Source organism: Hibiscus syriacus, unplaced genomic scaffold (genome assembly GCF_006381635.1).
Source record: "Hibiscus syriacus cultivar Baekdansim isolate YM2019G1 unplaced genomic scaffold, ASM638163v2 tig00003041_pilon, whole genome shotgun sequence".
Taxonomy (NCBI): Eukaryota; Viridiplantae; Streptophyta; class Magnoliopsida; order Malvales; family Malvaceae; genus Hibiscus; species Hibiscus syriacus.
Genome location: NW_024061960.1, coordinates 9,021,213 through 9,073,373, shown reverse-complemented (window position 1 = coordinate 9,073,373; position 52,161 = coordinate 9,021,213). Strand labels below are relative to the sequence as shown.

The 52,161-nt window shown below is 34.7% G+C and overlaps 2 protein-coding genes, 1 non-coding gene and 1 pseudogene across 4 annotated transcripts; 2 read left to right on the top strand and 2 right to left on the bottom strand.

Annotated features, from left to right (window-relative positions):
* Positions 1-13,687: 13,687 nt before the first annotated feature.
* Positions 13,688-15,464, bottom strand: LOC120167445 (zinc finger CCCH domain-containing protein 15-like). Its single transcript, XM_039176462.1, has 3 exons — positions 15,387-15,464; positions 14,682-15,283; positions 13,688-14,345 (listed from the first exon to the last, which is right to left on the bottom strand). Exons 2-3 carry the CDS (start codon positions 15,258-15,260, stop codon positions 14,019-14,021), a joined length of 906 nt encoding a protein of 301 aa, XP_039032393.1. The 5' UTR covers positions 15,261-15,283; positions 15,387-15,464; the 3' UTR covers positions 13,688-14,018.
* A 7,901-nt stretch (positions 15,465-23,365) lies between these two features.
* Positions 23,366-25,782, top strand: LOC120171865 (dendritic arbor reduction protein 1-like). Of its 2 annotated transcripts, XM_039179497.1 has the most exons (4): positions 23,369-24,608; positions 24,708-24,926; positions 24,981-25,465; positions 25,502-25,782. In XM_039179497.1, exons 1-4 carry the CDS (start codon positions 23,389-23,391, stop codon positions 25,552-25,554), a joined length of 1,977 nt encoding a protein of 658 aa, XP_039035428.1. In that variant the 5' UTR covers positions 23,369-23,388; the 3' UTR covers positions 25,555-25,782. The 2 variants fall into 2 exon arrangements, with proteins under 2 accessions (XP_039035426.1, XP_039035428.1); XM_039179495.1 differs by having other exon boundaries at positions 23,366-24,608; positions 24,708-25,782.
* A 10,580-nt stretch (positions 25,783-36,362) lies between these two features.
* Positions 36,363-44,285, bottom strand: LOC120171843 (annotated as a pseudogene).
* Positions 44,286-47,121: 2,836 nt separating this feature from the next.
* TRNAI-UAU lies at positions 47,122-47,195 on the top strand. The gene has a single exon. It is a non-coding gene; the product is annotated as a tRNA-Ile (tRNA).
* Positions 47,196-52,161: the final 4,966 nt, after the last annotated feature.

Below are 52,161 nucleotides of genomic sequence, written 5' to 3'. Positions count from 1 at the left end.
TCACTGATAACAAAAACCGGACCAAATGCAACTGCTTGTTGCATTGTAAAGAATTCTGCTTCATGTTTCCAAATGGGTTTTTAGTGGATTCTTTTGTTGTGGTCAAAATAATTTGAAAAAAATACGAGATAGGCACCTTCACTGAAGGGTGAATTGGAAGCCATTCTGAACTTCATCAGTTTTGCCATTGTTTCCCAAAAAAACGCATCAGTTGCACCTTTAGACGTTGCAGTCATATACTTATATTTCAGAATCTAAAACTGCAGAAAATGACTCGTTGTTGCTGGAAGAATCACTTTGAAAATAAAAACTGCAACCCACTTCATTGCCAAAAGCAATAGCTCGTACCATATGGAAATCCCTTGCTGGAAATGCAGTTTTTATAGGTATTGCCATATGCATATACTACATATAATTCTTATGTTTAATTCATTTTGGTAAGACTTGATACAATTGTCTCACACATTGGATCCTTTCTTATCTGCAGCTTTGTGAATTTCTTAATAAAAAGCCATAATAGTTCAAGCTATCAATATGAGTTGGTTCTTGCATTCATCTTATTTTTGAAGATCGCAGAACAAATAGCTCAATGACAATGGTATTTCGGTGCTCAGATGATCAGAATAAAGGTTTGTGTTGTACTAACCAGGGGCGGATGCATATGGCCACATAGGGGGCCAAATGCACACCCATTATTTTAGATTAGATATTCAATATAGTTCAATATATTAAAAGAAGAAGAAAAAAATAAGAAATTTTGTATACCCATTATATTGAAAAGAAGACTATTAAAATTTTTGTACTCCCATTTCTAAATTTTTGGATCCGCCACTGGTACTAACCAATTTTGTTGGTCCCGACATCAAGTAAAATCATAAATTTCATTAATGGAAAGTTTCTTAATGTTGAATAACAAATGTCATATTTGTGTCCTATTAAGTTCGGCAGCAGGAGCCGGAAATTAAAGGCTTGAGCTTACACATACTGTAGACATGGGTGGTATAAAACTTATGCAACATCAAAAAACAAAATGATATCAGTCTTCAAGTGGGAGATTGTTGAAAAGTCAAGCAAGTAGGCCAAAACTTTCCACAATTTTAGTGGGTGATTTCGGTGGAAATCTTTCGGTGCATGTGCAACTGAAAATTGGTTGTTTTTGTTGAAAAAAATGGCAAGGGAAAAATTGCAATTAGTCCATGGACTTTAGGGTATTTATAATATTAGTCCTTAAGCTTCAACTATAAATACCCTAACACATTTAGCTTCAAAATCACCCCAAATCATTTCTTTCTTCCAATACTAAAGAGTTTAGAGAGTTTTCTTATGAGTTGTGAGTGTTTTATAAACACCTGTAAATTTTCTCTCTTTAGTAAAAGATATGTAGTAGTCCGAAGACGTATGCATAATTGGTTGAACTCCGTTATCAATTTCGGGTATTATTTTTCCGCTTTTATTTCGCATTCTCACTAATCTGGTTATAGGGAAATTATTCATTTTCGTTTTATTTCCCAACAACTGGTATCAAGAGCTTTTGGTGGTGACTTTTTTCGGTTTTTCTGCGAGGTTACTATTCATGTGAATAGTGAATTTCATAAATAGTAAAATTTGGTCGGCGATACAAATTTGTCGACGGAGGTGTTTTAATACACGGTGGTTCGCAGGAATTGTCAGAAACGATCCAAAAGAAGTCATATTCGAGTGGGAGCGATGGCTTTGAGAAACGAAGTGAATGAGCTCAAGAGGGAGCTACTCATATGCAAGGGAGCAATGAGTGAATGGGATGCGCTCAAGACCTTATTGGAAGGACTTAGACAAGGGACGATGCTCGGGGGAGAGCAAGGAGATGCCCAGAGACTTTCGAAGGTCATAGCTGTAGCCGGAAAGCTGACTGAGCTTACGGGAGTCAAGCCAAGTAGCGATGTGTCATTCAGGCCCATGCCCAGAGATAAATGCAACGATGGGGGAGACTTGGAAAAGATGCAGCAGGAAAATGGTAGAGAAAGCTCTTCGAATGGCCATAGTGAGCCAACGACTGTTCGTATCCAAGGAAAGCCATCGGGAAAGAATGGCAAGGCTAAGTCCGATTTAAAGAAGAAGGGGAGCAAGGAAAAATTGAAGTGTTGCTTCTGTGATGGTCCTCATTTGATTAGATGATGTCCCGAGAAGCGTCGCCTTACAGCCATCATGAAGAGGATGGAAGAAGGAGAAGTAACAGGAATTGGCGCAGTCACAAGTGTTAAAGCTACCAAGCCAAGAAAAAGACTTGGCCTGATTGATGGGATCAATGCGGCCAAGCAAGGATCGAGACGAGGTAAGGCTGTTGATGTTGAAGCAGCCAAACCTGGAAGAAATCCCAAGATTGCGAGTATCCAAGCAATTAAGACAGGGGAAAGACTTGGTGAGGCTACATGTTCCAAAGTAGCCGAATCAAAGAGAAAGAGTGGTGCGACTACAAGTTCTCAAGTAGTCAACCCAGAATTGAAACGTGACGAGACTACGGGTGTTAAAGCAGTCGAACACAAGAAGGGACCCGGTGTGATAGCAAGAGATAAAGTCGTCAAGCCGAGGGTGCAAAGTGAGCAAGTCTGCTCACAGTATGCCAGGATGGAGGTGTGGTCTAAGTTGAGGCGTCTCAGGTATAAAGGGACACTTAAGGAGTATGTGAGTCGATTCAGAAAACTCATGCTCAAAGTCCTAAGTTTGACTGAAGAAGTTGGATTCTTCACCTCATGTTCGGATTGAAGCCATGGACGAAGAGAATGTTGGAGCGAAGGGAAGTCAAGGAGTTGTCTAAAGCCTTGACAACCGCTGAGTCCATCAAAGAATTTGGAGTCAAGAAGAACAAGACTTCCAAAGCAAAGCCGAAAGCCGAGGGTAGTAGGAAGAGATTCCGTGATGAAGCCAAGTCAGAGGATGAGGAATGTTGTTCCTCGAGTGGCAGAGAAAATCACTCAATAATGAACCAGATGGTGAGTCTGGGGAAGATGTGTGTTGTTCCTCGAGTGTCAAAGATGCTAAGTTGAGGGTAAGAGTCGAGCAAACGAGGGGGTACAAACTTAAGATGCCAGAAGTGTTGCAAAATTACCCGATGAGAGCCGAGTCATCCAAGGTGATGGATGAGCCCAAGATCGAGTTATCTAGAGAAGAAGACGAACCCAGGATCGAAGAGGCGTTGAGAGTTGGCTCAATAAGGTTCATTTCTGCCAAGGCGAGTAGAAGCCAAGTGCAAGAAAAGTTATCCGTGTAACACCCCCAACCCGTATTCGACCCGGATACGAGTCCGAAGTGTCACATTGTCTTTTCAAACATTTATTCATATAAAATAGTGAGTAATTTAAAAACTTTTATAACATTGAACTTATTCAAAATGTTTACAAAACTATTCAGAGCTTATACAATATATTCTTTTGATTACATGCCAACTAAAACTTTATTTATTAAAATACGTATTATTCACCTCTTTTCTGATCTGACATTTGGTAAGGAGAACTGACCTGTCTTGCTCCTTATTGCTCTTTACTCTTCTCGAAACCTATGTGTGAAACAATCACACGCTAAGTCGTTGAATTAGTGAGGCATATAAACATATAATAAAAACCATAGAACATTTCATATAACAAAACACATACCTGTACAAATACTATCATTATCATTAACATATCTATCATATAATAACATACATTTTTCCAATCAATACCCATTTCATCCGATGAATATGTATTCTAAACATTTGATCATGACATTTCAATATGCATGTATCTATTACACGATAACATATATAATCATATCATGCACATACGAAACTTACCTTCTTGTACCACTTTCACTTTAAAGTTTGTATTTCAATTACCCATGTATATTATTGAGAATAGAGGTATGTGAGTACATTGAGGTTGTGCACTAATGCTGTCACCACAGCTCGTATCAATTCCCTCATGGGGCACCGAACCTTAGTTCAGTATTTGTCCCGTAGGACCACTGTATATGTCTCGTAGGACCACTATGTCCCGAAGGACTACTCCTTAAGAACCACATACATAATACAATGGCTCCAATAAGTGTACCGAAGTACTACATATAGGTTCCACATAATTACATACATGTCCCGAAGGACCACGTAGAACCCTCGACTCTTGGCATGCCAACTATACCTATAGCTCTCATATCATATACTATGGGCATTATTCTTATGTTTCATATCACTTGTTCCTTTTCTTCTGTCACATACCATATGTATGTGTGAACATACATCTCATATCATATAACCTTTATCTCAAGTGCATGTAATCACGTATTACATGTAATCACGTAGATCATTTCATATGGATTATATCATTTCTCATTTTTCATGTAAACACACATGTCATATCTTATTCACATATGTTCATATATACATCATATATCACATAGAATAACATATAAACTTATACATATATTCATGTACATACTTTCATATAGTTCGTCTATCAATGCCCTATAACTTATCTCACATTATTTATATCCTGGTTTCATATATTTACTTAATTCAATTTCACATAACTTGTTACCTATATATATTCTTATAACTTATCATCACATAACTCCCATAACATCTTCCTATAGCTTCATAGATCTTTACTATATAACTCATATATTACATGTTCATTTAAGCCCATAACTCTTCCCATATAGCTTATCTTACATGTTCATATAATCACTTCTGTCAATGTCTCCTAATTTATATATTATTTTCATATTGTCCTATAGGTCAATGTTATTTAACTTGTCTCACTTTTCATTTCATCTCATAAGTTGGTTATACTAATTCTCATATATTTAACTCGTGTAATTTATATCTTGTTATTATATCTTCAACTAGACCTATATCCACATGTTCATAATCACATATGTCTATGTCGTTTAACTTATCATTTATATCTATATCATCTATTTTATATCATTTTCTCTTGCTATCACATAAGTCCTTGCTATTTTTACATAGTTCGTGATCATATAGTCAATTATAATAGCATATGTTTATCTTATTTAATATCATATAGTTCTTTAACTCATGTCTTATATCACATATTTATATTATAAACTTATATAATCACATATACTATTTAAACCAGTTCACATAGCTTATCACACTAACATATATTCATTCAATTCATGTAACATATGCAATACATATAGCATATGTACCCAATTTCATGCACTCATGCAAACATAAGAATCACAATTCAAATAACATTTTTAGGAGTCCCTTCTTACCATAGTGACTCCATCACTGGTTCATCGCAAGCCAATGTTTATTTGATACATAAGTACAATTTAAATTGCACTCACCTTAGCTTTGCTTTGATTTGAATCAATCCTAATCCTTCGATTGTTCCGGAAGAAGCTTACTTTTAGTATCTACATAATCCCACATGGATCTATATCAGTATTATAACTAATATACTCTAATGGTTCACTCTTTAGACTAAGAGAAAAGTCAATTTCATCTTTTAATGAATGTATGCATCGATGCACTACTGATGCATCGGTGCATAAAATGTATTCGATGTTGTATTATTACTGGGATGCATCGATGCATGCCTTATGCATCGATGCACTAATTGCATTCGATGTTTCCTTATTAATAGGATGCATCGATGCACTATTGATGCATCGATGCACAAATTGCATTCGATGTATTTAGTTTAAAAGAGTGCATCGATGCACTACCAATGCATCGATACACCTTCAAACAATTTCTGGGTTTTAACATTGATGCATCGGTGCACTATGAATATGCATCGATGCACTCTGTCCAGAACCTCCTTTTGAACCCGAAAAACCCTTCTTTTTGGATTAAATCCTTCATATTTCAACCCCTTTCATATTCCTAACTTTCATATACCTAATTAAACTCATTAATATTCATTTATCTCATCTTTAACCTTAATATCCTCTCCTCTTTAGGAATTTCAAGAATCATACCCTATTTTCCACATGTTTCAAATCCAATTCTAACACTTAATATTTCTTAATTAAGCTGATGGCAAGTCAAATCCAACTTTAGAACTTCAAAAACCTTTCTATAACAAAAGTTCATTTATAAACCCTTAATAGAAATTCCTTTCTAATTCTATCTCTTTGGTGTTTTAAACTTATATAAGCTTTCCTTAAGCTTATATAACCCTCAAAGACTCAAATCCAACTTAAAACTTTCAAGAAATCAAAAGCTAAATCAAACTTACCTTTGCTCTTGGCTTCCACGTGAAGAAGAAGAAGAAAGGAGAAGAAAATTCTGGAGAATTCTCTCCCTTTCCACGTGTATATAATTCCATTTTTTTCCTTAAATGATCAAATGACCATTTTACCCTTTATTTCCTTTAATAATTACTAAATAACCTTCATCATATATATCCAATAATCATTGAACTACTTCATTCTTCTACTTTAGTCATCAAATTCTGAAACTTTACAATTTTGGTCACTAACCCATAATTTGGGATGTTACAAATCTCCCCTCCTTTAAAAAAAATTCGTCCTCGAATTTTCACTACACATCCTTAAAAGGACATATCTTCTAACGTTCTCATGCTGCTTTCTGAACTTAATCTTTTGTATCATCTTTAATAACTTGGTTCTTATCTTTTCAATTATTCGACTAACTTTTTACTTTATATCTCCTATCATGTCACTTATCAGATAGACAATAACATTAATTCTTATTACTCAAACTCATAAATCAATCAAATTCCTTGTCAATCTTCAATTGTCTTTCAAGAATCACCAAACTTTTATTTCATCCTTACTTGACTGACTCCAAAACTTCCTTAATACATATAAATCTTTATTCATTTCTCTGACTACATCCACTTGACTAAGAAACATAACCTTAAATCTTCATCATAACTGATTAAACATAGACTTTACAAATTCAAACAATCTTTTCACATCATCCTACACATTTTTATTTACCTCCATATCGACTTATCATCTACACTTCCATAAAATCTTTCTCATATCTGATCCTTTAAACTCAACCATTTTCATTTCTTTATTTATATATCCTTTTATAATCAAGATCTTCTTATACATAACTAAACCATATCATGTCCTTCATACTCCCATATTCTTTTATATCTCGTACACTCATTTCTGATTACTGATCTTCATTGCATCGTCATAACTTTGATAATCCTCTTTACTTATACAAACCTCATTCTTTACCATCTCATATACATTCTTTGCAGCCGGAACTATTTCAACAATTATCAAATCTCAATACTCATTTCACCCATTTAATATACTTTTCCCCGCTTCAATCTTCATAAGTTCTAACAAAACTTTTAACCTAATTCTCGAAGGTTGTCTTTAACCCTGGCTTATTATCAATTAAATCCTTGTTTAATCTTTCAGTACTAGACTATACTAACTGAGTCTGTCTGACTCTCATCGGATTTGATTCTCTGGCAGAGAATGCAACTAATTCACACCTTGTCTGAAATTGAAAACCAGAATCTCTACATCTCTTTGATGGTACTGAACTCTATGAAGCACTAATTCGCTTAATCATATGAGATTTTTATTCTCCAAACTTTTCATTCTGATCTCTTTCTCTTTAAAGCTTTAACACAATTAACCATTTCTTGAAACGAGAACAAATTCAAAACATTCAACATTTCTTTTAGTTAAAAGCGCAAGTCCTAAACAACCAATCACATGTATCATTTTCAATCGAATTTAACTCGGCAGCAAAACTGATTAGCTTATTAAACTTACAATCATACTCATACAAGGTGTAATTCACTTGTTTCAATTTCGGGCATTCCAGTTTCATCTGTCTTATAAGCTGGTGATCAATGTACTTATTCTTTAATTCTCTTACAAATTCTCACTGCATCATTTGATATTTTCAACGTACTTATGATGGCACTTGTCCATCATATTCTAACTTACCAAAGTAGTAACAAAACTACTCAATTCAACATCTCCACTTTGAAGAAATGAAAAAGATCTATAACAATATAACCTTCCTCAAATCCACCCTTGAACTTGGGTGCTCGCAACTTTATCAACTAATTTGATACATTCATTCTATGAGTTAAAGAAGTATAAATTGAAAATACATCAGAACATTCTTCAATCATGAAGAATAATTTTCCAAATTTTATACAGGCATTTCCTGAGGTGTTCGCTCTTCTCCCTGCCTGGCCAGGGCAGGTGAATGCTATTACCTTCAGGTTTATTACCTTTCACTTCTTTCAAAGCTCTTATTATAATACTTCTATTATTACATAATAATCTATTTTTTATTAGCAAGACAGCATACTCCTTACACTATCAGATCAGAATTTTTTCACTTTGAGTTGGCATGTACACTTTTTAAAACACTTCTGACTTCGATTTAAGCCTAGAATCGGCTAAACCGTAGCTCTGATACCATTAAATGTAACACCCCCAACCCGTATCCGACCCGGATACGAGTCTGAAGTGTCACATTGTCTTTTCAAACATTTATTCATATAAAATAGTGAGCAATTTAAAAACTTTTATAACATTGAACTTATTCAAAACGTTTACAAAACTATTCAGAGCTTATACAATATATTCTTTTGATTACATGCCAACTAAAATTTTATTTATTAAAATACGTATTATTCACCTCTTTTCTGATCTGACATTTGGTAAGGAGAACTGACCTGTCTTGCTCCTTATTGCTCTTTACTCTTCTCGAAACCTACGTGTGAAACAATCACACGCTAAGTCGTTGACTTAGTGAGGCATATAAACATATAATAAAAACCATAGAACATTTCATATAACAAAACACATACCTGTACAAATACTATCATTATCATTAACATATCTATCATATAATATCATACATTTTTCCAATCAATACCCATTTCATCCGATGAATATGTATTCTAAACATTTGATCATGACATTTCAATATGCATGTATCTATTACACGATAACATATATAATCATATCATGCACATACGAAACTTACCTTCTTGTACCACTTTCACTTTAAAGTTTGTATTTCAATTACCCATGTATATTATTGAGAATAGAGGTATGTGAGTACATTGAGGTTGTGCACTAATGTTGTCACCACAGCTCGTATCAATTCCCTCATGGGGCACCGAACCTTAGTTCAGTATTCGTCCCGTAGGACCACTGTATATGTCTCGTAGGACCACTATGTCCCGAAGGACTACTCCTTAAGAACCACATACATAATACAATGGCTCCAATAAGTGTACCGAAGTACTACATATAGGTTCCACATAATTACATACATGTCCCGAAGGACCACGTAGAACCCTCGACTCTTGGCATGCCAACTATACTTATAGCTCTCATATCATATACTATGGGCATTATTCTTATGTTTCATATCACTTGTTCCTTTTCTTCTGTCACATACCATATGTATGTGTGAACATACATCTCATATCATATAACCTTTATCTCAAGTGCATGTAATCACGTATTACATGTAATCACGTAGATCATTTCATATGGATTATATCATTTCTCATTTTTCATGTAAACACACATGTCATATCTTATTCACATATATTCATATATACATCATATATCACATAGAATAACATATAAACTTATACATATATTCATGTACATACTTTCATATAGTTCGTCTATCAATGCCCTATAACTTATCTCACATTATTTATATCATGGTTTCATATATTTACTTAATTCAATTTCACATAACTTGTTACCTATATATATTCTTATAACTTATCATCACATAACTCCCATAACATCTTCCTATAGCTTCATAGATCTTTACTATATGACTCATATATTACATGTTCATTTAAGCCCATAACTCTTCCCATATAGCTTATCTTACATGTTCATATAATCACTTCTGTCAATGTCTCCTAATTTATATATCATTTTCATATTGTCCTATAGGTCAATGTTATTTAACTTGTCTCACTTTTCATTTCATCTCATAAGTTGGTTATACTAATTCTCATATATTTAACTCGTGTAATTTATATCTTGTTATTATATCTTCAACTAGACCTATATCCACATGTTCATAATCACATATGTCTATGTCGTTTAACTTATCATTTATATCTATATCATCTATTTTATATCATTTTCTCTTGCTATCACATAAGTCCTTGCTATTTTTACATAGTTCGTGATCATATAGTCAATTATAATAGCATATGTTTATCTTATTTAATATCATATAGTTCTTTAACTCATGTCTTATATCACATATTTATATTATAAACTTATATAATCACATATACTATTTAAACCAGTTCACATAGCTTATCACACTAACATATATTCATTCAATTCATGTAACATATGCAATACATATAACATATGTACCCAATTTCATGCACTCATGCAAACATAAGAATCACAATTCAAATAACATTTTTAGGAGTCCCTTCTTACCATAGTGACTCCATCACTGGCTCATCGCAAGCCAATGTTTATTTGATACATAAGTACAATTTAAATTGCACTCACCTTAGCTTTGCTTTGATTTGAATCAATCCTAATCCTTCGATTGTTCCGGAAGAAGCTTACTTTTAGTATCTACATAATCCCACATGGATCTATATCAGTATTATAACTAATATACTCTAATGGTTCACTCTTTAGACTAAGAGAAAAGTCAATTTCATCTTTTAATGAATGTATGCATCGATGCACTACTGATGCATCGGTGCATAAAATGTATTCGATGTTGTATTATTACTGGGATGCATCGATGCATGCCTTATGCATCGATGCACTAATTGCATTCGATGTTTCCTTATTAATAGGATGCATCGATGCACTACTGATGCATCGATGCACAAATTGCATTCGATGTATTTAGTTTAAAAGAGTGCATCGATGCACTACCAATGCATCGATACACCTTCAAACAATTTCTGGGTTTTAACATTGATGCATCGGTGCACTATGAATATGCATCGATGCACTCTACCCAGAACCTCTTTTTGAACCCGAAAAACCCTTCTTTTTGGATTAAATCCTTCATATTTCAACCCCTTTCATATTCCTAACTTTCATATACCTAATTAAACTCATTAATATTCATTTATCTCATCTTTAACCTTAATATCCTCTCCTCTTTAGGAATTTCAAGAATCATACCCTATTTTCCACATGTTTCAAATCCAATTCTAACACTTAATATTTCTTAATTAAGCTGATGGCAAGTCAAATCCAACTTTAGAACTTCAAAAACCTTTCTATAACAAAATTTCATTTATAAACCCTTAATAGAAATTCCTTTCTAATTCTATCTCTTTGGTGTTTTAAACTTATATAAGCTTTCCTTAAGCTTATATAACCCTCAAAGACTCAAATCCAACTTAAAACTTTCAAGAAATTAAAAGCTAAATCAAACTTACCTTTGCTCTTGGCTTCCACGTGAAGAAGAAGAAGAAAGGAGAAGAGAATTCTGGAGAATTCTCTCCCTTTCCACGTATATATAATTCCATTTTTTTCCTTAAATGATCAAATGACCATTTTACCCTTTATTTCCTTTAATAATTACTAAATAACATTCATCATATATATCCAATAATCATTGAACTACTTCATTCTTCTACTTTAGTCATCAAATTCTGAAACTTTACAATTTGGTCACTAACCCATAATTTGGGATGTTACAATCCGTGTCCAATGAGTTTGCCGAGCATTTTCGTGTAGAGAACATGGCTTCAAAGACCATCTTAAGAGAAGGGTTGAAGCAGGGGCTTGCCGAGAATGTTCAAGTGAGGAACAATCCTTCAAAGACTAGTGGACAAGAGTCGAAGGGAGCCAAGACGTTGAGGGACAAGGCAACCACAAAGAAACTGCCCAATAACAAGTGGGTTTATAGGACGGTGGCTACGAACAAACTGAAGTTGTATTCAGCTTCAGTTGGCATGCTACAATAACAAGAGCAAAAATGTTGTTGCATTGATCGAGGTGTGAAGACATATTAAAATCAGTCTTCAAGTGAGAGATTGTTGAAAAGTCAAGCATGAAAAGTCGTAGGCCAAAACTTTCCACAATTTTGGTGGGTGATTTTCGGTGCATGTGCAATTAAAAATTGGTTGTTTTTGTTGAAAAAATGGCAATGGGAATATTACAATTAGTCATGGACTTTAGGGTATTTACAATATTAGTCCTTAAGCTTCAACTATAAGTACTCTAACCCATTTAGCTTCAAAATCAGCCCAAATAATTTCTTTCCCCCAATACTAAACAGTTTAGAGAGTTTTCTTGTGAGTGTTTTTGTAAACACCTGTAAAATTTCTCTCTTTAGTAAAAGATTTGCAGTAGTCCGGAGACGTATGCATAATTGGTTGAACTCCGTTATCAATTTCGGGTATTATTTTTCCGCTTTTATTTCGCATTCTCACTAATCTGGTTATAGGGAAATTACTCGTTTATTTCCCAACACTATTAAGTTTAGCAGGAGCCGGAAATTAAAGGCTTGAGCTTACACATACTGCAGACATGGGTGGTATAAAACTTTTGCAACGTCAAAAACAAAATGATATCAGTTAAGAGAGTCCAAGTCACAAATAAAATTGCTTATATCTTCTATTTTCTGTCTGTATTCTTCCCTATTCTATATTTTTCCTTCAAGTTTAAATTATTTTTTTAGAAAATAGAGATTTAAAGTTAATAAGTAAAATTTATTTTTTTCTTAACTGGGAGTCAAATGGCTGGACGTTAAACCAAATATAAAAATGTGAAATATGTTATTCAACATTAAGAAACTTTACATTAATGATATTTATGATTTTAATGTACTACAAGTTCGGATTTAATAAAATAATGTATTTTCTTTTACGTTTATATGTTGTTTTGTTTTTATTCGTTCTTTTGATCATGGGTTTGGTGTGCTTCAGTCGCATCCCAAAAGCTTGTTTGTTTCTTAGGGTGGTAGGAATCCTACTCTCCTAAATTTTTTATTCGACCCTAATTCAAACTTGTGTTTGGAATCTCATCCTTGATAGTTTTATTATGGCAAAAATATATATATAGGAACCTCCTTTTATCTCCATATAGTTAGATGTGTCAAAATAAGAAAGTGGTAATATTTAAAAAAAAATTGAGGTTTTGAATCCAATGTGATTTTTTATTAGACCCTAATCCAAACTTAGTATCTCATTATATCACGAGCCTCAATTGAAGTTGTTGGTGTGTTTTCCCTATCATTGTAATCTCATCCTTGGATAGTTTTATTATGGTAAAAAGATATAGGAAACTCTTTCTAATTCCATATAGCATGTGTCAAAATAAGAATAATGAGGTAATAATTCTTTAAAAGAAATTGAGATTTTAAATCCAATGTGATTTTTGATTCGACCCTAATACAAACTTAGTGTCTCATTATATCACGAGTCCCAATTAAAGTTGTTAATTTGACTTCCCTATATTTTGTAATCTCATCCTTGGATAGTTTTATTATGGTAAAAAAATATAGGAACCTTTTTCTACCTCCATATAGCTAGATGTGTCAAAATAAGAATGAGGTACGTAATAATTCTTTAAAAAAAATTGAGGTTTTAAATCCAATGTGTAATAGTAATTTACTCTTGAAAACGAGAAACTGTATGCCACATGTTTTAGTAAGAGGGGAAAAGCTTATCCAATAAAAGTTTCAAGAGGCTAATGACATGAATATCGACTCCAAAGAAGATGTTTATTTTGCCAGACTCCAAGAACGTCATTACCATTAATGGCCTCTTTTGGTTGAACTGTTGTTTGGTTTAAGCGCACCGAACTTCCCAGCTAGTCCTCATGCTACTTGAAGTAACAAACATATTTCAGAGACGTTAAAAAAAAGGATGAATATCCCTAATCACCTCCACAAACCTCCCTCTATCCGGGGAAACAAAGCCTCTACTAATTCCCGTCTTTCATAACTTTTTCTTCTTTTATGATTCTGATTTCGAAATTTAATGTGTTCATCGTACCTTTATTATTTTTCTAATATATGAACATCTGCAGCTGATGGAATAGGCTTATCTGATTCTGGCCTTTAGGTGGCCAACGGCCTTCTCCTGTTCAGTAAGTGCGTGACGGAAATGGCATCGATGGCCGTAAGGACAGACATTACCAGCAAGGACCATCCTGCAGACCTCAGTCTTGTATCGAGGGTGGCGTATTACAGGGCGGAGCTCTTCAATACTGTGAGCGAACTGGCAGTAGTCACCATATGGACACGCACCAGTCTCTTGCCATTTGTTGCAGAGCTCTGTCTTTAACATGCCTTGGTTGTATACTTCCAGTTCGAGTGGCTCTTCTTCCTCCTTCCCTCCTTGCACGTAAACCTTCTGCTTCACATTCGCCTAAAAAAATTAATCAGCAGATCTATTATAAGGATTTAACTAATTAGAACAAAAAACAAATGTAATTCTATTACTGATATTAATGACAGACAATATAAGCTTAGTTGCTTCTAAAATAATTCATTGCCAAGTCAGAGAAAGGCATTCATTAAATAAAATAAAATAAAAGTCAATATAATTAATGGTGCCCATTCCTTTGTTTTGCTGCGAGAAAAATATTACTGGAACTTAAATGGCAGAATAAACAAAATACACAACAGTAAACTGGAAATTATGAATTTGAAATCCAAACATAAATAAGAAGAAAAATTAAAAGAATGTTAAAATTAAACTCACAGCTCCACTGATCTGTTGAGAAGCATTTGCAGTTGCGGTCCGAGTTAATCCCCGAGTTTTACCACGATGGCTCGCTGCTCCAACTTTACTCATCATCTTCAGATATCCATTAGACCTAACGGATATGCTCTTAGGCAACATAACCCTCTCAAAATCCACTTCATCTTCCACATCAGAAACTTCTTCCTCTTCTACACCGTCACCACCGAGACAGAGTCCTCCCAAAGCGTTCACCAACTCAAACGGCGTGGTGTTGTAATCATAGGATGCAAAGTGGTCCTGGACTGAGGCTTGGATCAGTACGCCGAGTTGCTTGTTGAGGTCGCAATTGACTGATCTCAGACAAGTATTCTCTTGGCGGAGTGATTCGGCTTCTTTTGCAGCTTCGCGGAAGCGCGCGAGGCAGAGGCTGTGGCGGTTAATCATATCTTGATGCTGTTGCATGAGGAGACGGGGATTATATAGAGCGAAGAGAGAGGCGGCAGCGGCGGAGGAAGAGTAAACTCCGCTGCCGGGGTGATCGTTCGATTGTCTGGCTGTGAGGTCAACGTATGCGGTTGAAACATTGTCGTTTTGCATTTGCGATTGAATGTACTGAAAGCCTGAAAAATAATTTAAAAAATGCAGTCATATCAAACAAAAACAAAGAGCAGAAAGAGATTAAGCGAGAAAAAGGCATTGAATCGGGGCAAATTTGACGCTCACCTGAACCTTTAAAGAACACTTCTGGAATTCTAATTAGAGCAGAGGGAGAGGTATTTGTGGTTTATTTTTTCCTTTTCGTTTTGTTTGGATGGAGAGAAATTATAATGAAAGCCAAAGGAAGAAATCTGATAAATGGGTTTGTTGAAGAAAGATTTGGAGGGAAAAGGTGGGCCCTCCGTGAATCGAAGAGAAAGGAATTCCGGAATCAAAACCGTTAAAATAAGCACATTACAGAATTACCCTTTTGTCCACATCTAGTCTTTGCAACATTTTACCAGTGTCACCCCTGTATTTCAAACATCTTAAATCACTCGTTATGGGTATTTAAGTCATTTAATATAAAACAAAATTGAAGATCAAAATTCCACATCATAAATGAATAAACAAATTATGTATAAATAAAGGACACTATTGTGTTACGTTAAATGAAAGGATTACAAGTTAACCTAAGCAAATCTAATTAATCAATTTAATTTATTTATAATTTATTTTTTAAAGAAAAACGGTGTCGTCTAAAAGGCCAGGGAAGCTGAATTAATAAAGGGGTAATGGCCCAGTAGCAGTTAGAGAGGCATTTGATTTGCTTGTAATAGAAGTTAATTTAATGGTGGGTTATTGTGTATGTGAAGTTTTAAAGAAATTTCAAGTCATCAAGTGAGATTAAGACATATAAGCCATTTGGGAAGAACCAAGGAAGCCATCATTTGATTGCTTCTTTATCACAACTATAACTACCTCCTATATCATATCTAATTAAATCTCTTAATTGGTTTCATAATATTAAAGAAAAAGAAAGAAAAATATAGAGTATATATATATATATTAATTAGGGTGTTTATTATAGCATCTATATAAGATGTTAGAATTACCCGATGATTTTTATAAAATACTTGGATCATTCAACAATTTTAAAAAATATGTGAATAAGGGTGTCTTCTCGAAGCTCCATGCATGCATGATAGCAGGGATAGCTGACAACGCTCTCGTAGTTGTCAGGTGATCCATATGTGCAAACACCCTAGTTGAAGAAATCACATTGATCACAAAACTACTTCTAAAAGACATCTACATCATCAGACAATTTTTGGAGGATCATCAATTATTCCTTCTATCATGTATGCATGAAATCTGAGAAGACACCTTGTAATCTGTGGGTTTTTAAAATCGTAGAGTGATTTTGATGTCTTCCACAAATATTGTAGCAAACATCTTAGTTAAAAAATAAATTTTGTTCACTGATATATTTTTCTAATACATTAGTAGAACAAGGGTAAACTATACTAATGATCATTAATGTTTGGGTAAGTTTTCATTTTTTCCACTGAAGTTTCAAAAGTAACAAATTGGTCATTAACATTTTCGATTTATAGCAAATTATTCACTCCACCATCATCCGTGTTAAATTGATATCGTGACAACGTTAACAAAAAAATTTATTATTTAGTTTTACCCCTAAACTACTGCAAAAACATCAAATAAGTTCTTGAATAATTATTTTATATCTAATTTACCTCAAAACTTTCTAATTTCTATTTTTCCCCCAAACACTCCACCACTTCCTGCTGCGACACTACAAGCATTGGAAGAACAATTGGAATATCTTCTTAAGTAGCTCTTTAGTTTCAGCACCGAAAACTGCCTTTGCGAACTCTTTCACCATTTTTGGAAGGCTTACAAGCCGTAGATAGAATCAAATCCTCCATTAAAATGGAAACAACAAGCTTTGTGTATAAGTCGTGATGCATTCATTCTGGCAGTCAAGTATGGATTGCCCATTTGATCAACCAATAAGATAAGAAAAAATAGGAAGAGTTAACTATAGGTCTATAAACATCAACTGCCATCATAATTTCTGCAGCAGATTCCAGAAGAGTCTCTGTTATTTGGGAATCTTCAGTAGCTGCCAGAGCATTTTTAATCGTACCCAAAAAGTTTTCCTCACTGCTTTTACATGAAGCATTCCCATCTGAAAATAGAAAACTCAGTATTGGATCTTGAAGGAATGAATTAATCTGAATGCAGAATGCTTCTCTTGTGGACTTCTTTCTGTTGAGCAACGGAAAATCAATGCATTTCACCCACTCTGTTCTCAATTTAAGCAGAACATCCTGAGGGCCACGTAAAAGGATCCTTCGAATAGCTGTAACACATGCAAGTTGAACATTTTAGGAAGACTCATCGTGAAGTAGATTAATATATAAAGAATGAAGATAAACAAAATTAAAATTGTCACCACTCCCCAAGCTATTTAATCCCTGCGGGAGGATGATTTTATAATTTGGCTCATCATTGTGCAAAAACACTTCTATCACACTTTGAACACCAAAATCCTTGTAGCAAACAATCTAATGTCTCGATCTGTTTCACATATTTGATATGTAAAAATAGTCTGCATGAACATTTTTCTATTCCATCGACACCATGGGAAGATCCATATAGGCATGATTAAAACCCAAGACAGTATGGAATCACTTTCCTCACCTTTTCATGCTTATCTTTCTCCAAGGACCCGTTTTGTAAGGAAGGTGAATCAAATATAGTGGAAGTGATGGGGTGCTTGAAAGAAAATGGAAACTAGAAAGTTTTTTTTTTTTTTTTATAAATTAGATATAAAACCATTGTTTACGGACCTATTTGATGTTTTAGCAGAAGTTTAGGGTAAAAGTAAATATTAGCATTTTTGTTAACGCTGCCACATCATAAATTTAATGGATGATAGTAAAGTGACCGTTTTGTTATAAATCGAAAACGTTAGTGATTAATTTGTTACTTTTACAATGTTAATATAAAATTAATAATTTACTCAAATATTAATGACCATTGGTGTAGTTTACCCTTAAAACAATTTTACCCGAACAAACCCTCAATCTTCAAATCAAAAGCTCTCTCGTTATATTTACAAGCAACAAAAATCTTATTCTCTCTTACATTATCTAATAACTAGGTTTACGGGACGGTTTGTGCCAACTAAAGGAGAATGGCGGACTCGGGTTTAAGGACATAGCCAAATTCAATATATCTCTCTTGGCAAAGCAAGGTTGGCAATTGTTTATTAACCCGTCCTCTTTGGTGGGACGTTTTTTTGCGTGCAAAGTCCCTTTTTATGGCATAAAAGCGATCAGAATTCGAACACGTCGCGTTTTACTGTAACTTTAACATTTGAAATCTAAGTTTAATTAAATCAGAATAAGATATGTGCCTATCCAATCCAAAGACTATAACACCTTTGGGCAAGAGAAATAATTAATTGAATTGAAGAGGTCGATTTCCCCCCTCCCCTCTCATTTATAACTAAGAAATGCTCTTCTTTAGTCTTAACAAAACAAAACTGAATTGGATAAGAGTTGTCATAGTTGAATGTAGAAGTACAAACATAATTAAATTATAATATTTTGAAATATTTATACATGAAATCTAACCGTTTCAATTATCATCGTACAAAAAGATCGAGACTATTTTTTTCCTTTATATCTACATTATGAATTGCACTATCCTTGCACAAGTTAAGGTATCAAATTCTCAAGTTTCCAGTAGGTTATCCCTCAAAGATCTTAAGGCGAAATTCTTCGTTGGATGAAGTGTTTTTGTAGCCCAATTCATGATTTGTTCAACAGCCCATTTCAAGTTTACTTAAACACTACATTCAATGCTCCAAGGGAGGATGATTGCATAAGAACTCTTCCTTTTAGGACGCCCAGATTGATTTTAAGGAGATTAAATTCGTATTTTATTGTATTATTTACATCATTGCTTAATTCTTATTGGATAAGGCACGTCATTAATAATATACAAAAATAAATATCATAAACACATCAAATGACAGAGGTTCATTATAGGGACAATCTTCCCTACCTAATTTATTCCTTTCATAAACGTCATGATTTAAACATGTGACATTACCTAAAGAATCTAATGTTTCATCTTATTAGACCAACTGGTTATTGGTGCAGGACAAAAGATTTCAAATGTGAACTTGTTTCACGTTAATGAAAATAAAATAAACTATATGTTTAGTATCACAACAATAATTTTTCTCCTTTTGATCATTATTTTTTAAAAAATTATACCTAATTTTTAGTTTTAATTTTTTAGTGATATTGATAGGTTTTTTAATTTATTTAAATTTTTAACTGTGAATGATAAAAAAATCAAAACTATATAATTAAAAAATATTAATTAAATGACCAAACATAACAAAAATAATGGTTAAAATATTAAAAATATAATTATCTATATATATATATATATATAGTTGGGTTCAATTGCATTCCCAGTCGGCCTATCCTCAAATGTGACGTGAAGATTCTGGTTCTAGAAAATGAAACGTTAGACCATCAGAATACAGAACAAGAGCATCTGATTCTTGTAACCATGAATTTAAATTTTGATGGGAAATGATCACGTACAATAATCTTAATATACGGTTAAAGATATATTATCGATTTTATTATTATTTAAAAAATAAAATAAGTAAAAATATCTAAAATATTATTATTTTTACCTATTTTATTATTTTTTATTAATTTTATTATTGTTAGACATTTTATTTGAAATGTTAAAAAATATTGATATTTAAGGTAAAAATAATAATTTTTTAAATATTTTTTTATCAATTTTTTTATTTAAATAATAATAAAATCGATAATACCTTTTTTAAATATATATTAAGGATACCGCACTTTGTAACTCCCCCCATTGCATTTGGCTAAGCCTTTTCCACTACTTTACAGCGCTGCACCTCTTCTTCCACCGCCTGACAGATCATTCCCGCTTCGCCCAATGCCAGCGCGTGCTTGTGTTGTGCCTACTACGTTTCCCGCTTCTCGACTTTTACCGGTTTACGTTATAAAATATATAATAAAATGTATAAAACCTGAATAATGTGATTGCGTCAGCCGTTGCGGCTACGTTTGGCGGTTCGGGTAAGTTAAGCTACTGTTTCGAGGTGCTTTCAATTTTCTATTTCTTTCTTTTCAAATTAACGAAACCGCGTTTCCTAAAGTTGATTTTCCACAATACCAAAAGAAAATTCTGATTTTCAACGTCTACTTTGGTTGCGTATAGTTTTTATTCTCCTCCTTTTTAAATTTAACTCAATCGTTGATGTATTTCTATATTAATTAAAATTATTATATGTTATCCATTACAAATTTATATTAATATTTAAACTATAATATAAAATATGAGGTCGAATAATCTTTCAAAATAATATAAACAATTTTCATTGTTAGGATATCACTAAATTGACATTAAAAATAATTTAATGTTCTAAAATTATAAAATTTACAATAAAATAAAAAAAGAAATAAAGACAAATAATAAGACTAGAATGATAAAAGAGCTTGTTCATTAACATAAATTAATGGGTTGATAAATGAGTTTTGTTCGTAAACATAAATGAATCACACACACATATATTCATGTTCGTTCATTTATTAAATAAACATAAATTTTTTATTCATACTCGTTTATTTAGCTTAATAAACGAACGGTTCACGAACAGTTCACTCAACGTTCTAATCATTTACACCCTATAAATAGATCGAGCTAAATATGGCAATGATAAATTTAATTTGATTTGATTTTTTTTTACATAAAGTTAAATAATTTATAAGGCATCTGTTTATTTTTTTATAACTATTGTGTTTAATTCGACAATAAATTAATCAAAATGAGATACTACAATGATTTATTATAAAAGTATTATTCTAACACAATTATTTTAATTTAAATATTAGAATTCGTAATCTGAATATTACTTAAAAAAAATTAATAGTTTGGTTCATTAAATTAACTTATAACTAACGAAGACAATTGTCTTAATTACAACTTCTTTTGATTATTTTTTTCGTGGGTTGAGGCTGGAGCTTGATACTTGAGATATGCAGCCGTAACTGACTGAGGAAGGGTAGAGATAGAGAGTCGAAGTTGGTGCAATGGAAAAAGGGTGAGGTTGACTCACTGATAAGTTGAAAACTTGGATGAGGGTATGCTGAATTTGCTTCAAATAGAAAAGTCATAAGAGACAGGGAAAGGGCGCTTCTCATTTAAGTTGTCTGAACTAGGGTTATTAACGAGCCGAGTTAAGTTTGAGTATTGCAGAGTTCGACTTGATTAAAAAATGTTAAAATTGAGTTTAATTCTGTTTGAAAATTTGTGAACTTAAAATTCTTAAGCTCGACTTGAATTCAAAACAATAAACTGAAGTTCTAAAAAGTCTAAAATCAAAGAAATATCTTAATTAGTTGAAGTTCAAACTCGAATTCAAACCTTAACCTTAAGTATATAAGTATTAATATTATTAATAATTTAATTTTTTAAAAAAGTAAATTGTAATTTATTATTTTTTTAAATTGGTCACAAGTTTTTCGAGTTGAGTATCAAATAGCTCGTTTTGACTTGTTAAGAACTCGAGTCGAGTTTGAGCTCAATTTGAGTCCATTCAAGTTGAGTATTTATCAAACTTTGCTAGAATCAAACTTGAATAACTCATATTTGTCTCACCTCATTTATAATACTAGTATGCAGTGCAAAGCCATAAAATAAACTCACGATAAATTTTATAATTTTGAATATTTTTAAACAAAATAATAATTTAAATGAATTAATACAACAATTATATCGAATATAAAAATGTGACTAAATAAAGGATAACTATTGCTACCTACTTTTAAAACAAACTCACAAACTAATTTGTTTAATATATATAAATATATATTGATTAATCTGAGATAAATACAATATATTATATGTTTAAAGATAATACATAAAAAAATGATGAGCGTAAGAACTATCAAGTGACATCAATGATAAAATATAATATCTATAAGGTATATATATATTGTTAATAAATTAAAAAAAATCTAAATAAATATTTCTTTATGATTATCCCAAACTATAAAAAAGATGATGGGGTGTAGCTTCAATTATTCAAAAAAAGATGATGGGGTGTAGCTTCAATTATTCAAATATCACTATGAAACTAATTAAATATTAAAAATAATATTTATTATTAATTATTAATTAAATTGATACATTTTTATGTTATATTAAAAAGATATAAAAAACAATGTGTATAAAAAATTATACAAATTCTATTACAAAATATAAATATACGTAATACCTATCATTTCAACAATTACTTAATTGGTGACGATTTTATTATATGTGAAATTTAAAGGATATTTTAATAATTAATTAAAATGGAATATTTTTTTAGTTGAGAGGTGAATAAAAATCAATTTGAATGAAAAAAATTAAAAAAAATCATTCGACTCGAATCATAATTTAGTAAAGCCGATTCAACTTGAGAAAATTTTAAATTCGAGTTGGTTTATAAAATAAAATTCAAATAATATAATTGATTTTTAAGTTTGAATTAAGTCCTCAACTATATATGTTATATGTATGTGTGCGTGTATATATATTGTTTATGGTTATTAAAAACCTTTTAAATTGTAATCAAATAGTACTATAAACATTATAAATATTTATAAAAATAAACTCAAATAATTTAACTCAATTCAAGTCAACACAAATTTCACAAACTTGATTCAACTCAAAAAAAAATTTAAATAAAATTTGAATTATAAAATATGATTCATTAACTAGAATAATTTAATTTTTCAACTAAACTCAATCGATTATTTATTTTTTAACTTTATTTTATTATTTTAGGGCGATGGTTAGTGTCTTAACCGTTTACAGCTCTACAAAGTATCCAGGGTTAATGATAATTAGCAGGGAGTAAAGTAGCTGTCAAACCATTTGACTGAACATAGTTTTATTTTATTTCAACTTGCTATAATATAATTAAGAAAAATTATTAATACTGACATAGTGGTTCAGTTAATTTCTCCTAAATTATTTTTGAAGATACCCAAAAAGAAAAAGAAACAGCTAGTCGAAAGGCAAAACTAGGTGTTGAGTATCTACCTTACCTATATATAAAAGCATCAAATTTCTACCACCTTAATACCCTCCTTTTTCTCTCTCTCCGGAAATGGAAACCGCACCTCCGCCACCCGCGGCTGCTCCACCTCTTTCATCGGCTATCAACAATTCAGCCTTCCCCGCTGCCGCAATCCCCACCACTTATGCTGATTCCATCGATTCTTCACCACGCTCCCGACACACGGACTCATGGGAAGACCCTGCTCCTGCCCCTGCTCTCCACTTGAAGCTCCGCCTTATGTGCAGCTATGGCGGCACCATCTTCCCTCGTCCCCACGATAAAACGTTAAGTTATATCGGCGGAGACACTCATATGGTTGTGGTAGACCGCCACAATTCCCTCGCCTCTCTCCATCACCGTCTCTCCCATTCTCTTCTTCACGGCCGCCCGTTTACTCTCAAGTACCAGCTTCCCTCCGAAGATCTCGACTCTCTCATCTCCGTTACAACCGACGAAGACCTTGAGAACATGATCGAAGAGTACGACCGTACCTGTTCGCAGACCACGTCATCAAGCAAGTCCTCCCGTATTCGCCTCTTTCTTTTCCCTCTTAATCCGGAGGAGATACCGGTCTCTTCCCATTCAGTTGGGCCGATCATTAATAATTCGACCAAGTCCGATGAATGGTTTCTCAACGCATTGAATGGGTCGGGGTTGATAAACAGAGGGTTCTCGGATTCGGCTACGAACGTGAATTGTTTGTTGGGATTGGACGATGATCGTCAGGTTAATGTCGTTGAAGCTGGTTTGAAAGATGACGGGACCGGGAGTCGGAAGAATATGAATTCGAAAAACCAAGATGTTCATTCAATTCCCGATTCTCCTATGCTTGAAACTAATTCTTCATTTGGTTCAACATCTTCGTCTCCTTCGCTTGCTAACTTGCCTCCAATTCGAGTCCGCCCCGAGGACCAGAGAGAGCCTAAATTGATGGGGATTGAAGAACGGTTTGCTCAGTTTACTCTAACTTCTGGCAGCGGTGGTGGACCTGGAGGTGTGAAGCAGCAGGAGGAAGGGTTCGTGGCTTTGCCAACGTCCCCGCCTATGCCGGTGGGCATTGTTGTTCCCGGTGATGGGCTGGGTTTGACTTCAGGTGTGGTTCCCGGAGAGTATACTAATAGGGGCTTCTTCGATGATGAAAGATCCGATCATGGGGCTCCTGTTGGGTATAGAAAACCAGCAGCTCCACAGTCACTGCCTCAGCGTCTCCAAAACCAACAGAAGTCCGGCAGTGGTCATGAATTGGCTTCTCCGGATTCCGTCTCAAGGTACAGTTTTTTTAATCATCCCTGAATTCGTTTCTACTGTTTACTGTTAGAATTTTAGAAAGTGGCTGAGATGTTTTTTATGTTTGTAATTTTTAGCAGTGATAGTAGCTTTACAAATCCGTTGTCACGCCAAAAACCGATGATTTATCAAGACCCAGTTGTTCAAATCTCATCTGGGACTAACAGGGCTCCTGCAAACCCTGTCGATCCTAATTCAAACCCTCAGGTTCCGATGCAACAACCGGTTCAAGACTCTGGTTATATTTTGCAGCAACCCCAATTCGATCAGCAACAACAACAACAACAACAATTCTTACATGCTGGTGCAGCACATTACATTCAGCATCACCCCACTGGGGCAGTGCCAATCTCGGCTTATTACCCTGTATATCCTTCACAACAACAAAGCCATCATCGGCATCACACACAGATTGATCAGCAATATCCCCTGTATTATGTGCCTGCAACTCAAGCCCAAGCTTACAACATGCCTGTCCAGCAATCTAGTATCAGTGAAGCCGCCACAGCGATCCCATCCAGCCGTCCATTGACTACTCTAGCATACAGCCATATGAAAAATCCTCCTATCGCCGAACCCGAAATGACTGCTGCCACTGGAGTGTACAGGATAACAGCCACTGGTACACCACAACTTGTTCAAGTGCCAAACAATCAACATCGGCAACAATATATGGGTTACTCTCACATTCACCATCCATCACAATCGGTGGCACCTACTTCTGCCGCAACTGCTTCATATGCTTATGAATTCACTGATCCCGCTCGTGGTCAGGTATATTATACTCGGCCTCTGACTCCGCCTCCTACAATGTCTTCTCAGTACCAAACCATGACTGCAGCTTCTGCGGTAGTGTTGCCGGATGCAAATTCTCAACTTCCGGTCGATAATGTCAAGCCACAGGTCAGAACATCGCAGCCAATATAAATCATTAAAGAACGCAAACAACAATTTTGTGAAATGGTTTTGGTTTATAACTTTACATATCTTTAAAATTCTGTTTTAGTGTCTGCCTTGTTTGTGGTTATGTATTCCTGAGAGAAAAATAACTGGTGCTCTTTTACTGCTTTGTGTATTGTCATATGAAATGAAAGTCATCTGAAGATTATTATACTGTAAAAGCTTCAACTCAAAAGTATTGTGTGTTGTACTGTTAATATATACCAGTACTGTTTGAATATATCTTCTCAGACTCTCCTTTCTTTCTCTCTCTCCCTTCTTTTTCCATCTATTTTATGTTCATTTACTCATCTGCTACCCTACTTCCTTTACTATTCAACCTTTACGTCACTCACTCCCACTCCCACTCCCACTCCCACTCCCACTCCCACATGGTTGTTAATAGTAAAATGGGATTATTACTGCTGCTTTCTTCTTGCTTCTTTCATGTTCGAGAGAGCCATCCTCCGGGAATTGTCTCAGGAAAGGCGGGTTAATATACGGCTAATATACAGCATTATCGGATACATTAAAATGTATTTAATAAATTCGGTTTAGCGGTACCTATTATGTTGACAACTAATAATGTTTTAGGTAGAAAATATGAAAAACTATTAAAAAATTTGGTAACCGGTAAACTTTGGTTATCGGTAAGTATCTATCCTTTTTATAAAAGTGTCCATACGTTTAACATATCAAGTAAATTTTACCGGTTTTGTCATAATGAATCTGGTTTTGTCATATTTTTACCTGTTATATTGTAAATTATCTATCCTTTTTATAAAAGTGTCCATACTTATTTCACTGTGAAAATATATTTATTATTATCTTTAGTTAATATTGTTAAATTTAAAATCTAAATAATATTTTATAAAATATCAAAACAATCAAATGATTTTTTGTGTAAATGAAATTATTAAATTAATATTGTAGGTGGAAAACATGAAACACTATTAAAAAAATTGAAACATAAATTACATAACTTTCAAAAAAGTATATATCATTTTTATAAAAGTGTCCATACTTATTTCACTGTTGAAAACATATTTATTATTATATTTGGTTAATATTGTTAAATTTAAATTCTAAATAATATTTTATAAAATATCAAAACAATCAAATATAATTTTGTGTAAATTAATTTATTAAATTAATATTGTAGGTGGAAAACATGAAACACTATTAAATAAATTGAAACATAAATTACATAACTTTAAAAGCAGTTTTAAATCCTAAAAAGTGTCGATACTTTTAAAAAATATATCGATCCAAAACGATATACCAGGTAAAAATATGATAAAACCGGTAACAAAATGTTAAAACCGGTAAATTTAAAAGTGTCGATACGTTATATAAGGATCGACACTTTGTGAATTTAAAAGAGAAGCAATTATAGCGCCTATAATGTGTCGATACTTTAAAAAAAAATATCGATCCACAACGATATAACAGGTAAAAATATGATAAAACCGGTAACAAAATGATAAAACCGGTAAAATGATACCGGATATATTGAAAGTGTCGACACTTTCGTAAGTACGTGTAATAAATTATCGACACTTTCAAAGAAATAGGTAATTATCCTTTCGAAAGTATCGACACCTGACATAAAAGTATCGACACTTTTGTATTTGTATCGATTAATATAATAACATATCCGATGAAAATATAAAGGCCATAGCTAAATATCCTCTGAAAAAAGATAGAACGGACGAGTTTTTGAAATCGAAGAGTAATTGTTGCTGCATTTCAGAAGGCGTTTCTAAAGCGAAGTTTGTTTGTTTGTTGCTGCAGTCGAATCGAAAAGTATGTTGTCGAAACCCTAATTTTTATTATTACAGTAATCGCGATAGGGTTTTTTATGTGTTGTTTGGGGTTTTGGAGTAAGGAAGCATTTGGGACCGATTGCAGGTAGAAATAGATATTCAAGGAAAAATATAATGTCGATACTTTATTAAATATTATAGGTAGAAAATGATATTATAGGTTGTATAAATGTGCCGACACATTTTGGTGTGGCCATTCAATTCTTTTGAAGAAAACCGTTTTACCACAAGAGTAGTTATCTATATTTGTATATTGAAAAGGTATGTAACAAAATAATTTGATTTGCGTAAACTGATATATGAAGGAAAAATGGAGTCAATGGGTTGGAAAATTGTTGGTGGAGCAGATGACTTTGAAATTGAGGCCGAGACTCGAAAGCAACCAAAGGGTGGATATGTACTTCTAGTAAGTATCAATGTCTTTTTGTTATTATTGTTGAAATAGTAATTGGATTAAAGTATCGATAAACTTTAAATTGATTACAAATTTTAAATGTTAACAGTATGGCCGAATGTAAAAGGATGAAGGGAGATGGCACACAGAGCGGTTCGGTATGTAAATGAAATTGACATTGAGTAGTAGTATTTAGTGTTAATGTATTGATTAAGAAACGTTTATGTTTAATATTAGGTGAAAAAAGATGTGAGGTCCAAATGGAATTCAATGAGTGATGCTGAAAAGGAACCTTACATCACACAGTCAAGGAATGATAGTAAAGAATACAAAGAACGGAGGAAAGCACATGAAAATAAGGTATTCATTAAACTTGTAAACGTTGATACAAAATATATAAGAACTATAACATTATATATTGTTAAAAAATGTAGGAAGTGTCGACAAGGTGCAGCATTAAAAGGGTGAATTTATTAATTAAACACCTTAAGGAGAAGGGTCAGTTGAATGTGCTGGGAGAAATAGGTTTTGGATCGTTGATCGGAGTAAGGGATCGACCTATTCGGAGGGAATTGTGTCGATCCTTGATGGCACAATTTGACGTCAGTCAATGTATGGCTAAGTATGGTGATTATTCATTCCCTCTAGGGGTATCGACTGCTGCAGCCGTATTGGGGGTACAAAACAAAGGCAAAAGTGTTATAGAAGTCTGTAGGAGTAAGAACTGGAAAGCACTTGCCTCCAAATATGGTTTGAATCATAAGGTGGCATATACTGAAGTTGAAGAGGATATCAAAAGTGGATCTTACTTGGGGGATGAGCTGAAGGCCCGAGTTCTATTGTACCTTGTCGGGATATTTCTTTGTCCAACGGGTGATACGTCAACAAACAAGGAATATATGAAGCTCATTTGCGATGAAGGCTTGAAGGGTGAATTCAATTGGGCTGAATATATCCATTCGAGATTGATTGAATCAATAATCACCTTTAAAAAGGGCAGCCAGAGATACCTCAAAGGGTGCATAGCAATCTTAGAGGTAAATGAGTTGAATCACTTTTTTGTGTTTTTATATAAAAATATAAATTTTATTATAAATGCAGGTTGCACTGTTCGATTTTTGGTCGGCTGTGAGGCAGTGCCGGCTTATGAAAGAACCGGAGTGGCACGCATCCGTGCATGGGGGAAGGAAGAGGTGGTTAGAGTGATGGTGAAGTTGAAGTTGGATAGAGAGAAGAAGCAAGAAATGGTAATAAATGTAATTAAATAATATAAGAATATATCAATGTCTTAATATTGTAATTTAATTTTTTGAAGGTTATTGGCAAGGATGTAGAGGAGGCAGTGGAGGCAGAGGAGAAGAAAGGAGGGATGGTTGTATTGGGGGATGAAGGTGAGTGGGACGACGGTGAAGCAAAACAGAGTACTTCGACATTTTGATGTCTGAATTGGCTGATATCAAAAAAATCCAATTGAAATCATGCAAAGACAATCAAGAGTCGAAGAGAAACTTGATCAAGTCGTAGAGAAACTCGAGAGAGTCGAAGATACACTCGAGAGGAATAAGGGGTAGTGGAAGGAAAAATAGATGGAGTGGTGAAAGAAGTAGAGGTGTTGAGGGGTGAAGTGGTGAAAGAAGTTGGGGTGTTAAGGGGTGATATTAAGATGGTGACGGGAGAAAAATTTGAGGGAGTGGTGAAGGAGGTTGTTGATTTGAGGAGTGAACTTACGGGGGTGAAGGGGGTGGTTGATAAATACTCGGATGAAGGAGCTCAATTGAAGGGTGAAATAAAAGATATGAAGAGCTATGTAGAAAAAAGTACGATGAACTGAAAAGATATGAAGAAGAAAAGAGGGAGGAGGAAGAAGAGATGGAAGAAATGAGGAGGAAGGAAGTCGATGTCATGTATACACCGGAGAGTGTTATAGCAGCAGTTTTGGATTCGGAATGTCCTGCACCCCAGAAGAAGAAGCAGAAGGTAAGTTTAATAAAAGAATACTTAATTTGATTTTTATTATGTTGTTGTGACAAAATTTGTATGCAAAATTGTAGGTTGAAAAAGCGGATATTCCAACCGGAATTGATGACATCGAAGCTGCAATTTGTGATTATTTATGGAATAACGAGTTAGAATCGGGGTAAGTGAAATATATTGTTTTGTGAGTGATATTTAAATATTTCATGACAAGATATTAATCCTAATGATTCATACAGATATTCTGTAATATCAATGGGAAATCAATTCGCTACTGTATACGACGTTGCAACGTTGAAGCCTACGGAATGGGTTGGCGGTGTGGTAAGTAGAAAGTAGAAAATAAATAAAACTTATTGAATATGTTCTGATTGTGTAATTAATTTTGTTAGGTTATCGATTTGCTCGCCTGGACCATATGCTACGATTCTCAAAAGTCACACCGGAGGATTGGCTACCTTCCATACCTCTTAGTGGTGAGTTAAATTAATAAATATTGAAAAGTAGTGTTATAGACGGTAAATTAATAATGTTTGTTGCGTAATTACAGCAACAGGCGTTGGAAGCCAACAACAAAGAAAGTGTTGAGAATATTTCTACCTTCTGGGGTGTCATATTGGATAACTATGTGAAATTCACCGACTGTGAGAAGGTAAGACACCATACCAATTGCAAATGATGTTTTCGGATATAGAATGTTGAATTTTGTCAAATTGGGTGTGAAATTTGTTGCAGATAATGATCACAATAAACTACCATAATTCACATTGGTATCTGTTGGTGTTGGATATGGTAGATCATGTTGTAACAATATATGATAGTATGTTTACAACTGAAGCAGCTAAACAGAGAGTGAAGGATGCTAAGAGATTGGTATGTATGTCTGTATGAAAGGACATTATGTAATTATAATGCATAATTTTTTTGGTGCATAACTTCTTCTATTTTAATGCAGATTAAAATATTAGATTCTTATAATAGAAACGCATTTGGGTTGAGTCATGTGGATCTCTAGGAAAGTATCCCTTGAAAATTTCAAATTTGTGGAGCATAAGAAGAATAAGCAATTGAATGGGTATGAGATGTTATCACAAATAGAAAGCTTAATTTATGCAGTATTCATCATAATTGACATGTGTGGTTTTCAAATTTTGTAACAGATATGATTGTGGCATGTATGTGATGATGTGGATGGAATCGATCGGTTCTACAGGGGCAACTGGTGATTTTGTAAGTGGATAGAAAAAATTGTTTGTGGTAAAATTGTTAAAAGTCGTAGATTGAATGCTGTAGTTGACAATACTTAACGTTCTGACAATTTGAATATAGGTTGTTGGAGACTGGGATCGATCGCGAGTATTAAACGATCTCGTAAGCCACAATCAAAATGAACGAAGACAGGAGATAACAAAAGCTGCAATATTACATAAGAATAACAAAAGGATGTAATGATGTAAATGTCGAGTTAATTTTGTATAAGATTTATAATTTTGTATACGATTTATATTTTTGTATGTGAATATAATTATGAATGAGATGAGAAAAGTTAGCAGTATGTTGTTGTACATGTTTCTTATACACATTAAGGGTCATGTCGATACTTGGAAGTAAAAGGCAAATTTACAATATGGCCAACAGGGTGCACCCATAAAGTGTCGATCCATATATAAAAAAGTGTCAATCCCAAAATCATCGAACCCAAAAGTATAATGTAATATGTAATTTTTCAATCTAACCGGTACAATTATACCGGTTTTATGAGAGAATATGTCTAAATAATGTGTCGACACTAATATAGTTTGTGTCGATACTTTTTTCCCAGAATGAATGGAAACAAGGTGCACCCATAAAGGGTCGATCCATATATAAAAAGTGTCGATCCCAAAATCATCGAACCCAAAAGTATAATGTAATATGTAATTTTTCAATCTAACCGGTACAATTATACCGGTTTTATGAGAGAATATGTCTAAATAATGTGTCGACACTAATATAGTTTGTGTCGATACTTTTTTCCCAGAATGAATGGAAACAAGGTGCACCCATAAAGTGTCGATCCATATATAAAAAGTGTCGATCCCAAAATCATCGAACCCAAAAGTATAATGTAATATGTAATTTTTCAATCTAACCGGTACAATTATACCGGTTTATGAGAGAATGTCTAAATAATGTGTCGACACTAATATAGTTTGTGTCGATACTTTTTTCCCAGAATGAATGGAAACAAGGTGCACCCATAAAGTGTCGATCCATATATAAAAGTGTCGATCCCAAAATCATCGAACCCAGAAGTATAATGTAATATGTAATTTTTCAATCTAACCGGTACAATTATACCGGTTTTATGAGAGAATATGTCTAAATAATGTGTCGACACTAATATAGTTTGTGTCGATACTTTTTTCCCAGAATGAATGGAAACAAGGTGCACCCATAAAGTGTCGATCCATATATAAAAAGTGTCGATCCCAAAATCATCGAACCCAAAAGTATAATGTAATATGTAATTTTTCAATCTAACCGGTACAATTATACCGGTTTTATGAGAGAATATGTCTAAATAATGTGTCGACACTAATATAGTTTGTGTCGATACTTTTTTCCCAGAATGAATGGAAACAAGGTGCACCCATAAAGTGTCGATCCATATATAAAAGTGTCGATCCCAAAATCATCGAACCCAAAAGTATAATGTAATATGTAATTTTTCAATCTAACCGGTACAATTATACCGGTTTTATGAGAGAATATGTCTAAATAATGTGTCGACACTAATATAGTTTGTGTCGATACTTTTTTCCCAGAATGAATGGAAACAAGGTGCACCCATAAAGTGTCGATCCATATATAAAAAGTGTCGATCCCAAATCATCGAACCCAAAAGTATAATGTAATATGTAATTTTTCAATCTAACCGGTACAATTATACCGGTTTTATGAGAGAATATGTCTAAATAATGTGTCGACACTAATATAGTTTGTGTCGATACTTTTTTCCCAGAATGAATGGAAACAAGGTGCACCCATAAAGTGTCGATCCATATATAAAAAGTGTCGATCCCAAAATCATCGAACCCAAAAGTATAATGTAATATGTAATTTTTCAATCTAACCGGTACAATTATACCGGTTTTATGAGAGAATATGTCTAAATAATGTGTCGACACTAATATAGTTTGTGTCGATACTAATTTAAATATCAAGTGTTTTCCACCGTTTACGATATATAGTACTCTTAATCGAGAAACCCTAAACATAAATGCAAGCAGGCAGATCTTCCTCTTTCTTCTACCGTTATCATAAGTGACGATCAGATATTCAGGTAAATTTATCGATATTCTATGGGTTTGATTGATTTCTATATTGGAGTTTTTATCCTGAATGTGTTTGTGTTCCATTGTAATAGGGGTAGCTATGTTGCTTTTTTTAATGATAGATGATCAAAATAAAACCAAAACATAACCTTAGGTATGATTTTGAAAAAACAATAATAGAATGACCAAAATGAAATAAAAGTGATAGTTGAGAGATGATATGGACCTTGGAAGTCATGCCCCTTGAAATGCGTCTTCTCACGCGACCCATGTCAACATTTCCCATGAAAAGCGCGCTTCATGATTCATGTCTTCTGTGTATATCAAAGGTTCAGTGAAGGTGTAGATGACGATACACTCTTTCCCTTACGTGACGTCAGTTCGGACAAAACTTCGCGAAAGCTTGGATGATGATTCGCGTTTTATTGTCACTTTGTCAGAAATGATACTAAATCGATAATATTATAAGAAAGTGTGGTTGAAAGGTAATAAATGGGTGTGAGAATTATATTTCGATAAAAACTTTATCGCCGTGAAAGTATTGTACAAATGTTTTAAATATTAGATGTGGAATTTTAAAAAAGTGAAGTATTAGGTAAAGTTTTGTCTTTGCATTGGAAATATGAGAGAGAATAAATTGTCTGAGAGAGACGTTGATGGTGACAACGTTAAGAGCATGCCACATCCTGTGTCTGTATCATTAGGAGAAATTAAGGTGGTGCTTATGAATTGTAATCACAAACATTTATGTAAGTTTTAATAGACAACCTACCTCACTTATTATTATTCATAAATTAAGTCAGACTTGGCTTTAACTCGTATTGGAAGAGTATGCAACCTTTTGTGGTGATGTAGAAGCATTATCGATTTCATGATTTGGATCCTCCTAAGGCCACTCCATGTTTCAAATGCGCTAACCAACATAATGCCTTAAAAACACATTTTAAACCCAAATTATATCGTAATCTCTAATTTTTGTCATTTTAGAATTTCTTTTGTTGTAACTTTAATTTATAACAGAGATCCACCAAAATTTATACTACTTACTATTTGAATAACCTTATATTTCGAGTTTTGAAAATAGTTTGTGTATTTGTCAATAATTTCTACAGCAATTAATTAAGCCCTCCGCTGACATCTTATACTTTCCCTAAGTTATAAGTTCAATACCCTCTCTTCTCCTTAGACCCTAGATAAGAATATTTAAAAAAAAATTAGTTCGTGCATTTTAGCATTTCCATTTTCTTTCCCAACAAAAATGAAAATTTTGAGTTACTAGCTCAAAACGCAATTGTATTTTCATATAATTACAATTTACATTTAAAAATACCCTAAAATATTATTTTACAAATCAATTTTACGTAGTCATTTAAGTTTCAAAACAACATAAAAACTTTACGTGTATAAACCAAAACATATTCATAAATTCCTGACTGTGAAACTAAAAAGTTATGTTGCAAGTTAACAATCTATAGAGCAAACTGTTAAAAAGCTCTAAATTGATATTTTTTTCCTTTCCCTTAGATTGTGAGTTCAATACTTTGGGAGTAAAATTTCCATTCCCTCTCATTCTAGGTAGAAATTGTATAAAAAGTAAAACATATTTTAAAATATACAATAGAGAAAACTACTATTATACATATTCGATAATATAATTTATCAAATATTTGAATTATTAGGATTAAAATAAATTTGTAAGTGACATTCTATTATATCCCAAGATGCACCACTGCTGGGATTTTCTAAATGATTCTATTATATCCCTTCAATAAAGGGAAGCTACCGTATATATATAGAAGAAAGAGTCTTTCTTTGCCCTCTCGAAAGACCACTTCCTAACATTTGACGGCCAGCTTTCAGCATTCAATGTTTTAACATTGAAGCCCTGACTGAGGCTTTGTTCTTTTAGCTTTAGATTTGCACTTTGGGTTTGTCTTCTTTTTATTATTACAAAGAGGGGCTGAGTCATCTATTGAGGCATAGTGCCCACAAAATCAATTTTATATTAAATTTAACTAATTTTGATATTTGTTGTATTGACGACGATGCATTGATCGGAAAACTGTGAAATCAATAAAGCAACATAATCAGAGTAGTATACTAATAGTAAAGATGTCAAATAGTGGAATAACTTTTCTTAAATAGTACGAGACTGAGATAGACGTAATATTTTATGTTAAAGTATAAATTTCTAAAATTTTAGAAAGTGACTGTTCCCAACTGCTCTCCTCGGTCCAACCCTGGTCTAGGGTGATTATGAGCTAATATTTTTTAATCATTGACAACACACACTTTACAGACATAACTACTCAAACTCAAATTTTTTTTTTAAAAGAAAATTATTTTCCTTACTTACTGACTGAGCCACTTGATAAGTTCAATAACAAAACAATTTTCGAAAGAATGAGTAAGATTCAAATCCATTAAACAATTTTCGAAAGAATGAGTAAGATTCAAATCCATTAAACAATTTTCGAAAAAATAAGGCATATTACCCCCTAAACATTTCACTATGGACTTAGCTCTCATCAAGCCCATTAAATCTTGTTATATAAAGCTTTTGGTATAAGATTCTTAATATAAATGTTGAGATTCGAATTCATATAAGATGAGATAACATAAATATATTTTATTACTCTAATAAATGAATCTTTAAGCAAGTTTAATTTCGATAATTAATGGACACCCATTATCTCTCTCTCCAGTAATCAATTGATTTTTTTATCATTAACACTAATTAATTTATTTGCAGTTAATCAAACTCGTTGAGTATATGATTAAGCCAAACATTCTTTGTCGTTTATGTTTTCAGAATTTATATGTAAAAAAATGATTTGGTCAAACTCAAGGCGAGGCAGTCTAATTGATAAAAAAGAAGCCTATGATTGCTCAAGTAAGGAGGGTGTTATGTGTTATAGTGGCGACTAGTACTGGGTTTTAGGAATACATTCGGACAAGAAAGATGAGGTTAAAAGTCAAGAAAGCAGACATGATTCACTGCCAATTTATGTTCCAATGGACAGCTACCACTCTTCACTTGTGTTTACCTTGTCTTAGACTTTTGTCTTCATTCTGCTCCCCCCATTCGGGCCGGGAGATGATTGCATAATTACATTTGAATGAGCATGATATTGCAGCTATAACCCACATCGGCATCAGTCAAGCATCCACATTTGCATGAGCACGATATTACTTCAAAAAATGGAAAAAAAGAGTAGGTACTAAAATGAACACTCAGGTAATGTTGGCATTATGCCTATATATATATTTTAAGATCATACGTAAAGACAAGACACAACATTGTATTACAAGAGCAACAAAAACAAGTGACAAATGGTCCGCTACAATAGCAAGAAGAAAACTCCCCATCACGTACACAGTAATAACAGATAGTCAAAATTATGCAAAAGCACAAAGCAATTAAAAAAACTCGACAGCTGCTTTTTTCGCAGACCTACCATCACCTAGCCCTAGTTACAAACAAGGGAATCCTACATAAAGAAATGAACATTTTGCTTTGGAGCACAATTGCCTGGTTTCTCTCCACTGATTCAATTGTTACAACGCTACGTTGTTTCCGTTCAAGTGGAACTAACCATTACCTCGAAAACATTCTCGGTTCCAAGTATCCTTGAGGCACCAGTTCCTTGGTTTTAAATGGTCTTTTGATCGGTAGATGTAATCAACCTGTCCAAAGCATCCAAGACATGCCTCATGGTTGGTCTCCTTTCAGGACTGCTATTCACGCAAGCCATCGTGATCTTCAGAACCGCGATTATTTCCTCCTCCTTATCTGCATCCGGAGCTAAAAACGGATCTAAAACATCGGAAAGTGGTTTCTTGTCTTCAATGCATAGCTGAATCTGTTAAAAGTCAAATAATTTAGACACCAAATGGTGCTTTGTCAAAGTCAAAAATTAGGCACCTAATTTTTGTTGAAATTGGGTAATGAGAAAATTAATTTTAGTCATTGTAATTTAGGGTATTTATAAGATTAGTCCTTAAGTTTCAACTATAAATACCCTAGCTCATTTAACTTCAAAATCATCCCAAAGCATTCTAGCTTTCTTCCAATACTAGAGAGAATTTAGAGAGTTTCTTGAGAGTTGTTTTCTCTTTTTTATCAAGAGAGAATTATCATCGTTTTCTCCTTGATAGATCGAGAGAGGTTGTAATTCCTATTTTCTCATAGTGAAATTCTTCTACTGTTGCCCGTGGGTTTTACCCTAAATTTTTAGGGGTTTTCCACGTAAATTTTGTGTCTCTTTTATCTTCATTTTTATTTTCTCAAATTATCAATTGCGATTTTGCTCTATCCGATAGCCGTCTTCCGCAACAATTGATATCCAAGCTAGATTAGAGTGTGTAATATCTGCTTATTGTCTTTGTGGTTGCCACCAAAAGGTGGATCATCCAACATAAGAAAGTAAGAAGTTATTACACATTCTTTGAAGGTTCCAGAGAACTATTCACGATAGTGAAATAGTGGGAGCTATCTGTAAAAGAAGCTATGACAACAAAATTTGATATTGAAAAGTTCAATGGGAGAAATTTCTCATTGTGGAAATTAAAGATGAAGGCCATCCTGAGGAAAGACGGGTGTCTAGCGGCTATCAGTGAAAGGCTGGTGGATTTTGCAGATGACAGCAAATGGATCGAAATGGACGAAAATGCTATGTCAAACTTTCATCTAGCATTAGCAGATGAAGTATTGTCAAGCATCGAGGAGAAAAAGACAGCTAAGGAGATATGAGATCATCTCACCAAATTGTACGAGGCCACATCGTTGCACAATAAAATTTTCCTTAAGAGGAAATTGTACACTCTCCGTATGCCAGAATCTACTTCAGTGACGGAGCACTTAAATACACTGAACACCTTATTTTCTCAGCTTACATCCTTAAGCTGTAAAATAGGAGAACAAGAACGTGCTGAACTTCTACTTTAAAGTCTACCGGATTCGTATGATCAACTCATCATCAACTTGACAAACAGTAATGTCACTAGTCTAGTCTTTGATGATGTTGCAGCTGCTGTTCTACAAGAAGAAAATCGGCGTAAGAACAAGGAAGACAGACAAGTAAATCTACAACAAGCAGAAGCGTTGACAACGATGACAACGATGAGAGGGAGATCAACAGAACGTGGCCAAAGCAGCAGTCACAAACATGGTAGATCGAAGTCGAGGAACAAGAAGAATTTAAAGTGTTACAATTGTGGAAAGAAGGGTCATTTGAAGAAGGATTGTTGGAGTCTAAATAAAAACTCCAATCCACAAGGCAATACCGCAAACACTTCAGATGATGGAGATGCTCTATGCTGTGAAGCGTCAACCACCGTGGAAGGAAGAAAACGATTTGCAGATATATGGCTCATTGATTCGGGAGCAACATATCACATGACCTCAAGAAGAGAATGGTTTCATCATTATGAACTTGTCTCAGGAGGATCTGTTTATAGTTACAATGATCATGCCTTAGAGATCGTTGGCGTGGGAACCATCAAATTGAAGATGTATGACAGAACAATTAAAGTTGTTCGAGATATGCGGCATGTGAAAGGCCTGAAGAAAAATTTATTATCCTACGGATTGTTGGATAATAATGCAAGCAAGATTGAAACACGGAAAGGAATCATGAAGGTGTTCCGTGGAGCACTTGTGGTGCTGAAAGGCGAAAAAATAGCTGCAAACTTGTACATGCTGAAGGGAGAGACTTTGGTAGAAGCAGAAGCCTCTGTTGCCTCATGTAGTTCAGATTCGACAATACTATGGCATCAGAAACTTGGACACATGTCAGAACAATGAATGAAAGTCCTTGTAGAGCAAAAGCTACTTCTAGACTTAACAAAGGTATCACTTCCTTTGTGTGAGCATTGCATAACAAGTAAGCAACACCGGTTGAAATTCAACACATCAAATTCTAGAGGCGAAAGTGTTCTAGAATTGGTTCACTCTGACGTATGGCAAGCACCAGTAACATCCCTAGGTGAAGCAAAATACTTTGTCTCATTTATTGATGACTACTCCAGGAGATGTTGGGTGCACCCTATTAAAAAGAAGTCAGACGTGTTTTAAACTTTCAAAAACTTCAAAGCGCGGGTGGAACTTGATTCTAGAAATAATATCAAGTGTTTCAGAATAGATAATGGAGGAGAATACACAAGCGAAGAATTTGATGACTTTTGCAAGAAAGAAGGCATCAAAAGATAGTTCACAGTGGCAAACACTCCTCAACAAAATGGAGTGGCAGAGCGGATGAACATAACCTTGTTAGAAAGAACAAGAGCAATGTTGAGGGATGCAGGCCTAGAAAAATCATTCTGGGCAGAAGCAGTCAATACCGCCTGTTATTTGGTGAATCGAGCTCCATCAACTGCAATAGAGCTGAAGACACCAATGGAGATGTGGACTGGAAAACCAGCTGATTATTCAAACCTCCATATATTTGGAAGTATAGTGTACGTGATGTACAACTCCCAAGAAATTTCAAAGTTGGATCCAAAATCCAGGAAATGCAAATTCTTGGGGTATGATGATGGAGTAAAGGGGTATCGCTTGTGGGATCCCACTGCCCGCAAAGTGATCATTAGTAGAGATGTTATCTTTGTAGAAAATAAACTACAAAGAAAAGAAGACGATGATAGCGCTGAAAAGTCAGAGACTACTCAGATACATGTGGAAAAAGAGTTTGAAGAAGAAGATTCTTATGAAGCAGAACCAGCACATGATGAACAAGAACCAGAGAGTTCTGAAGCTCCAACAACTCGTCAATCAGATTGTGTGAGAAGACGTCCCAATTGGCACTCAGATTATGTTATAGAAGGTAATATTGCATACTGCCTTTTAACAGAGGATGGTGAGCCATCAACATACCAGGAGGCAATAAACAGCTCAGATGCTTCACAGTGGATGATGGTGATGCAAGAAGAAATCGAAGCATTTCATAAAAATAATACATGGGACCTTGTGCCACTACCACAAGGAAGGAAGCCAATTGATAACAAATGGGTCTTCAAAATCAAACGAAATGGTGACGATCAAGTTGAGAGGTATCGTGCAAGACTGGTGGTCAAAGGATATGCTCAAAAAGAAGGTATTGATTTCAATGAAATATTTTCTCCTGTGGTTCGACTAACAAAAGTTCGAGTAGTTTTGGCAATGTGTGCTACATTGAACTTACATCTAGAGCAGCTAGATGTTAAAACATCTTTTCTTCATGGAAATCTTGAAGAAGAAATTTATATGCTCCAGCCTGAAGGTTTTGAAGAAAAAGAAAAGAAGAACTTGGTTTGCAGGTTGAACAAATCTCTATACAGACTAAAGCAGGTGCCGAGGTGTTGGTATAAGAGATTTGATTCCTTCATTATGTGCCTTGGATACAACAGACTTAATGCAGACCCTTGTGCTTATTTCAAGAGGTCTGGTGATAACAATTTTGTTATATTACTGTTGTATGTGGATGACATGTTGGTTGCAGGACCCAACAAAGATTATATTGAAGAATTGAAGGCACAACTGGCTAGGGAATTTGAAATGAAGGACTTGGGATCAGCAAACAAGATTCTAGGGATGTAAATTCACCGAGACAGAAGTAATAGGAAGATTTGGCTTTCACAAAAGAATTACTTGAAGAAGATCTTGTCACGATTCAGCATGCAAGATTGTAAGCCAATTTCTACCCCTCTTCCTATTAACTTCAAATTATCCTCCAGTATGAGTCCTAACAGTGAAAAAGAGAGGATGGAGATGTCTCTAGTACCATATGCATCAGTAGTGAGAAGTTTAATGTTCGCTATGATATGCACAAGACCAGACATTGCACAAGCAGTGGGAGTGGTTAGTCGGTACATGGCGAATCCAGGCAAAGAGCATTGGAATACAGTGAAGAGGATCCTGAGATACATCAAAGGAACCTCAAATATTGCATTATGTTACGGATGATCAAACTTACTAATAAATGGTTATGTAGATTCTGACTATGCAGGGGATTTGGATAAAAACAAATATACTACAGGATATGTGTTCAAAGTTGCTGGTGGAGCTGTAAGCTGGGTTTCAAAATTGTAGTCAGTTGTGGCTACGTCCACAACAGAGGCAGAATATGTAGCAGCTACACAAGCCAGTAAAGAAGCAATTTGATTGAAGATGCTATTGGAGGAGCTTAGGCACAATCAAGAGTATGTCTCTCTGTTTTGTGACAGTCAAAGCGCCTTGCATCTAGCAAGGAATCCAACATTTCATTCAAGGACAAAACACATACGAGTTCAGTACCATTTCATTCGTGAAAAGGTTGAAGAAGGGACAGTAGATATGCAGAAGATTCATACCAAAGACAACATAGCAGATTTCATGACGAAGGCGATCAACGCTGATAAATTTACCTGGTGCCGATCCTCTTGCAGCCTAACAGAAATATAAGCAACATAAAAGTACAAGGTAGAAAGAATGGTGTGAAGATATGATTATTCCAATCAAATCTTCAAGTGAGAGATTGTTAAAAGTCAAATAATTTAGGCACCAAATGGTGCTTTGTCAAAGTCAAAAATTAGGCACCTAATTTTTGTTGAAATTGGGTAATGAGATAATTAATTTTAGTCATTGTAATTTAGGGTATTTATAAGATTATTCTTTAAGTTTCAACTATAAATACCTAGCTCATTTAGCTTCAAAATAATCCCAAAGCATTTTAGCTTAGCTTTCTTCCAATACTAGAGAGAATTTAGAGAGTTTCTTGATAGTTGTTTTCTCCTTTTTATCAAGAGAGAATTATCATTGTTTTCTCCTTGGTAGATCGAGAGAGGTTGTAATTCATATTTTCTCATAGTGAAATTCTTCTACCGCTGCCCGTGGTTTTTATCCTAAATTTTTTAGGGGTTTTCCACGTAAATTTTGTGTCTCTTTTATCTTCATTTTTATTTTCTCAAATTATCAGTTACGATTTTACTCTATCCGATAGCCGTCTTCCGCAACAGAATCCACTGAACCAGATCCATTTCTTCGGTACCCACATTAACTATGGGTGATCTTCCTGTGATCATTTCTAGCAAGATTACACCATATGAGTAGACATCCCACTTCTGTGATGGTTTTACCACTTTCAGTGCTTCAGGGGCCTGGTAATAAGATCCCAAGTTCGAGGAGTAAATGGGATTGGCTTCTGAAGAAGCACTCTTTTGAAGTCTCTCTTGTGGTTTATCTGAAGGCATTCGGTTAGACTGCGTGGTTGGAGAACCTCCGGCAATATTGGCAAGCCGTCCCAGACCAAAATCGGAAATGTGAGCTTCCATGTTCTGGTCAAGTAATATATTGGTTGGCTTCAAATCTCCGTGTACAAATTTTTTGGGGCTGAACTCATGCAGATAAACCAAGCCTTTCGCTGTACCCTGAGTTTTAGTCGGACAGACCACGATAATGGTGTGAATGATGCCACTCCTGCCTTCCCTAATAACGGTAGGAAAATTGAGACTATCAATACAAAAGACGAACAATACCGATATGTATACGAACATTATAGTGCTCAAAGGAGGGTAGGTGAAACATACCGTGTAATGCAGTGGCAAGACTTCCATTAGACATGTAATCATATATGAGAAGCTTCTCATCAACCGACCAATAATAAGCTCTTAGAGTAACAATATTCTGATGCCTCAGCTTTCCGATTGCTTCTACTTCTGTCTGGAATTCCTTAAACCTCTGAGAGCCGCCTTCACCAAATCTTCTCACAGCTAAGGAAAGTCCATCTTCGAGCATGACTTTGTACACGATACCGATCCCACTCTTCCCCAGAACAAAAGCAGAAGCTTTAAGTAGCTCATCCAATTCGAATTCCACCTGCGTATCCAGCGGTACAAGATCGTACTGCTCTATGTTTTCTGATAAAGTCTCCGATTCATCTTTTCTGAAGCAGAAACACTCCTTTCCTTTCCTTCCCTTTTCAAAACCATAATTGTGGTCATCTTTATTCTTGCTACACGGGCAGATTCTTGAATAACAGAAGGAGAATAGCAACCCAACAAGGCTTATTCCAATTACATCACTCACTATTATAGCAATGACAGCACCTTTACCGAGTCCTCTCCGTCTCTCGTATCTGCCGTCATTGTCATCCGACATCCCAGGCGGATAATTATTGGGCAGAAAGGGCGAACTCGCACCCGGGTATCCGAGGAACAGGGGTTCCTCAAAGGGGGGCCACAGAGCCCAGGGTTCCCTAGAAATGCAGTTGGTCCTCTGTTTATTAGAGCACCAGTTTGGGGTATTGGTCCACTCAAATTGTTAAAAGTAAGATCAATGTAAACCTCAGGAAGATTTCCGAGGCTAGCCGGAATCAATCCTGCGAAAAGATTGTGAGACAAATCAACAGTTCCTTGCAAACTAGACAGATTTCCCAAGTCACTAGGAATCGTACCGATGAACTTATTGAAAGAAAGATCAAGTTTTTCAAGGGAGACCAAGCCAGTCCCGAACCCATCCGGCAAAGAACCAGTGAAATTGTTCTTGCTGAGATCAAGGGTCTTCAGTCTCTTGAATTGAACAATCGATGAAGGTAACGAACCATTAAAGAAATTATCAGACAAAGCTAACGTTTGAATATACTTAAGCTTCCCTATATCTTTTGGCAAAGACCCAGATAAGGAATTCCCATAAAGAACCAAACTCTGGAACCCCTGAGCTTCGAGGAGGTCAACAGGTAAAACCCCAAAGAATTTATTGTTCCTCAAATTAACATGCCGAAGATCAGATAAAGAGCCTAAAGAAGAAGGAAGAAAGCCATGGAGTTTCTTCTTCGGAATGCTAATGGAATCAACTCTTTGTTCCTTGCATGTAACTCCATTCCATGAACAAGGGTTGTCATCAGAAGAGTTCCAGTTACTTAGAGACCCTTCAGGGTCCTCGTAAATAGACTGCTTAAACGATATAAGAGCATACCCTTCACTGTTCAAACCTCTCACTCCACCATGAAAGTTCAACAGAGCTAAAATCACCACAACCAAACCAAACATCTCCACTTAAACAAAGAGATAAACTAATATATGACCACTGGAAAGGAAAATGCTGAAGATTGCAAAACGTTGGGTGTTCAGAGGCCTTACCTTTCGTGTCTACCTGGAAAAAAACCAAGTACTGAAGGAGAAAGCTTGGAAAGAGATGACAATGGAGACGCAAATTAAAGGTAGAGAGACAGATGTAGACGGGAAGGGAGAGAGAGAGAGAAACAGAGTATGGTGCGGTAGTAATGATTAGGGTTTTAAAAAATGGTATGCGATCGTCGTTTCGGCCGTGATATAGTAGTTTTGTAACTGTCCGAGTTATCTGCGACGGCCGCAATCACAGTAAATTCGAAATAGCCGAAAACGCGATCGCAACCGATATTTAAAACCCCGGTAATGATAAGAAAAAAAAGAAGAGAATGAAGATTAAAATGTTGAAGAACGGTGAAGCTTCTCAGCTAGCAAAACCTTGGGGAAAATAGAATAAAAACTTTTACTTAATTAGGTAAGTTGGAAAATAGATGAAATCTAGTGACACTTCATAAACACTATACTGTCAACACTCTCTGCTTTTCATTGCACTATAACATGATATTGTCCAAAGCTAAACAGTGTCATAGAAAAGAAAGGCTATATATATTAATTATTTAAGAAATAATACCTTTAAAATTTTATTTATCTAAATAATATCTTTTAACAAAATTTAAATTTAATCACAATATTAAGGGTGAAAAGAGAGCTTCTAAAGGAAAAATACAGAAGAATAAAGATGATCAGTTTGATTAATCACTCAAATGTGATTGTTTAAAAAAACATATCACATTTATTGTACGACCCACTTTGACATACGCGACATAGAAAATGAGTATCAAAATGAGAAAAAAAATAATGAAAAATATTCAAAAAAAAATTAAATGACTTTTTTCAAAAAGGAATAACATGTGTAGTTCGTGTTTAGGACACATGTCTCAACTCATGTTCATGCTAACACATTCTTGACAAATATCATGTGTGTTTGTTTTCTAAGATAAAATTCGTTTAATTTTTTCTTACTTTTTTCTATTGGTCATTACCCTCGTTTTCTTTATTTTTTTCTTTAATATTTTGAATACTAGTTTTTTTTAAAGATTTGTATACAAGTTAGATTGTGTGAAAGGTGCGTTTCGAAGAATGTGTTTTTCTTCCAAATGACAACTAACTGTTGGTTCATAACATGGAATTTGATTAATTAGTGTGAAAAGTAGTTTTATTTTGTTAATACAAGTGGGGAAGGAAGGGATTAGATCAGAGGGTGAAGAAGAAATAGAAAACAGAGCAGAGACAGTGAGTCAGGGGCTGATCATCATTAACTCCACATTCCTCATTAACAGTTCAGGGGAGATGTTGCTCAATTCAACACATGTTTTAACAAGACGCAAAAAGTGTATCATTTTCGTAAATAATATTCAAATGATATCATAATTATAAATAAAAATATATTTTGAATTTATAAGAAAAAAAGTATTTGTTGGGACAATTATAAAAGGATATAAATTTCGTAAGGAAAGTCTGATTGTCAGCCTAGGATTCGACATGCCATCCAATTCTAAGCAGTGGGGCCAAAGAGGCACACCTCTCGAATGTTCTCCACGTGTGATCGGCTTCCTCCATAGTCCCATATCAGGCCAGCTTCCTTCTCTTTCAATTTATCGCGACTCTTTTATGGAAAGGGAGATAAATTGGCACGTGAACTTAGGTTACAGTGGACATGAGCTAGCCTCTGGTTCAAAAAACAAAAAGAAAAAGACACGAGCTAGCCGTTTGTCTCTGTGCGTGGGGGGCTCACAACTCTGAAGGTGAACTGAACCCCACTTTTATAAAGTTTTTTCATATCATTCCCATACCCCGTAGGGCTGCGTTGGAAACAACCATGAAAGGAATTAACAATAATCAGAAGGTTTAGCTGCCTATATACATTACATCAAATGAGACTGAAATTATGAAGCACATGGCAGTATTCTTACATTGTTTCAAGCATACATTTTGGAACATTGTTGTGCATTCGAACATTCACAGAGGAGAACTAAAATTTAGAACCAACAGTTGGTATCGGCGTTGAAGGACTCACAGTGTTCCTAAATGGTTTTCAGTTGGGAAAATAGTTACATGACTGGTTTAGATTAAGGCATAATTGACCGGGGAAACAAGTTACAGGTTTTGTTGAGATTAGTTGATTTAGAAGCTACTTGGATGGTTGATTGAGAGTTGTGGATTGGCATGCATGCTGGATTAAAAGAATATTTGGTGACAGAAACATGCAAATCTCGACAACCTTCCAAACAACTTTCCATTCCTTTCTCCAATTATCTTAGAACAGGACAAATCTATTTTGGTGTTGGGAGGGGCCATGCCCTCACCAACTTTTTTTCCCTTCAGTTGTTCTTTCAAGTCTTTGCCCAATATTTATTGCCTTGAACATGTGTCATGTGGTAGCAAAAGGGCAGCCACAATCAAGAAACACAGTCAAGAGAATTAGCTTTACAGCTTCATAAAGCTACCTTTCGTTTACCCATATGCTGTGTTGGTGCTGGCCAAAACCAGCTACAAACTAATTCGTACAAATACACTTGTACAAGAGAACTTATGTTGGGAACAAACACAAAGTATCACATGGTATAACTATATGATATTATAAAATTGGGCCATCCCATTAGTATCTGAATCCATTTGGCTGCCCTAAATTTTCAAAATCTAATTTCCCAAGCTTTTGCATGCCTATTGAAGACTTAATGTATCCCACCTTAGTCATTGTTGTAGCAGAGTTTGATCAAATGTTATCAAGCCATGGTGGGTTCTTCAACTCTTTATATTATTTATCAGCTAACTCGCGTGGTACAAGAACATCAAGTGGCCCAATAGGATCTGCGTTGGATCCAGGACTGGGGAAACCTGTTCCTCGTTTGCCTGGCAAAATTTATGATTAATCAGTGCGGAGTAAGCCAATTTCTGTAGTACAGACGAATGAATAATAGTATTAGTTCTTTTAAGCTAAAATAAGGGACGAAGATTAATTGGTCCCGTAGCTCAGTTGGTTAGAGCGTTGGTCTTATGAGCCGAAGGTCGCGGGTTCGAGCCCCGCCGGGACCATCAAACTCTTAATTAATTAGTTATACTGATCCGAAATTTATCCTTGTTTAATGGAAGTTCGCAGTTTTGCAGAATGTTCATTTTCCGGTCTAATTATTTGTTTTATAGATGCTGACCATGGGAACTACAATCTACAATAGGAGAAGCAACACTAGAGAGCGGTGGACTAAACTTCGATGAATATTTTTTTAACTGGATAGAAGTAGCTGCATTGATTGGTTTTAATACTACCAGTTCAATTGAAGAAAAAAAATGTAAAGCTTTATTTTTAAATAATAATAATAATTATTATAATATTATATTTTTATCTTTTTATACTTCTAAATCCACCCAATTCAATTTGAGTAGTTAAATTTCTTAAGGGTCAATTATATTGGTGGTTCTATTTTGTTTTTGATTGTCTCATTTTGGGTACAAGTTTTGTAAAAGCTACATTCCAATCACTTTTTTTTTTCCGAAATGTCTTATTTTGATCACTAGGCCATTAACTCTCTTTGGGTTGATGACTTAGCACATTAGTAAAAGGATTAAATTTAATCCCTAAATCTATTATAATATTACTTTGACCTTAAAATTTAGATAAAATATTACTTTAACTCATAAACTTTATATAAATTATCGGTTGAATATGAGTAGTGATTCATTAATAAATAATAAATCTAAACGAAATATCATGTTATATGAATAATGTAACATATGATTAATGATAAGGCTAATGCCTTAAACGTCATAAGTTAAAAAATTAAATAATCCTTGTATAACGTTCTAGATGAAAGAATTGGTAACATAGTGATGAGAGATGAGATGTTCTCATTCGACTGGTTCTAGAGATGCATGTGTGGTTAGCTACCTCATTTGGCCTGGTGAGGCAATGGTTGATAGTCTAACTTATGGACACCTATATATGTTGGGATGATTATTGAATATTCATGATACTTGACTTGACTGCTATAGTAACACCAAGCTAATGCTATATATTATGACCGAGAATTATATTGAGACATATGTGACATCGAGTTTCCCTTCATGTTTTATACTTGATGACTATGATGGGATAATGTGATCATTGTTGTGTTGATTAATTGATGAGAATTTTATTGAGACATGTGTGACAAAGGTTGTCTCATTCATGTTTATTACTTGACTATTATTATGACATCGGATATTATCATTATGTATATGGATGTGACTGATGTATGACATGCATGTTTTTGAAGCTATTGCAAAAAGATATTTAATTGTAAATAGGGTTACCAACCCTATAAACTTTGGACTTTCTAGTGCATACTTCTTTTCAAATGCCACATACTTAAAATAATTTCGTCAATTTAACTTTTTTTCTTTTTTCTGAAGGGTAACCGACAGTGCCACTGTCATCCACCTCTTATAAATAGTATCCCATAACACAAAAACAATAATAATAATTTGATGAACCAGCGACTGCTGCAACTTTCAAATAGTTGAATTTGGACAGAAACATAAAATTAATACCCAATCTACAAAATATATATCCATCGTTAGATCGTGTGGTAGCAAAAGGACAGCCACAACCAAGAAACACAGTCAATCGAATTAGCTTTACAGCCTCATAAAAATGACGGGGAAACTTCCACGTTAATGCATGGCCAATATATTATTTCCTAAAATAATATACTCATGCTATTATTTCCCTAAATGGGGTGTTCGCTACAGAAAAGTAAGATTTTCCAGCGTCTTCAGAGGTGTGGGATTCACTATCGGATATCTCGGTGTCTTCTATATATGTTAGTTCAAAAGATGTTCATGGGAGCTCTCGGCGTCTATGTTCGTTCAAAAGATGTTCATGGGAGCTCTCGGCGTCTTCTTCAACCTTGGGGTAGAGTTCTTGGCGTCTTCTTCAGCCTTGGGGTGGAGTTCTCGGCGTCTTCTTCATCAGCATCATGCAGGTCCACCAATAATGCATGCTAATGAGTTGGTTTGGAAGCCAATAATTCAATGAGTTTTGGCAGTAAACCGATAATGCCAAAGGAAATTTTATATAAAAGCATACACTTTATAAAATGTTGCAAAAGTATTGGGCCCTAGCAATAAACAAAAGCACATGCTTTATAAAAGAAAAGTTTGGTCCTGGCAATAAACGAAAGCAAGCACATGTTTTATAAAAGAAAAGTTTGTTGTTATTAGAAGAAAATTTATAAAAGTATTAATTTTATAAAGTGAAAGAAAGAAAGGTGACAAGTTAAGCAGTAATGCATGCAATAATCAATAGAAAATTTTGCATGGTGGTGTAGTAATCGGAAATCACTCCATAATATGTGCGCATGTGAAGTAATAATGGTGTTGTTAATACACTGAATATGATTTATAAATAGGAGGATAGTGGTGTCTGGGAGAGTGAGAGAGTGAGTTCGAGGAGAAGTTAGAAGAGAAGAGAAGAAAAGCTTACATCGAGATTTCGAGAGTTATTTCGGGAAAAAAAGAGAAAAAAGTTTGAACAAAGGAAGAAATAAATAGGATTTATAGTAAGTTTTATGTAATTTTTATAATTCGTCCATTATTTTAATTTTTATATAGAAATTAATTAGATTATTATTTTTTTTTTGATTTTAAAGAATGAACTATATTTATGATTTTGTTATTGAGTAATAAATCGAGTATGTTAGTGGGTTATTAATAATCCATTAGCATATCGGTAGGTTAGTGGTTGCAGGTTATTAATTATCCATTATAATTTAGAATGTAATTTATTCTAAATATCTATATTTTTACGTGTAGAGAAAATGAGTAACAAATTTTTCACGATTGTCCATTACAATGGACACATGATGGAAAACGAGGCCGGGGTTATTTTTCAGTCTGAAACACCTATAAATATGATGTTTAAAAGGGACATCACATTTGTAGAGATGAAGGCGAGGATAGAAAGAAAAATTTGTTTTACTGTTGATGGTATGAGGTATAGATTTATGGTATGTCCCAATCCGGTCAGATATGCTGCAGTACCAGTTGTAGAAGATGATGATATAATAACTATGGTTGAATTACATGACTCGACAAATATTCCAATTATTGAGTTACTTGTTGAGTTGTGTAATATATCTAATGTGCCTGGGTTATCGAGAAATGCGGTTGGAACTTCATCTCAAATGGGTTTTGAGAGACAGTTCGATAACCCGTTATATAGGTCGATGAACAGCTTTGTGGCGATGCTGGAAAGTGCAAATGAAGTTGGTGGAACATCTGGAGCCGCACAGTATGACGCAGAAAACCGATGGGAAGAAATACTTGAAGATTCCAGTGAAGATGAAGAAACTGATGAACCTCATTTGGGTGAGGAATACGTCATGTTCGATGGTGATGAAGCTGATATCAATATTGGTGAATATCCGACACCGTATCAACCTACCCCTCATATGTAGGAGATTGATTATGAAGTAATGAGGGCACCTGAATTCCCAGAGATGCCACATTTAACTTCAGGTTACATGATTGAATCGTCTGATAACTCTGGTGAATTATCAGTTGGGAAGCAATATAGAGGAAAAAAAGAAGCTACACTGGCGATTAAAGAGTATTGCATAAGAGGTCATGTAGATTGCAAGGTTGTAGAGTCCAACCAGAAAACGTTGTACGTGAAGTGTGTTAAATATGGGCCTGAGTGTAAGTGGCTGATCAGAGTGTCCAAAATACAGAGGTAAGATGCTTGGGTCATCACAAGGTACAATGGTCCACACACATGTTTGCAAAACTCTATCGAACAAGATCACCAACTACTGGACTCCGATGTAATTTGTCAATATGTGAAGGTTTTGGTTGAACAAAATCCAAGGATTCCTTACTCGGTGTTAGCTGCATCTATTCGAGATCAGTTCGGATACAACGTAAAATACAAACCTGTTTGGCATGCGAAGGAGAAGGCAAGGAGGTTGGTATATGGTGATTGGGATACACCATACAATGAGTTACCTGATTTGTTACGAGCTATGAAACAATTCATACCTGGAACCATCGTGAAGTCTCAGACCATGCCTGCATACAACCGAGAAGGTCAACTTGTTATAGGGAAAAGAATATTCCATAGACTCTTTTGGGCATTCAAGTCATGCATAAAAGGTTTTCCATTTTGCAAACGTATGGTCCAAGTAGATGGCACATGGTTATACGGACAATACAAACATATATTATTGATAGCAGTTGCGCAGGATGGTCAACGAAATATATTCCCAATTGCATTCGCCATCGTTGAAGGAGAGACGACAGAGGCTTGGGACTTCTTTCTGACTAATCTACGTAATTATGTCGTCCGAGAAGAAGGAGTTTCCTTGATATCCGATCGAGGAACAGGCCTTTTGGCAGCAATTGAACGACCGGATAGTCGTTGGACACCTCCGCACGCATATCCCGCATATTGTATCCGTCATATTGGTAAGAACTGTATTGAGAAGTTTCATAACGGCCGTATTCGTAAGGAGATAGTTAGCATGGGTAAGTTTTATTTTCAACATTTGTACCCATTTATGTGTTTGTCTATAAATTGACTTTAACATAATATCTAATTTGAAACAGGATATGAATTACGCCAACCAAATTTCGACAAGAGATTGGAAGATTTGAAGGCCATAGATGAGCGCGTTTGGAACTGGGCGTCGAAAATCGAGCGGGAGAAGTGGTCACAAGCATATGATGGGGGTCGAAGATACGGACACATGACTACAAACCTTGCTGAGGCCATTAATTCAGTACTAAAAGGTACACGCCATCTCCCAATAGCGAGTGTAGTGAAAGAGACATACTTTAGGTTGGCTAAAGTTTGGTCTGATAAAGGGAAAGAGATCGAGTGTCTGATTAATCGAGGTAAAATCTGGGCTCCGACGGTGGTAGAAGCAATGGAAGCAAATGAGCGTATGGCAACCTCAATGTTTGTTCATGACTCCGATCGAATCGGACATACTTTTGTTGTCATTGCATGCATACGTCGCAATGAAGG

Bases quoted from the DNA above. Each gene is read 5' to 3' on its own strand.
- LOC120171865 (XM_039179495.1), top strand. From the start codon at position 23,389: ATGGAAACCGCACCTCCGCCACCCGCGGCTGCTCCACCTCTTTCATCG. The intron at 24,609-24,707 runs GTACAGTTTTTT...AATTTTTAGCAG, and splicing joins TCTCCGGATTCCGTCTCAAG to TGATAGTAGCTTTACAAATC.
- LOC120167445 (XM_039176462.1), bottom strand. From the start codon at position 15,260: ATGCAAAACGACAATGTTTCAACCGCATACGTTGACCTCACAGCCAGA. The intron at 14,346-14,681 runs GTGAGTTTAATT...TAATTTTTTTAG, and splicing joins CTCAACAGATCAGTGGAGCT to GCGAATGTGAAGCAGAAGGT.